The sequence below is a fragment of the Podarcis tiliguerta genome (genome assembly GCF_965153285.1).
Source record: "Podarcis tiliguerta genome assembly, chromosome: 8".
Lineage (NCBI taxonomy): Eukaryota > Metazoa > Chordata > Lepidosauria > Squamata > Lacertidae > Podarcis > Podarcis tiliguerta.
In genome coordinates this window covers 18874290-18928501 of record NC_139541.1, presented here as the reverse complement: position 1 = coordinate 18928501, position 54212 = coordinate 18874290, and the positions used below count along the sequence as shown (strand labels likewise).

General features: G+C 48.5%; 1 protein-coding gene across 6 annotated transcripts; it reads left to right on the top strand.

Moving 5' to 3' along the window:
- The first annotated feature begins 7557 nt into the window (after positions 1 to 7557).
- Positions 7558 to 53735, top strand: LOC310683688 (uncharacterized protein). Of its 6 annotated transcripts, none has more exons than XM_083453986.1 (15): positions 7558 to 7843; positions 8123 to 8759; positions 19958 to 20032; positions 21835 to 21884; positions 22363 to 22416; positions 25760 to 25910; positions 27488 to 27570; positions 28917 to 29060; positions 30392 to 30673; positions 32561 to 32718; positions 35218 to 35432; positions 37480 to 37547; positions 38813 to 38980; positions 47100 to 47171; positions 53163 to 53735. In XM_083453986.1, the coding sequence occupies exons 2-15, from the start codon at positions 8573 to 8575 to the stop codon at positions 53244 to 53246; spliced, it is 1791 nt and encodes a 596-aa protein (XP_083310112.1). In that variant the 5' UTR covers positions 7558 to 7843; positions 8123 to 8572; the 3' UTR covers positions 53247 to 53735. The 6 variants fall into 6 exon arrangements, with proteins under 6 accessions (XP_083310112.1, XP_083310113.1, XP_083310111.1 ...); XM_083453987.1 differs by having other exon boundaries at positions 7622 to 7843; positions 47100 to 47184; XM_083453985.1 differs by having other exon boundaries at positions 7624 to 8759.
- Positions 53736 to 54212: the final 477 nt, after the last annotated feature.

Sequence of the window (54212 nt, the reverse complement as noted above, 5' to 3'; positions counted from 1 at the left end):
AGGTCACTCAGAAGTGGTAGAGCCCAGATTTGGGTCGACAGTCTCATGGAAGACTGTGCCATGTTACAACCAAGGCTGAAAACAGAGCAGGCACAGCGCTGTGCAATTTGGCAAACTCCCTCATTTGCCAGAACGGTGAATGTTGTTCTCATAACCACTAGGGGCTGCTGTAAGATGCTGTTTGTTTTTCCTTGAGATTGTAGAAGCCTTCATATCGTAGAGTTGGAAGGGGCCACGAGGGTCATCTAAAACAACCCCTTGCAATGCAGGAAGTCTTTGCCCAAGGTAGGGCTCTGACCCACGACCCTGTGGTTAAGTTCCTCGTGCTCTACCGACTGAGCTGTCGGGCGGCCGAAAGCGAATCTGCATTCTCTGCCCTCGATGGGGCTGGTGCAGGAGCAGAGGGCGAAAATGCAGGGAGCCCAACAGGAGATGGAGCCAGGGTCAAAGGCAGGCAGAAGGATAGCCATAGCCAGGTGGAGCCGGCTGTCGTTTGTCTCCATCCTCTTTGCCGCTGAGGACAACATTGAGGCAGAAGCTGATAGGCAGACAGCTTTGGACTGGGTGAGGAGAGGTGCCCCATTTAGACCGGCCTCTGCTGTGGAGAAGGGGAAGAAGTTAGTTTGTAATTCCTCCCTCTCTCTCGGGAGAAAGATGGTCAGGTGGAAAAGTGTATCAGTGCTCCTGCACCTTTAATTGGTAGAATAAGGAATTTCAACAGGTGTGCAGCTGCTTAAATTCCCTCTTGAACACAACCATTAACGTGGCAGCAGCTCTTGCATCTGGTTTGCCAGCTGCATCTAAGCAGCAAAGCACCTGAATTGTGTGCAGCCGATCCCAGGTCTGTCCCATGGGCATATCCAGAATTTATGTTGGGAGGGTGGCAGGAGACCCACCTGTCTTGTTCCAGAATGGAGCTACCTGCCGCGCTGACTGTCAGGCTGACAGTTTTGTCGCTAGAATGCGCCATGACATCATTTAAGCGACCTCCGCGAGCATTTCCATTTCAGATATTCTGATTATTTCTACTTTTAGTTAAGTGTTTTTATTTGTTTACTTGATTTGGGGGTGGGCAGCTGAGCCCTTTGTTACGCCCATGGTCCGATCATTGGCAGCATCTTTAGGTCAGGCTGGGAATGTTCTTTGCCCGAAACCCTGGAGAACTACTGCCAGCCAGTGCCGGTAGTCCTGAGCTGGGGATCTAAATGCAGCTCAGAGTAGGCAGCTTCCTGCATCGATCAGCGATCACCTTTCAAGGACAGGAAGCATTGTTGTTGTTGTTTAGTCGTGTCCGACTCTTCGTGACCCCATGGACCAGAGCACGCCAGGCATTTCTGTCTTCCACTGCTTCCCGCAGTTTGGTCAAACTCATGCTGGGAGCTTCGAGAACACTGTCCAACCATCTCGTCCTCCGTCGTCCCCTTCTCCTTGTGCCCTCCATCTTTCCCAACATCAGGGTCTTTTCCAGGGAGTCTTCTCTTCTCATGAGGTGGCCAAAGTATTGGAGCCTCAGCTTCACGATCTGTCCTTCCAGTGAGCACTCAGGGCTGATTTCCTTAAGAATGGATGCATTTGATCTTCTTGCAGTCCATGGGACTCTCAAGAGTCTCCTCCAGCACCATAATTCAAAAGCATCCATTCTTCGGCGATCAGCCTTCTTTATGGTCCAGCTCTCACTTCCATACATCACTACTGGGAAAACCATAGCTTTAACTAGGTTTGACCTCTGTGAGAACAGAAGGCTAGACTGAATGGGCCACTGGCCTGATTCGGCGGCGCTCTTCTTATGAGTAAGGGGGGGCTGCTGTGTGCTTCCTGGAGCCCAAAAAAGAACAGGTGTCTGGATTCCAAGAGCACTTGGCCTGATCCATAAGCTCTTTCGGTTCTCTTTAAAACAAAATAAAAATTGTTTATTTGGTTTTCAGATCCATGTTTTACAACCACACATACAACATAAAAACAAGATTCCAAAGAATCTCCTGGACTTCCCGCCTCCCCTTTGTGGGTCCTATTATTAATCATTCCCTCCTGCACCTTTTATGATGATCCAAAACTTTTACATCTCCATTAGGTCCCTAATTCACCATTAAACTACAAGTGTTATTCCAGTCCTACTAATGGTTTTAACGGTTTACCACAGTTTTTAAGATAAATTATAAATTTCCCCCATCCCTTGTGAAAATTCTGGTTTTCCTGATTCTTCCAGTCATTTTTGCCAATTCGGCATAATCAACTTCATCTGCCGTTCTTCTCTGGTAGGGACTTTATCTTCTTTCCATCTCTGGGCCAGTAACATCTGTGCAGCTGTGGTCGCATACATAAACAGCCTTTTCTGCTCCCTTGAGAGTCAGTGTGGTGCAGTGGTTAAGAGCGGTGGACTCGTAATCTGGTGAACCGGGTTCGCTTCCCCGCTCCTCCACATGCAGCTGCTGGGTGACCTTGGGCCAGTCACACTTCTCTGAAGTCTGTCAGCCCCACTCACCTCACAGAGTGTTTGTTGTGGGCGAGGAAGGGAAAGGAGAATGTTAGCCGCTTTGAGACTCCTTAGGGTAGTGATAAAGTGGGATATCAAATCCAAACTCTTCTTCTTCCTTGGGATTTCGGCTCCTAGAATTCCTAAAAGAAAAGCTTTGTTTTGTTTTGTTTTTTAAGAAAAAGTTACTTTAAACATTTTTGTCAACTCATTATAAATCATTTCCCAAAATTATTTTACTACCTTACACGTCCACCACATATGATAAAAGGTGCCTTCTTTTTCCTTCCATTTCCAACATACATTTGACCCTGTTTTATACATTTTTGCTAATTTACTGGAGCTCTTTCTGTTTTCAGCAGCAGCAGCAGGCTCCCGGGGTCAGCATTGCCCCTGCCCAACACTGCAGGGGTGTTTTTGGTCTCAGCAGCTCCCCACCCCCGGGAGAAAACACAGGTCCTGTAGCCTCTCTAAAGAGCCTGAATCTGACTTTGTTTTTTCCTCAACCCTGTTCTTTATTACCATCAGGAGCTGGGAATTTTCCTTGCTCCTAATAAAAATGCAGAATGTCTGCGCTGGGTTATAAAGCAGCTGAGAAGTGCCCTTGCATATCTTAAGAGAGAAATGGCTTCTTGTTTGATGACTCAGACTGGACCTCCGCTGACTTTTCTTAAGAAGCTGCAGGTGAGCTTGGAATGGTGTGTGGGTGTGCTTTGCCATGACATTAGAATTCTAGAATTGGAAGGGACCCGGAGGGTCATCTAGTCCAACCCCACAGGATGTGCAGGAATCAGTGGCGTAGCGTGGGGGGTGCAGGGGGGGCCGACCGCACCGGGCGCAACATCTGGGGGTTAGGGTTAGGGGGCGCAAATCCACGGGTTAGGGGGTGCAAATTACTTGCCTTGCCCCGGGTGCTGACAACCCACGCTACGCCACTGGCAGGAATCTTTTGCCTCTAGGAAGGATTCCACGATCTCAGCGGCCGTCGTTCCTTGGGTTGGAGGGGAAATTGGAAACAGTTGGCATTTTAAAGCAAATCTACCTAATCTGTACTTTCCAAACAATGAGGGAACAGGAAGACAGTCCAGTTTCGTACTTCTCTGAATTTTGCAGTGCCAACGACTCCAGCCTAAGTTATGAGTGTAAAAGAGCTACACTGTACTGGGGTAAAGTAGGCCTTAAAATGCATATAAGTAGTGAAAATAATATACAGCAAGGCATTCTGTTTGGGGAAAATTGCTTTGCAACGATACATGTGTTGGGCAGAATTGAATACCCAAATGTGTAGATCGGCAGAAGTTTGTACTAAAATGCCTGTGGGTTTTCATGAGGACTTAAAAAAATAAATTTGCAAATTGACGTGAAAATATGGACAGCTGGAGTTAAGAGTAGAAAAACAGAGAGATGGGCAGAAAATGAAATGAACAGATTGGCCTACTGAATTGAATTCCCCCCACATCCCATAAAATATCAGCGATTGTCATACACATACAAACACACCGCTATATCAAAAAAGCACATAAAAAAAGAAAGAAAAGAAAGGGAAAACATAAAAAATATAAGCATATAAATTCCTAGAATTGTAGAGTTCCTGGATTTCACTATTCAGAGGAGAAATTAGTATTCCATGCTTGAGTACATCAAAAGCATTGGCTTAGAGGAGAAATATTCTTGAGGAAGAAATGTGCAGAACATGTGTTGACCAGGTTATCTCAAAGTTAATCTGGAGTTCAAAAGCTAAGAGACACAGATGTTGACAAGTTTTAATCTCATTTTTAAAATGTTAATTGTCTTTAAATGGCCTTTAATTGGTTTTAACAGTTTTTATCAATCATTTTAATTTTTCCTCAGAGGTTTTATGACAGTGTATATACAATTTTGTAAAATAAACAAGTACGGAAACGTGTGCATATTGGGAGAAACTTGCACTAAAACACTGACCAATTTTCATGTAGGTTTAAAAAGTGAAAACCATAAATTGCTGCAACAAAGGGAGAGCCAGTGTGATGTAACAGTTAAGAGTACCAGACGAGGAGACCCGAGTTCAAATTCTCACTCGGCCATGAAGCACATTGGGCAACTTTAAGCCAGTCGCTGCCTCTCAGCCTGACCTACCTTTTAGGGTTGTTGTGAGGGTCAAACAGGGAGGGGAGAATCTCACACCCCACCTTGAATTCCAGGGAGGAAAGGCTAGCATATAAATGTAACAGATGATAATAATAATAATAATAATAATAATAATACAGTGGTACCTTGGGTAAAGTACTTAATTCGTTCCGGAGGTCCGTTCTTAACCTGAAACTGTTCTTAACCTGAAGCACCACTTTAGCTAATGGGGCCTCCCACTGCTGCTGCGCTACCGTCGTGCGATTTCTGTTCTCATCCTGAGGTAAAGTTCTTAACCTGAGGTACTATTCCTGGGTTAGCAGAGTGTGTAAGCTGAAGTGTATGTAACCTGAAGTGTATGTAACCCGACGTACCACTGTAGATGTGAAGAGCTGAATTTAAAGGTTGAGGAAACGAGAGAAACGGAAACAAGCAGGTCCCTCCATCTCTGCCTCAGAGGCCTTCTGCAAATGGAACTTGGGTCTAGATGGGTTTTCCTCCCTCCAGCTCCAAGCTATTCTTAGCTGCGTGGGTGGCCCAGCAGCCTCTCCACTCTCTGCTTCTAGCCTATTAGCCAGAGTGCCCATTTGGCCAGACGCGGCAAGAATTTCCATCTCACAGAGAAATGCTCTATCTTCTGGCTTTGAAAAGGGGATGGAGAGACTGGCATTTTTTTTTTTAAAGCAAAATGCAACAGTCTAGCTATAAATATGCCTATCTGGACCCACCTCATAGCCATTCTGAAATATTGATTGTCTCTCTCTTTTCTTGCAGAGAGGCTGGTTTCAGGTCTGCGTTGGTATCGATCCCATTGCAAAGGAACTTGGACTGTTGTAAAGACCCCGTGAGAAAGAGGTGGGGGTGGAGGGTGGGAGAATATCAGAACACGGGGTGCTAAGCAAAAGGTAAAGGTAAAGGAACCCCTGACCATTAGGTCCAGTCGTGGCCGACTCTGGGGTTGCAGCGCTCATCTCGCTTTATTGGCTGAGGGAGCCGGCGTACAGCTTCTGGGTCATGTGGCCAGTATGACTAAGCCGCTTCTGGTGAACCAGAGCAGCACACGGAAACGGCTTTTACCTTCCCGCCGGAGAGGTACCTATTTATCTACTTGCACTTTGATGTGCTTTCGAACTGCTACGTTGGCAGGAGCAGGGACCGAGCAACAGGAGCTCCCCCCATTGCGGGGATTCGAACCGCCGACCTTCTGATCGGCAAGTCCTAGGCTCTGTGGTTTAACCCACAGCGCCACCCGCATCCCATTATGCAAAAGTTACGGTGCCATTATGCAAAAGCTACGGAGGTGGAGCCACAAAGGTAAATTTACTTCTGTCCAGGCAAGCAAGAGTTCAAGGGTACACTCCAGCCAGATAGGAACGCTCAAGGAAGGTGAAAAGGGTGTGGCCTGGGGAGAGTCTTGAGGGCCGCAGAGAGAGAGGCCTGGAGGGCCACATGGGACTGCTGAGCCGAGGTTCCCCTGATTAAGTAGTTAAATATCATATCCAAAGTAGCAGCTCCATGAGTCATGTCTGTAATAAGCCTGATGGGCACTGAGGATTCTCCAAGATGGCAATTACCTTAAGAGTTCATTTGAGGATGTATAGCAGGCATAGGCAAACTCGGCCTTCCAGATGTTTCGGGACTACAACTCCCATCATGCCTAGCTAATAGGACCAGTGGTCAGGGATGATGGGAGTTGTAGTCCCAAAACATCTGGAGGGCTGAGTTTGCCTATGCCTGATGTATAGAGTGCTTCTGGGGCTAAATAAAGCCTTGCAGGGGAAAGGGGAACTGTAAGCTCTTTGCTCAGAGGCAGAACATCCCTGCAGCAGCTGCCCATCCTTGGGTGGAAGGCAGGGAGTCCAGCAGTAGATGACACCAGAGCAAAAGACAGGCAGAGCCAACTAATACCAGTTTTGGCTTCCACCTGCTTGCCAAGTTCTACAAGGGGAAACCCTTGGACTAAGGACGAAGACAGGCCAAGAGTGAGCCGGCAGCAAATCACACTGTTCAAAGTTGGAGTTAACTCTTTATTAGCAAAAAAAACCACAATCTTTGCAGATATGGCTGAGTGTCAGGCCTAATGAGCAGAGTAGCTCATTCCTGATTTCCTCCATGAAAATAATTTGCTGAGACTGAACATTCCCACCTCCTCACAGCCATCCACAGTGGTACCGCGGGTTAAGTACTTAATTCATTCTGGAGGTCTGTTCTTAACCTGAAACTGTTCTTAACCTGAAGCACCACTTTAGCTAATGGGGCCTCCCGCTGCTGCCACGCCGCCGGAGCACGATTTCTGTTCTCATCCTGAAGCTGAAGCAAAGTTCTTAACCTGAAGCACTATTTCTGGGTTAGTGGAGTCTGTAACCTGAAGCATATGTAACCCAAGGTACCACTGTAAGTGCTTTCCTTTCCAGGGCTTTCCCCAAGCAATCGGAGACTGGGCCTGCATGCAAGCCTGCTGCTGCTCCGCCCATTTCAGCCCTCTTCTGGTTCTGGGAGACAAGTGGGGAGGGATCTTGTGGCAGCAGGTGGGAGAGACACCCCTGACTCTTCACCAGCCTTACTCATCTATGCCTCTTGGCCCCCATCCTCACCTGCTTCTGCCTCTGTTCTGAACTGCTCTCTGCCACAGACTCTCCCAGCTCACTAAGCCAGGGAACTATAGCTTACCCCTTGCATTGCTACAGTTCCCAGCAGCACAGAACAAGATCTTGGGGAGCCGGCACAGCCAAGGTTAGGAAGGGCGCGAGGGATCTGCGATCCCCTAACCGCGCCACTGTGCCGGATTTCAGCAGCGATCCCCGGGGGCTGGTCAGCGAGGCTTGCTTCCGAGTGAGCGCGCAATGGGCTTGACAGTCTCGCGCGCCTAGCGCGCAAAGCACATCCCACTCCATTGCAACCCTGCTCTTTGGCGATCCCTGGGATCTTATTCCTCCGGCTCCTCCCCCGCCTTTTCCCTCCCCTCCCCCGCCTCTCCACCCCCTCCCCTTTCCCCTGATGCTCCCACCGCCGCCCCCTTTCCTTCCTAGTTCAGCTCCGCCCAGCTCCGCATCCTCCTTCCACCGCCGCCAACCACCTCTCTCAATCTCTCTCTCTCTCTGCATATCGCAAAATTGTCCTCCTCCTCCTTTTGGATCCTTCCTCCACCTCCCCAGCCGATCCTTCCCACCACCGCCACCCCGTTTCAAGTTGGAGGAGGGAGAGTCCGGAGGAAAGGAGACCAGAAAGGAGTCAATGTTTTTGCAGCCGCCTGCAAATCCTGCGGTCAGTTTCCTGGTCCGTTTCCACGCTTCCCTCGGGGATCCTGCTTCGGCTTCCTCTCTCCGTGTTAAGATTGTTTGCAAGTTTTTCAGGGGAGGGAGAGGGTAGCTTGCGATAATAAACTGCCCCCTAGTGTTGCGCGCGTAGCTGCTGGGCTGGGCGAGGGGGCTGGGCGGGAAAGGAAGTTCCTTAAACCTGGGAAAGTCCTCCGTGCGCATAGAAACTTTGGTGATCCGTATCGGTGATTCTGCTTTTTCAACCCCAACCCCCCGCTTCCTACAGCACAAGGAAAAAGGAAGTTTAAGAAAAAGTTTTCTCCTGTGCACGCGCGCACACCTGGACTCGAGAAGAAAGGAAACAGCGGAAGGAGATGGAATAAAACGGTGCAATCTCTGGTAGGGTTTTTTTTTTTAATTGTTGGGCTTTTAAAGCCCAGCAGTTTCTAGCTGGAAAGAGATGAGCTTGCCCTTTGCCCCAGCCTCTATTCCTTCTCACTGACTATGAGGATTGTTAAGCCAGCCTGGTCCTTTAAAGAGAAGAGGAAAAGGAAGGATCCTCCTCCATCTGGGAGAATTTAAAGAAAGACCATTATTATTGTTGTTATTTCAACGGACTGGCCGCTCGGAAAGAGGGCAAGTTGCTGCTCTTGGGGTGCTCACGGAAACTCGGACCAGATGGTACAGCGGCGAAGAAAAGTAAAAAAATAAATCCTTTGGCAAGGAAGCTCCCGGGATGGGGACTGGGCTGTGCACCAGGAGGCAAAAGGGCCTCTTGCAAACGGGATTTTGCCTAGTGGCCGTGGCCTGCCTGGCATCCGGAGCGTTCCTGTACAACCACCTCCAGCAGAAGGTGAAGTCCGCAGAAGCCTTGGCTTTGAAATACAAGCAGCAGCAGGAGGTGCTTTCGGCCCAATTGCAAGGTGAGAAGGGGTCTTGGCTTGCTTCGTTCGCGGTTGCGTTTCCTGCTGGTCCGTTAGGGCAGATGGGTGCTGCCCTGCCAACTGCTCAGTCTGCCCTCAGCCAGGTCTCCCTGGCCTGCCTTCTTCCTTCCATCCAGTCCAGGGGGCGGCCCTGCCTGCCAGCTTCCTCCTCTTTAGGCTCAGTGGTGCCCCTTGTGGGACTCTGCAGGGAAGAGGATGGGGACGAAACTAGAATTAGTTGGCTCTGGTCCTTTCCCATCATGTGCAGCACACATGCATACAATTTAATATCTAAAGTAACTGGTCCATGCAGTCCAGGCGAACAGAGCCTGGGGGGCCTCCAGATCTACTCCTGAACATCAGCTGGGGCTGGGAGTTGGAATTCAAGAACATCTGGAGAACCACAGGCTGTCTATTTCTGGTTAGTCCTGCAGAAGCTAGTCTGAGGTCACTGGGTGCTTGGTGTTGTTTTTATTTTTTATTAATTCATGTGCCATTTATGGGCCAAAATGGCTTCTACAACAATAAAATACACACATAATTAAAGCATGCAATAAAACAAGTCCACATAAACCTTAAAAACACTCCTAATTTAAAATTACACAAGCCATGACAATTGCATAAAAAGCATGACAATGAAAACGGCTAAAACAACAAGATCAGAAGTTCCAGTTCAAGGGATTGCTTTCCTAGACAGGTGTGTCTTCAGGAGCCGGCAGAATGCCAATACTGATGGGATCTCTTGCATTTCAGCAGGGAGGGTGTTCTGCAACAGTGGTGCCACCACTAAACAAGCCTGCCTCTGAGTCTCAGCGAGTTGATAATCATCAGGCCATGGCAAAACTAACTAGGTCATATTTGCTGACCACAGTGCCCTCATTGAACAGTGGAAGGGAGCATGGTTTTTCAGGGAACCCAGTCCAGATTTATTTAAGGCTTTGCATGTAAATAGCAGAAGCTTAAAAGTGACTTGGTGGCTAATAGGCAGCCAGTGCAGATCCCTTTTTCCTGTTTTGTGTCCCACCTTGTGGTGCTCAGAAGTATCTATATACATCTATGGTAGGCAACCTGTGGACCCACATTCTGAATCTCAGAAGCCAGAACAGCAAGAGGGATTGCTGCTTTCACTGCACAGTGACCCCTCTTGCTGTTCTGGCTTCTGAGATTCATAATATTTTTTTTCTTGTTTTCCTCCTACAAAAACTAGGTGCATCTTGTGGTCTGGTGCGTCTTATAGAGCGAAAAATACGGTAACATGGAACTGAGCACTAAACTTGGGCTCCACTCTGATGCCTTAGAGGTCATTGGTGGGTTTGGCTGCCTAGCAGGGACACGCCAAAGGAAAACATCAGGGAAGACCAGCGAGGAGGGTGGGAAATGCCACTGGGATGACCCTGGCGCCATAGACTTCCCCTGTTATTTCCATTCATGATACCAGACTCATTGAATGACTATTGGCCATGCCACCTGGGTGCTGATGGGAGTTGTCTGCCATCCAGAACTTCTGGAGGGCATCAGGTCAGGGAAATCCAATTTAGGGGAATTGCTCATTATGCTCTTCAGTGTTGGAGAGACCAGGCCTTTTGCTGCTTGAAAAACCTGAGGTCACCAGGGATGCAGAATCACAACACAGACAACACACAGCGTTGCTGTTCTGCTGATGTCAGCTCCGGTGCTCGCCCCCTGGGATCGAAAGGCAAATAGCTTCTCCTGGCTATGCTATTAGCCAGGAAGGACCAGCTGGAGAGTTCAGGAAGGAGCTTTAAACATACCAGAAGCAGCAGCGGCAGCACTGTTTGTTTTTCATTATCTCTCCCCTGCCTCCAACTCGCATGCAGGCATTCTTCAGAAACTTGCAGTTAGTGAACTCGGAGCTCATGTCCAATGGAGGGGCATTTTATAGCAAAATGTCCCCTCCTCGCTGCTCCCAGATTGACGGGTAACTGGTGGTCTCTGGGACTGGATCCAGCTGCTTGGCAGATTCCGCCCTTCCTGCCTGCCTCTTGGCAGGGTTCTCATCCAGGCCTGATCAAACATTTGGCAACAGTTTTGCTGGTGTGGGAAAGGGAAGGCGGGGATTGATTTCTGCAAGGAATATGCCGTATTTGGCGGAATATAAGCCGCACCCAAATATAAGCTGCACCTTTAAAATTGCCGGTGACCTTTTCTCTTCCTCGCTCTCTCCCTTCCCGGCCTTGGGGGAGAGGATGGGGGACTACGCATGGGGCAGGTGCCGCCTTGCTGTGCTCCTGGCGCTGTTTGCCCCACGCTCTTGGCTGCACACAGTAAGGTTGCGAATATAAGCTGCGCTTTAACTTTTCACGGTTGGGATTTGGGGGGAAAGTGAGGCTTATATTCAGGCCAATACAATATCCCACGCTTTGCTGTTTTAAAGGTAAAGGGATCCCCGACCATTAGGTCCAGTCGTGACCGACTCTGGGGTTGTGGCGCTCATCTCGCTTTATTGGCCGAGGGAGTCGGCGTAGAGCTTCCAGGTCATGTGGCCAGCATGACTAAGCCGATTACCTTCCCGTTGGAGTGGTACCTATTTATCTACTTGCACTTTGACATGCTTTCGAACTGCTAGGTTGGCAGGATCATACTGCTAGGTTGGCAGAAACTGCTAGGTTGGTTTGCTGTTTGGGGCTTTGCTAAATGCATGCAGTGCAGGCCTGGGAGACTGGTTCCGTACTTACCTCTCCCCCCCGCCCCCCCCCCCGTTTTCAGGGTCTGCCACTTCCTTTAAAAACAAAGCAAGGTGCTGGTCCTCGTGATTCTTAATAAAGGGCAGATATAAATAGGAACGTGGGACTGATCTAATCAGAGGCGCTTGCGGAAGCTAGAGCAAGAGCTTTCGCCCAGTGCCTCTCCCCAGATCCACTCTGGAGGGTTGGGAGAACCCCAGGACAGCGTATGGGGGGGAAGAAGGGGGAGATAATACCATCAGGGGAAGCAGAGGTACTTGTGGTAATGGAACAATTTATTTCACTGGGTCTACTCTGAGGAAGACTTAGTTGGGCAGCAGCCGGAAGTTTTTTTTTACTGTGCCTGTATCACGTTGCTTATAGGCGATATTGTTTTGCTCCTGCAATGGTTTTGGGATGCGCAGGCTGTTTCGTTTCCAATCCGTGCATGTCCTGTAACTTCCTGGTGATGCCCTGTAACATTTCCCTCCCTCCCTCTCTCTCTCTCTGTGTGTGTGTGTCTGTTGCTGTCCTGTTTTTGTTGTGCATTAGCGCAAGGGTTGCCCCTCCAGATGAGAGCGATGTGTGGCAGTCACATTTATTTTTTAAATATTTGTATACTGCTGCGGCGTATCAAATAATATCAAAGCTGTACCGCGATAAAAAAATGTAAAACCAAATGACAAAAAACCATTTAGAAAGTTAAAACCAGAAACCAATTTAAACCATAGTGGAAGGACGTATTCTTAATAGCCGGAGGAAGAGAAGGGTTTTCAGCAGCAGGCGTTTAAAAGTTGGCACAGAAGGTGCCCACTGAATTTCTTGCTAGCAGGGTATTCCACAGGACTGGGCTACTTATAACAGTCTGACTGAGGCAGCGTTTTTAATGACGTGTTGCAGATACACCCACCAAAAACCCGGGACCAAACAGCAGCCCGGAGAGGGACCCTTTGGTGTCCACATTTGCTAATTGTGTTCTCCGGCTTCAACAGCTCTGATTCCAACCGCCATCTTGGTGATTGTTCCTCTATTACTTTTCCCAGAATGCCTAGGGAAATGCCTCCTTCTGGGCCATTGCAGAGGGGGGAAAACCCCCAAACCCAAATTCTGGCCCTTTTACCCATGCCAGATTGCTCCTTTGAAGGAAGGGCCATAGCTTAGTGACAGAGCACCTGCTTTGCATGCAGAAGATGCTGGGTGGTGTAGTGGTTAGAGTGTCACATTAAGACGTGGGAGACCAGGGTTCAATTTCCCACTCGGCCAGGTGACCTTGAGCTGTTCACTGCCTCTCAGCCTACCCTTCCTCGCAGGGTTGTTGTGGGGATTCAGTGAGGGTGGGGAGAGAACCACACCCACCAGCTTGAGAGCCAGTGTGGTGTAGTGGTTAAGAGCGGTAGTCTTATAATCTGGGGAACCAGGTTCGATTCCCTACTCCTCCACATGCAGCTGCTGGGTGACCTTGGGCTAGTCACACTTCTTTGAAGTCTCTCAGCCCCGCTCACCTCACAGAGTGTTTGTTGTGGGGGAGGAAGGGAAAGGAGAATGTTAGCCGCTTTGAGACTCCTTCGCGTAGTGATAAAGCGGGATATCAAATCCAAACTCTTCTTCTTCTTCTTCCTTGGAGAAAAGGCTGGGGCAGAAAGGCAATCTGTCCATCAATCCCTGGCATCTCTAGGTAAGGCAAAGAGGCCCGAAAGCCTAGGGAGCTGCTGCCAGCCCGTGCTGACAGTACTGAGCTCCATGGCCCAAAGGTCTGGCTTGGTGTAAGACAACTTCCTGCATTCCTTTCCAGCCCTCCATCTGATATCCAAAGGGCTTCTAAATGTTTTTCCTGCATGCTTTGCTTGGGGCCCGGCCGTGAGCTCTGGCATTCTGGCCGAGCGCCAGTTCTGGTAATTACGGCTAGAGATGCCCGCTCTGCTTTCCCAGCTGGCTACACTTTTCTAGAATAGAATTGCGGAGCAGGAGAGAGAGAGAGAGAGAGAGAGACCCTGAAAGGTCTTCTAATCCCATCGTCCAGACCAAGCTTGACGAATAGCCCTGGTAGAGACGAGCTCGAAAAACGTTTGAGCTGCGGTTGGGGGCAAAAATCTTAGAAGCATGGAAGAAGAAAGAAGTATAAATGGTTACTCTCTGTGTGTGCATAAGTCACATACGGATAAAATCTCCCTTGAATAGCAAACTCGGCTGCTGAGTGCCAATCAAAACAGAGCCAAAACAGGGCTGTTGAGAAATATAAAGGGAATCTCAGCAGACTTGGGAGAAGAGTGAAATTGGTAGATGTTCAAGACACCCTCTAACACGTGACCCTTTAAAAGCAAACAGACCTAAGGGTGCAAAAAACCCCAAAACACCTCCTCAGCCTTTTAAAAAGCTCCAGCCTTTTAAAAAGCTGAACATTTTAAATGCAAGCAGCGGGCAGGCAGATCTGGAGGCAGGCATGACTGGGGCACATTTAACGCCCATGGCTTCCCCCCCAAAGGATCCTGGGATTCGTACTTTAGCCATCCCAGAGAAGCAGTTCTGAGCACCCTTAACAAACTACAGCTCCCAGGATTCTTTGGGGGAAGTCACATGCTTGAAATGTAAGCTGGGTTACGCAGGTACCTGAAACAGAACCATTTATTCCAGGTCCTATCGGGCAGCATGTAAAGGAAATACAGGCATATCTTAAAAGGCAAAGGCTTTTTAAAATTGCAGAGGGCATTCTCCCTACTCTCTCACACACACACATGCGCAAGAGGGGATGATTTTTGTTCCATGACTGGGTTTAATCCCCTTCTGTCAAACTCCCTTGACCATCATTGCCGCATCTTAACAGGATGGGAACTGGCATGTGCCCCCCCCCCCCGTGTGGCTCAGTGGCAGAGTGCCTGGTTTGCGCACGGAAGGTCCCGGGTTTGATCCCCTCCCACCTGAAATCCTAAAGAGGTGCTGCCAGTCAGTGTAGACAACACTAGTCTGAATGAACCAAGGGTTTGACTCAATATAAGGCAGCTTCCGATGTTTCCTCGAATTTTGAATTGGTTCACTCCAGGGATAGATACATTTCCCCCTTTTCTGAGTGTGTAAATCAGCTCTTAGCTGGCTGGCAAAGTGTATTCTCCCCCTCTCTTCCCTTAGAGATCACTTCCAAAATGGCAAACAGACAACAAGCGAGAGAGAGAGGAATGTTCTTAAATTCTGCGGAAAGCCTACGGGAATGGTTATTTCTCCACGCTGAAGCCTGCTGGCACATCTGCCTTGCTGGAAACGTTAACAAAGAGAAGAAGCTCTCTCTGCAAGTTATTGCTCCTGGGGGATTTTTTAAAGAGGCGTTTTAGTAGCTGCTCGTAATGGCTGGATGGGACAGCAGCCAGCTCAGCTCATAGTTCTGCAGTTCCCTGCCTCTTGGAGCCTCCTGCCCCCTCCTCACATCCGTATTTTTGCTCTGTTCAGTCATCTGCGTTGGTGCCTAGAAAGACAGGGCAGTGTGGGGTAGTAGTCAGAGCAGGCGTGGGGTGAAAACTGGTCCCTGAACTACAACTCCCATCAGCCTTAGCTAGAATAGCCAATGGTCAGGGGAGATTGAGTTGTGGTTCAGCAATGTCTGGAGGGGCAAAGGCTCCTCATACTTGGTTTAGAGCAGCCTTTCTCAACCTGTGGGTCCCCAGATGTTGTTGAACTACAACTCCCATCACCGCTAGCTAGCAAGGCCAGAGCTCAGGGATGATGGGAGTTGTTGTAGTCCAACAACATCTGGGGACCCACAGGTTGAGAACCGCTGGTTTAGAGTGTTGGACTAGGACCCAGGAGATCAGTCTCAGATCCCCAGTCCACTGTTAAGGCCAGCGGGGTGGTGTGGGGCCTGTCACTGACTCTGAGCCTAGTCAACCTCACAGGGTGTTGTGATGATAAGAGGGTGATTCTGAGTATAGGGCTGCCATATGGCCGTGATTTCTCAGACATATCCAGGATTCGTCATTCGGAAATAGCACCCGGTGGAATTTCCAAAAATCAGAAAACCTGGGCACATGGCAGCCACCCATGTTGGAAGAATTGATTTTTTTTTGTGAGTTTCCTTGAAAATAGCTTAAAAAGTTTGCCCCCAAAAAGCTCAACAACATTTCCAGATTTTTACTTCTTGAAATATGGCAACCCTATCTTGAGTAGGACTAGCATTGGCTACTACCCCTAGCAACTGACAAAGCCCATTGGGAATTGAGTCCAGCCCATTCTCTCTGCCTTGGATCTATCTATTACTGCCATGATGGTGAATCTGTGGACTGATAGATGTTGCTAGACTTCATTTCCCAGCAGCCTCAGCCAGCCTGGCCAGTAGTCAGGGATGATGGAAGTTGTAGTCCAGAGGTCTGCAGGCAGAGAGGATGGGCTGTATTTTATTTCTAATAGGTTTTGTAAATTTCCAAGTTATGCATATTATTTAAGCCCCTTCCTGTTATCGTGTTTGCAAGCTAATATACACATCACTTATATTAGGAGACTAATACTTCCCAGCATTCAAATCTTCATCCTTTTCCAGATAATTTTCCTACCATCAATGTCATATTCTTTATGCAATTTAAACCAGAGGTTGGGGACTTGTTTGGCCCAGATGGTCAGATCTTTATCTCCCCATGCCATGGGCCAACTTTGGCAACTCGGCGGGCCCCCACCTCTCAATCATCATCTCATGTCATGACGATGCTGGCTGGCTGAGAGTTGGGCAGTCCCCGCCCCCTGTCAAAGTTGACCGGGGTGGTGGGTTAGTGAAGCACCACATAGGAGGATTGAACTTTCCACTCACGAGCTGATGAGCACAGGGTTCAATCCTGCTGGCTCAAGGGGTCTGCTTCATTGGCACATTCAGCAGTATTGAACAGTATTATTATTATTATTATTATTATTATTATTATTATTATTATTAGTAATACCCCGCCCATCTGGCTGGGTTTCCCCAGCCACTCTGGGCGGCTCCCAACAGAATATTAAAAACACCCAACATTAAAAACTTCCCTAAACAGGGTTGCCTTCAGATGTCTTCTATAAGTCAGATAGTTGTTTATTTCCTTGACATCTGGTGGGAGAGCATTCTTCAGGGCTGGCATCACTACTGAGAAGGCCCTCTACCTGGTTCCCTGTAACCTCACTTCTCGCAGGGAGGGAACTGCCAGAAGGCCCTCGGAGCTGGACCTCAGTGTCCGGGCTGAACAATGGGGGTGGAGATGCTCCTTCAGGTATACTGGGCCAAGGCTGTTTACGGCTTTAAAGTTCAGCACCCTTACTTTGAATTGTGCTTGGAAACATACTGGGAGCCAGTGTAGGTTTTTCAGGGCCAGTCTTATATGGTCTCAGCGGCCACTCCCAGTCACCAGTTTAGCTGCCGCATTCTGGATTAGTTGCAGTTTCTGGGTTACCTTCAAAGGTAGCCCTACTGGACCGAGGACATTTAGGGCTTTAAAGATCAGCACCAACACTTTGAATTGTGCTCGGAAACATACTGGGAGCCAATGTAGGTCTTTCAAGACCAGTGTTATGTGGTCTCGGCGGCCGCTCCTAGTCACCAGTCTAGCTGCCATATTCTGGATTAGTTGTAGTTTCTGGGTCACCTTCAAAGGTAGCCCCACTTAGAGCACACTGCAGTAGTCCAAGTGGGAAATAACCAGAGCATGTACCACTCTGGCGAGACAGTCCACGGGCAGGTGGGGTCTCAGCCGGTGTACCAGCTGGTAGACAGGTGCCCTGGACACAGAATTGACCTGCGCCTCCATGGACACCAAACTATTACCCTCCTCTTCTGCATTGGATTAGGGTTCTGTTGCTGGAAAGATCATCTTGGATAAACTGGCTAGCCAAACAGACAATGTCATCGCTGTGCCTTTTCAAGATCTAGCCTAGAACTGCTCCAAAGCTTCTCAGCTTACACCCACCCCAGTTAAAAGCAAAAATATATTTTGGAGCTTCAGCCTTCCATGGAGAGTATTTGGTAACAACAACCTCCTGCTGCATTTCACCACCTGCGGTTACAGTGGGAAATTTCAGGTGTAGCTGCGGATCCTGCCCACTATGTTTTAATCTAGTGGAAGGGGCTCAGACCTTGGCTTCTCCTAGTGTTCCTCTATATCCTCATGGCTTCCTTCAGTCCAAGAGTCTTAACTCTAAACTAATAAGAGTGTTTGTTGCATCAAATATTATAGAGGCCGAAATTTCTCACAAGAGTTAATTCCTCAGAATTTCTATCCCCACCAGCTTTTCAAAAATTAAACACCCTTTGCACATTTCACTGACCCCCACCCAAATCTCTGTGGCTCTTTTTTTAAAAAGCTGTACATAGAAGAGAATACTCTGAGGGGAAACCCTGGGAGTGATTTCAGCTTAGCTTTAGAGTCTAACTATCTTTACATTGAAGGAGAGTTTGTGAGATCCAGAGAGGAGAGTGAAAGGCAGGCGGTTATATCATGCGGACGGTTCGCTGGGCGTAAGAAATCTTTAGTGTGAGCTGGGATAAATTCTCAGAGGACTTGTTCATATCCTGTCACGTTGTGCCTGGCGAGACTCTGTGGTATGCGGCTCAAAATACATCCTTCCGTGCAAGGCAGGTCTGTTCTGAGGCACCTCTGAGGGGGCAGAAACAAATATATACCTGTCTCCTATTTGGGGCGCAAATAGGTGGACAGACAGAAAAAGGACAGTGGTGATTCCTCACCCTCAAATCCTAGAGGGTGACATTACAGAAGGTGCCCTCAGGCACACGTGAAATTGGTGGGATATGCATGTGTGGTGGAATGCAAAAAAGCCACAGCATTTGGCTGCGATAAAGGCAGCTCCCTGAGAATCTCAGCTTCTGCATTATAAACGGCGCAGGTTCCTAGTCCTTAGCGTACTGCTGCTTCCGCTTTGTGCCTGCCCTTCGTACCTGTTCGCTTCAATCATGTATATATGCCTTCCCTGGTCCAGTTTTGCAACCCAAAAGAAGCATCTCCCTTGTTGCCATTTTGAACTCCAAAATACGGGTGCAATTGCAGTGTATAGCTGTCAGTTGGATCACCACAGAAATGCGTCCGCCTCTCCCCCATGTAACTTAGTCCGAAACAAAGCTCTGTGTCTTATCGCCCAAATCCATTGAGGCTTCATCAGAGAACAAGATCCTTGGGCTTGGCATTTCCCCACCCCCCTCACCAAAAAGCCTGCTGCTCTGTAGGGTTCCAAGTGCCTTTAAAAGTGCATTAAAAGTAATTGTTAAACATCCATGAAGGTTGAAAGGGATGCCTGGAGGTCCTTTTCACTCAGCAGCAAGAAATCAACTGGAGCCTTGTACTTGTTCTTTCTTGATCAAAGAAAGAAAGGAAAAAGGAGAGGGAGAGAGAAGGAACTCATCTGTCACATCAAATGCAGATTTTAAACTATTTTTTTTCATATTTTGCCCTCCCTTCCTCTAGCAAGCTAGGTTTGGCTTGTTTGCCTCCATCATGCTGAGTGTTCTTGTATTTCCTGGGCCTCTGGCTGTGATTTTTGTGGGGGTGGGGGGCAGGGAGCAGGTGGGGGGCAGGGAGACACACAATATCCCTGCCTTGAGACATTTATGACCTGAAAGAATGCCATTTTGGTTGGATGTGTCGCGAGCAACGCTTATTCCTCCCCACCCTCCCCTCTTGAAACGAATAAATAAAGTAGTATATTGTTTCGCTCTTTCTTTGAGTGGCAGGAAGATCAGGGCAGCCTTTGAATATGGGGACCCTCCAGAATGACCCCGTACCCCAGTGTGTTGGCTGCAATGTGTCATAGCTGCAACAATAGTGCATCAGCGGTTGATTTATACCAGGCTGTCCGCACGTCATTCTGCTCTGTTAGTTGTTCTGCTGTGCTTTCCCAGTGTTACCCCATGAGGGGCAACTTTAGAGCTATAATGCAACAAAATCGGGATGGAAAAAATAAAATAAGGAACATTTACAGTGTACAACGTTTACAGACTAGAAGCAAAGGGAAGGTTATCCACGAACTCAGGAACCGCCATGCAAAAATATGGTTACGATATCCCAGTGAGTTGTCAAATGCCTAGTTAACAAACAACTACAGTGGTACCTCTGGTTACGTACTTAATTCGTTCCGGAGGTCCGTTCTTAACCTGAAACTGTTCTTAGCCTGAAGCACCACTTTAACTAATGGGGCCTCCTGCTGCTGCCACACCACCGGAGCACAATTTCTGTTCTCATCCTGAAGCAAAGTTCTTAACCTGAGGTACTATTTCTGGGTTAGCGGAGTCTGTAGCCTGAAGTGTATGTAACCCAAGGTACCACTGTATTTAAAATATATAGTAGATAAAGCGGGGGAAATGGCAGGATAAATAACACAGACAACAAGCAGGCTTGTCCCATTTGCATCCTTTATGCTGACAACCTGAGCTTGGCACAGAACCCACATTTATTTATTTATTTGTTTTTAAATCCTCATCTGAAAATCACTTGGGTAGAGGGCGGGTGTTGCAAAGTTTCGCTGCTTCATATTTGCTTTGCCTTCTCCTTCTCTCCCCCTCAGTTGTTTACGAACACAGATCACGGCTAGAACGATCCTTGCAGAAAGAACGAGGGGAACACAAGAAAACAAAAGAAGGTAAGGTTGTGGGGGTTTTGCCTGAAGTAAATTCGAAGAGGCGTTTCCTCAAAACAGCAGAATACGCTTCTTTGGAAAGGGCCTTTTCAGTGGCTGCTCCCAAATGTTGGAACTCCTCCCTCAGGAAGCTAGATTGGCTCCCTCCTTCTTGTCTTTCTACCGGCAGGTGAAAACTCCTCTTGTTCCAGCAGGCTTTGGGGAACTGCCTGCTTTTAATAAAAGGCTTGGCACTGTTTTTATTGTAATTATCAGTATGGTTCTAATAGATTAGTGTGTGTGTGTGTGTGTGTGTATTTCCCAGACGTATGGCAGCCCTAGCAAAATGGATGCTGTAGCACTAAGCTATGAGCCTTGTCAGGAACGTGGATGCTCCCCATGCTGAGTTTGACCATTGCCCCATGCTAAGGTTTCCTCCTGTCCTGTATAATACAGGATTGTCCCGTGTTTCAATGTAAAATGCTATGTCTTATATTGATTCAGTACAGGAGGCAGTTTGTCCTGTATTTCCATTTTGCTGATTCTCTCTCTCTGTCTCTCTCCCATACCTTCCAACACTTTGAAGCCAAAATCCGGGACGCCATCTTGCCGTTTTTTGCCATGAGAGCAAGGTGGCCATTTTGGTTGTCATGAGCATCTCGCTTCCCCAGTCCAAAAAAGCACCTTTTAACACACGGCACCCCCAAATGCTTGTCTGTACGAAATTGCAGCCCTGAAAAAAGCACTTTTGGGGAGGGGGAAATTTCACCCTGAAATTGTGTGAGATTGTGGCAACCAAAATGGCCACCATGCTCTCACAATAAAGAACAGGATGTCCTGGTTTGGGACACTTAACAGGGTATGCAATTCCCCCACCCTGTCCTGTATTTTGCCAGACCAAAGTTGGCAACCCATCTAGCTCAGTATTGTCTGCACGGACTGGCAGCAGGGTGGCGGGCAGCAGACATTCCTTACTTGGAGGTGGCGGGGATCGAACCTGGAACCTCCTGTGTGCCGTTCAAAGGCTGCATCACTGAGCTACCATCATTTCCTCTGTTGCAGCCTTCATTCCCAAACCTCTGGGGTTTTGTCCTGGTGCCCCAGCGCTCAGCCGCATTGCCCTGCTAGAAAAGAAATAAGCATTTATTAAAAGGCTGACTCGACTCTTGTGTCTCAGAGCTTTTGCAAAAGATCAATATAGCAGTTGTTCTTCTTGGGAGCGTTTCTGAGAGGGCTGCAAGTGATCTCTAATTATCTGGGATAAAGATGTGGCTTTCTGTGCCGTGTGCGCTGGGTGGCTAATCACCACTTGACGATTGGAGAAGAAGTTGCGAAGGATTTTTGGTTGTAATTGAGGGGTTTTAGACAGCAGGGATGGGGAATCTTGTACTAGAACTCCCAGCATTCCAGGCCATCAGTCATGCTGGATTATACAGCATTGTATAGTATGATTCTTCTTCTTAGACTTAAATCCCGCTAGGCTGCCTAATATATATGTGTGTTTGCTGTGTATGTGAGTACAAACAATTGTTGTTATTGTCAGCAACACAGAATGTTTCCACTGGTGCTCCTTTCAGACACGGGTTCCACTTTGAATTCTTTTCTGAAATACGATGGAGGATAGGCTTCTGCATTTTTAAACTTTGGATTTCTAGTTAGTTGCTTTTCCAGGGATTTCTTTTAAAAAAATTTTTAATAGTGGGCACATTCCTTCCTATTAGGTTCACAGGCTTTTAAACAGCTTCCTCCTTCAAATGTAAACCAGATTCTAGTAAATCCCGTCTCACTAATTTCCCTGATTGTTCTCCCTCTTAACCCCCTTTTAGATTTTTTAGTCTACAAGTTAGAAGCTCAAGAAGCCCTCAACAAAGAAAAGGTGGGTGAAATTAGAATCCTCTGTGGGTGTGAGAGGGAAGTGGGGTGGAGAGGGGAGGAAGGGGATTGAGAGGGAGGAAAAGGGAGGGAGAGAGGGGTAAAAGGGGGGAGGGAGAGGGAAGGGAAGAAAAGAAAAGAAAAGAAAAGAAAAGAAAAGAGAAAAGTGTGCTGCTCTGGTTTGCCAGAAGCAGCTTAGTCATGCTGGCCACATGACCCAGAAGCTGTACGCCGGCTCCCTCAGCCAATAAAGCAAGATGAGCGCCACAACCCCAGAGTCGGCCACGGCTGGACCTAATGGTCAGGGGTACCTTTACCTTTCTTATGTTTTACTGTAATTTTTACTGTTGTTAGCCGCCCTGAGCCTAGCTCTGGCTGGGGTATAAATAAATTTTATTATTATTATTATTATTATTATTATTATTAACCGCTTTTGGTCATTTTGGTTACTGACAGTTGTGCTTGTCACTTTTTCCTTGCAGCAAGATTCCATGAACAGATATGGAGCCCTGAGTTCTCAGCATAAGATCCTGAAGGTAAATGGACCCTGGTTCTTTTTGGCACAGGGATCTCAGCCATTTCTAGGGGTGGGGGAACCTGCCGCCCTCCAGACGACAACTCCATCATCTCTACTACTACTACTACTACTACTACTACTACTACTACTACTAATAGTGGAATGTTGTCTGGATGGTCTGGTATTAATCCACCATTATTGTGTAAATGGCATGTGGCAGAATTTATCCACTCAAAAAGAACAACCCAATCTAGAGCGGTCCCTACGTACTCTGGGGAGGGTGTCCAGAATGACTGCTTGAGAAACTGGCCCTAACATTTGTACACAAAGATCTCGCTATCCGAACGCAACATGCTCTCGGGAAGTTGTTTGTTAGGCTTGCCTCTGCATAATGAGTTGCCGATGGGTAATATTTTAATGCGTTTCCAGCCACAGAACCCAAAACACCACACAAAAACCCTGAAACCTTGCAAAAGGCAAACAAGGAAGGGGAAAAAAATGCTCTCTTATTTGTCCAGTCTCTCCTGCTTCCTCCCTTCTAAGTCTATGATTATATAATTCAGTGCCTATTTATGTGTTTGTTTAGGCAAGGCTATCCAGGCCTGTAAAAGTTACATATATGTATTTATTTTAGCTACTGTTGATTTTAATCATCTTTTGGATGTTTGAAAATACCTTTATTATTTTACTTTTTAAATCAAACATTTTAATGTTTCATGTGATATTTTTTATAAACAGCTTAGAGCTTTTCTTACAATCGTGCGGCACACACACACACAAAATATGGTTTAAATAATCTTCAGTGGGTCTATTTTGAGTAGTATTGGATGCAAGCTTTAGATTCTGTGGGATAAACCAGGTCCCCATTGTGGCTATTGGTACATATTTAGCAGGATTTATTATTGTTTAGCAGGATTTATTATTGTTGTTAAATTTTGTTAACTTAAAATTTTATTGTTTTATCTTTTTTGTAAACCACTTTTTTTTTTTTTACAAAAGCACAGTATACGTTTTAAATAAATAAATAATAAAAACAAAAATCAATGAAATCCTCTAAGTGGTTTGTGCAAAAGCATATAAAAGACTCATTTAAAAATACCCATAAAATAAAAACTTTAAAAACAAACAAACATCAAAAAATCTGTTTGAAAGGACAAAAGCTCAGTGAAACTCCAATCATGAACATTTCCCAGTGTGTTTTTTAAAAAACTCACACACAAGGTTTAAAAAGCCTGAGAGAGCGAGAGGTGGAAAAAAGTCTGTCTTTGTTAGTTTCCTTCTGGGTCACTTAACCCAGATTTGTTATGCTTTCACTGTTAATAGATTCTGAGTACACACTCTTTAATTTGTACTTTTACAACACATTAATTGGCTACAGGGATTCTAGTTTCTTTTTTAAAAAAAGTAACCAATGTAAGACTGGTGATTTTTTACCTGCCCTTCATCGCAAAGTCCCAGGGAGGATTGCAACAATATAAAAATACAATATTAAGATGAGTTAAAACAAAAGAGTGTCATTATTATTATTATCGCCTTTGCTTTATTAGTTGCCTTCCAAACCACTGCCTCAAGGCGACTTACCTGTAACAAAACTAAAAACACAAAAACAGCAAATATGTTTAAAGCAAGACTGACAAGTGGAAAATCGTGGTGAAGACCCCATTATTCTGGCGGGGAATACTTCAATTGTTTCCGGAATAGCTCAGCCTTTCTTTCTATGACTGAACTGAGAACCCCCATGTGAGTTTATAGCCCTGTCTTTCTCTGCCCTTTCCCAAGCTAGGGACCTCTAAAAAACACCGGGGAAAACCCTTTCGCACGGTGCCACTGACCCAGAATTCACCTCCTTCGGTGTTCCCATAGTAACTTGCAGCGATCGTGCTCTGCTTGGCTTGGCAGCACCAATTATATATGTAGATTGATGGGTGCTCAGGTGAACTCCTAGCCCCTTATAGACAATGGCTAATTCTTCACAGCCACCCCAGTTTTTGAGGCTAGCTGGGCAGGGTTGGGAGAGGGAATGCTTGGGAGAAGAGAAGGGAAGAAATGGTGGCAGCGGGAACGAACTGCTGTCTCCCAAGGCTTCCATATCACTGAGTCTTGCCTAATGGTCCCAGTAGTTTGAATGACGGTACAGTATGTCTTTCTGACCTGGGAATAAGCCTTGTTAAACTCCGTGGCATTTGGGGAGAAAACCAGCATAGGACCCTACTATAAAAGTTCACCCTCGTTGGTACAAATTAAGCTCCCACTGCGGTTAATCAACTTGAATCTTATCAATCAGTCAACTTGAATCTATCAATCTGTCATCTTAAAAGCTCCTATTGCTGAGAAGGCTTATCAGCCAGTTAAAAATCAAACAACTAATTGGTGAAGTGATTGAATCTGAATAAATCACTTTGGCCAAATTGACGTACAAACTGCGTGATAAGGACAATTGTGACTTCAAGGAAGAATGGGAACTTTTTACAAATTACTTAAAAAGACAACAAAATGATCTGTACTCCTCGGCAGGTTTCGAATAAACATCCACAAATTTATTAGCTGAACACATGATAGATAAGGCAAGGATATGTACAATTTTATAACATGCAGAGAACAATATGTGCAAAGAAACCAGAGAGGGGAGCTGAGGGAAGTCCGGGGGGGGGGGTCAGGGAGAGGGAGGGAAGGGGGAGGGAAAATAATGTAATTGATTATTTAGACTGATAATTTGTTATGCTTAAATTGTTTTAATTTTTTTTTAAAGAATCTGAATAAATCACGATACAGCTTTAAGCCCTAATGTGATTAGAGAGCCTTTGGAGGTAAAATTAGAAACGTACAAGTAGGAGCTGCTACAAAATGTTGCAGCACGGAGTATTCCAGTTCAGGACACTCCATTCCATTCCGGCCTTTCCTGATTTCCTCCTTTTTTTCTTGCCACCTGCCTGTCAGCCTTCTGTGGCCACTGACCCTGCTCATTCCTTACCAGACTTGAGTCCCCACAACCTTGAGGATCTTACTGTATTCCGACAAACCTTGGGGTTTCCTCCAAACCTAAGGATTCCTACTATATATATGGCATGGATGGTACCATTTTGACTGTATGAATGCTTTGAGAGTTTTGTTTACAGTCAAGTGGCACGTACATTTTATGAAACAAACAAATCATTGGCACTAATTTTGGATCACTGTAGACAGAGGGACTGATTCCTTGTTATTGATTTGTAGACAGAGGGACTGATTCCTTGTTATTGATTTGTAGACAGAGGGACTGATTCCTTGTTATTGGGGGAAGACATGAGTGTGTCACACAGGAGTCTCTCGCCCCGCCGCTCCTGCCCTGTCTCAGTTTTAATTTTTATTTTTCCTTGGATTAGAATCAGCACGAAGATGTCAAGAAGCAGCTTCTCGACCTGCAGATGCAACACAACGGGCTGAAACTGGAACACCGCAAGATAACGGAGACCCACAACCAGAAATACTCCCAGCTGCAGAGGGAGAAGGAAAGCGAGGTGGGAGGTTTGCAAGGTGAGTGCAGGATCTTGCAGAGAGGATGGGAGACGTCAGCAGTAGAGATTTGGGTCTCCTCCTTCAACTCCAGAGATAGGGTCATCCACCCCACTCACCTTATCACCCCTTTCCCATCATCAAGGGCCATCTTCAGGCGCCACACAATAGCCCTTCTGTTGTGTAGTAGCATGCGGGTGGCGCTGTGGGTTAAACCACAGAGCCTAGGACTTGCCAATCAGAAGGTCGGCGGTTCGAATCCCCGCGACGAGGTGAGCTCCCGTTGCTTGGTCCCTGCTCCTGCCAACCTAGCAGTTCGAAAGCACGTCAAAATGCAAGTAGATAAATAGGTACTGCTCCGGCAGGAAGGTAAACGGCGTTTCCGTGCGCTGCTCTGGTTTGCCAGAAGCGGCTTAGTCATGCTGGCCACGACCCGGAAGCTGTACGCCGGCTCCCTTGGCCAATAAAGTGAGATGAGCGCCGCAACCCCGGAGTCGGTCACAACTGGACCTAATGGTCAGGGGTCCCTTAACCTTTACCTTCACTTACACTTTGGAACTCCCTGCCTATTGACACCTGGCAGGTTCCTTCATTGTATTCTGCATTGGGCAGGACTGGATGACCTCTTGCAACTTCAGTTTCTAAGGCAGCTACAGCCATTCTTGGGTCAGGAAAGCATAACCACGGTCGTCCATGCCTTGGTGATCTCACATGCAGGAGTACTGCAATGCACTCGGCGTAGGGCTATCCTTGATCTTGTTACAGCTGGTGCAGAAGATGACTATAGGTCGCTTGTGGGAATTGCATGTAATGCCTTGCTTACAGGACTCGCACTGGCTGCCCATTTGCTGCTGGGCCAAATTCAAGGCGTTAGTACTAACAAGCGAGTTCCTACTTAGCTCAGGACCACCTTGCTTGAGAGACCCCCTTATCGTTTATACACACAGTAGCTGCGAGAGCTTCTCCAGCAAGGCCTCCGAAGCCCGCTCTGAAATAACCTGGAGCAGGGCTTTTAGCTGACCTTGTTCTGCAGAATAGCATCCCTGTCAAAATACAACAGGTGTCCGCTCTCCACTTTTCCAGAAACAGTTGAACTCGTTTTTGCTCCAGCAGGCTCTCCCGACTGAATAAACAAGTCTTTGCCACAAGTGTCCATCTTTTAGGATTTTTCTTTTAAATGTCCCTGTTGCTTTTGTGTTTTTAGCTATTTTATGCGTAAATTGCCTTGAGAAGGTGATTGATAAATCAACTGCCATAACTGCAACTCTGCAGTTAGCTTGAAAACCTAAATACAGTGCTACCTCACGTTAAGAACTTAACTTGTTCTGGAGGTCTGTTCTTAACCTGAAACTGTTCTTAACCTGAAGCACCACTTTAGCTAATGGGGCCTCCCACTGTCGTTTCGCCGCTGTGGCGTGATTTCTGTTCTTATCCTGAAGCAAAGTTCTTAACCTGAGGTACTATTTCCGGGTTAGCAGAGTGTGTAACCTGAAGCGTCTGTAACCTAAAGCGTCTGTAACCCGAGGTACCACTGTATTGTTATTTAAATGGAGCAACGTGTGATTATTGTCATTTATCTCCCCCCCCTCACCTTGCAGATACAGTTTACAAGCTCAGGGAGGAGAGCAAGTTGCTTCGCAAAGCCCACCAGGATGTTCACTCACAGCTTCTTAGTGCTCAGGTAGGCTCTGGGGATGGGCAGTGCGGTGTAGTGGTTAGAGCACTGGACCAGGCTGTGAGCAGGCAGGGTTCAAATCCCCACTTGGCCATGAAGCTCAGTGAGTAATCTTGAACTGCTCACTGTCTCTCACTCTAGCCTACCTCACTGGGCCGTTGTGAGTATAAAATGGGGAGGGAGAAAGCAATGCACACCATCTTGCTCCTCTTGGAGGAAAAGAAGAAGAAGAAGAAGAGTTTGGATTTGATATCCCGCTTTATCACTACCCTAAGGAGTCTCAAAGCGGCTAACATTCTCCTTTCCCTTCCTCCCCCACAACAAACACTCTGCGAGGTGAGTGGGGCTGAGAGACTTCAAAGGAGTGTGACTGGCCCAAGGTCACCCAGCAGCTGCATGTGGAGGAGCGGGGAAGTGAACCCGGTTCACCAGATTACGAGTCCACCGCTCTTAACCACTACACCACACTGGCTGGGACATACCGTATATACTCGAGTATAAGCCAATCTGAATATAAGCCGAGGCACCTAATTTTACCACAGAAAACTGGGGGAACTTATTGACTCAAGTATAAGCCTGTTCACCACACCACAAACCTGGTGGTGGTAGCAGCAGCGGAGGAAGAACAAGCAGCCCAAAAGGGCTGCTTTCGGGCTGCTCGTTCCTGTGCCGCCAAGAGCGGCAAAGGCGGAGGAGGAGGAAGGATCAGCCCGAAAGGACCCCCACTCGAGTATAAGCCAAGGGGGGCTTTTTCAGCATAAAAAATGTGCTGAAAAAGTGGGCTTATGCTCGAGTATATACTGTAGATGGAATATACATATTCAACTCAGTGATTCATAGCGCTCAGCCACAGTGGCCTCCCTAACATTATGACCGCCTCTCTTGTTATGAAGAAGGTGCCCCATTTTTGGACTTTTTTTGAGGGTTAAGTGTTCATACAAGTTACCGGTGACTGTAAACTGCCCTCTTCGCCTTTTTTCCTGATGGCACCTGGGGGGGAAATTGGGAAGAGGGGAAGAGAAGAGGCAAAGTATGCTGGAAAGAAAATAACAGCATATGTTAAGTACAGGTGTTTAGAAATGTGGGGGGCAAAGGAGGCGTGACTCTCTGTTTACCCCCTGCCATCCCCGCTGCTGCTCAGCATCTTGTGAAGTTGATGAATTGAATTCACATTCTGCCCTTGTTGGGAGCCCATTGGGAGCTGTCCGAGGTCCTGATTCCTGCCCTGATTGAGCTGCCCAGAAGAGCCTTAGCTAAAAACGTCCTCACTGGAGAGAAACGGAGGGTCTCTTCTGTCCAAAAGCGATTGTTCTAACTCCTTTGGGGCCCTTTCTCCTTTGGTCTGCCTCCAGGTCCAGATGGAAGAGTTCAGGCAGCTGAAGGAGACCCTTCAAAAGATGCCGAGCTTTAAGGAAGTGGTTGGGGCCAAAGCGCAGCTGAAGAATGAGCAGCCCCCGGGACCAGGACTTGGCATGTTGCAGATTGTTAGGCCAAAGGTAGGATGTCTCAATGTCCCTCTCCCTCCTCTCTCACTTTCCAAACCTTAGACCCAGGGGAAAGAGCTTCACACTTGAGTAGGATAGTAGTAGTAGTAGTAGTAGTAGTAGTAGTAATAATAATAATAATAATAATAATAATAATAATAATAAATAATTAATAATAATATATTTATACCCCGCCCATCTGGCTGAGTTTCCCCAGCCACTCTGGGCAGATCCCAACAGAATACTAAAAACACGATCAAATATTGAAAACTTCCCTAAGCAGGGTTGCCTTCAGATGTCTTCTAAAAGTCAGATAGTTGTTTATTTCCTTGACATCTGATGGGAGGGCGTTCCACAGCCCCTCTGCCTGGTTCCCTGTAACCTCACTTCTCTCAGTCAGGGAACTGCCAGAAGGCCCTTGGCGCTGGACCTCAGTGTCCAGGCAGAATGATGGGGGTGGAGACAATCCTTCAGGTCTACTGGGCCGAGGCTGTTTAGGACTTTAAAGGTCAGCACCAACACTTTGAATTGTGCTCAGGAACATACTGGGAGCCAATGTAGGCCTTGCAGGACTGGTGTGATATGGTCTTGGCGGCCACTCCCAGTCGCATCTGCCGCCTTCTGGATTAATTGTAGTTTCCAGGTCACCTTCAAAGGTAGCCCGACATAGAGCGCATTGCAGTAGTCCAAAGTGGCCCTCCAGGCCTCTCTGCTTGGCCCTCGAGACTCTCTCCAGGCGACACCTCCTCTCCACAGGCCACACCTGCCTTTGCCGGTCTGGAATTTGCTCTTGCACTCATTCTGCGCCTAGCTTGTCTGGATGGAGAGGGGTGGAAGAGTGTTTGTAGAAACAGAGCTACTATACAGAGGTGACATTCACATTCGTTGACTTGCCTGCAGCTGGCATGTGGCCCCTGGAAGGAAGTGTGGGCCTCGGTTTCCCCGCCCCTGCTGTATACCAATATCAAACTCATTCACCGAGGGTAGATTCTTATGTAGGCAGAATGGCACCATGCAAATGCCTTAGGGAGATAGTTATCCGCAGGCCTAGAGGAACCCCCGTTTTTGAATTGTCATCGTTATTATCTCTGGGAATGGGGTGTCAAAAGGGAAAATGTCCAGTGAAGGCAGAGCATGCTCAGTGAGCATGGAATGCTGAAAAAACCAAGGAAGGGGAACGTAATGGCATGTTCTAGAGAAGGGCGCGAGTCACGGACTGGCGGAAAGCACTCCATACTGCAACATTTTGTTGCAGATCCCACTTGTTCCGGATGAAGTGCAGTTTCTGAGGAACCTCTTCCTGTCTAAGCTTGTCTTTCCTGGGTTTGTTTTCCCTCGTCTAGGCCTCACTAGGCAATGAAGCAAAACCACCCCTGAGTCCCTTGGGGCAAGCTGCAGTTCCAGCAGGGAGTTCCACTGTTGCTCCGGCCTCTAGCATCAAAGGGCAGGGAGAAGCCATCTTGCATGAAGGCAATGGCAGGCCTCCGGGCAATGTGCCGTTTGGCCAGGTGGCCCCGCCCCACGAAGCCCACCTGCTGCCTCCGGCCTGGCCTCAGGCGGGGCAAAGGGATAACCCCATAGTCCGCTTCACGAGGATGGTGAATAGTGTGCAGAACGGGAACCAGGTAAGAATACTAAAATAATATAGAATAATAATAAAAAATGTTAAGATACACCTTCTTCAAAAAACCAGAGCTATTCATACTAGGTATTTTTACAACATACATCCCAAAGGACAATAAGAGAGTCTTTTTGCATGCAATAACGGGTGCCAGGATAGCGACTGCAAAACATTAGAATAGTAACACAATTCCAACGAAGGAGGAATGGTTAATAAAATTAAGTGAATATCTCGAATTGGCGAAATTAACAGAAATAGTAAGAAATCAACCAAGTGAAAAAATCAGGAGAGAACGGGATGTCTTTACAAATTATATGAAGAAGGTTGGTTCCCCAAATTATGACTGGCTTAGTCTAGACTAAAAATTCCACAGGTAAACAAATTGTCTCTCCGCAAAGTTTAAAATGATTACAGACAACCAAAGATATAAGATTAAAGGAACCATATAGTGGTAGAAGGAAGTCAATTCTTTTCTTTTCTTTCTTTCTCTCTTTGTTATTTGATATTTTTATTTTTCCTATCATTTTTCTCTTCACTATATACTTTCTATTTTTGTAATTTTGTTATATTAATTATTTTTCAGTATATGTTAGTCAAGGTAATTTGTATTATTCATACAACTGTATTCTTCTATGTATGTATGTATTAAGTATGTATGTATGTATGTATGTATGTAGTATACAGCAGATTAATAATAATAATAATAATAATAATAATAATAATAATAGAATACTCAGTTGCCTCCAACTCAGAATTTTACTCAGTGGACCCCACTGGTATTAACAGACGTCATGTCTGTTAACTCTGATGGGTTTGCTCTGAGTAGGACTAGCAGTGCACGCAACCCAATATTAGTGCTACTTTGTAGGTCCAGGGTGGTGCAGTGGTTAGAGCCTTGGGCTAGAAATTGGTTCAGCCAAATTCAAATCCTCCACTCAGGTGCTGGGTGACCATGGGCCAGGCCCTGTCTCTCAGCCTAACCTACCTTGCACGGTTATTGTGAGGATAAAGTGTGAAGAGGGAGAATCATAAATAACATCTTAAGCTCCTTGGTGGGAAAAGATGAGCTATAAATCAATCAATCAATCAATCAATCAATCTTTAGGTTCAGTGTATCCATTCTGCTGGGGGAGAATTGGGACTAGTCCATGTGACAGTTTATAGTGGACTTACAGCTGCTCATCCATGCATTTTTTTATTGCACCATTCACATAATGCTGTCTTCATCAAAGCACCACCCCATATTATCCCTCTTCAACTTTCAAATTTTCATTTATTGAGAACATTTGTGCCCCAAAGCTCCCAGAGAGGCTTACATGTAATCCATTTGAAGCAAGGCAGTCCCTGCTCGCAGACTTAACAATCTTAAAACAGCAACATCCACGAAACTCAAGGTAAAAGGGACAGGGAGGGAAGAGGAAAGAAGCAAACTCAGGCACTAACTCTTAAACAGTAGTTCTTACGACAGCTGATGTACAAACAGTTGTGGCTAGGAGGTGACTTGATGGAGCTGGTTATTGTCAAAGCTGCTGGAACGAACCCTGCTTCCCATATCTCCCACTTGGGCAGTGTGATTTTCTGTGGAAAATCCATTAAGGAAAAAGAAGGGGGGAAACATCCCATAGGAAGTAGGAAATCTGGATTAAAATCTGAGGTGAAAAGATACGCCTTTAAAAGCAGCCTAGGAATCAGCCAGTGATTCTTGTTTTGCGGTTCAGGAAAGCCCTGAGTCCACAGTGAATTGTTATGTGGAAGTGCCCTTTCTCCCCTCAAAATACTCTTCCACTGGGTCTCCCCAGGCCTAGTCATCGCACTCAAGCCACTCTACCACACTGTCTCCCCAGTTCTGCTTTCAGGGTATGTGTCCCCCTTTTGCTTTTTCTCTCGGTAGGATCAAAAAGCTGCTCAGAGCAGGCCGGGGGAGAGTGAGGAAAACGTTCATTCTGAAGACATGGCGAACAGTTTCAGACTCGTGCCTGCCTCAGAGGAAGCCCAGGATTTGGAAAAGCAGCCCTCTGTGGGGAGCCAGCGGGATCATGCCGTGCAGAGGTTTGTAGCCTTTGTGGGTTGGGGTTCACGGTCACCCCACCTGTCAGGAGTGAGCCAGCAGTAAATCACACAGTGCAAGTTGGAGTTAACTCTTTGTCAGCAAAAACATGATCGGCACAGGAGTGTCAGGCCTAATGAGCACAGCAGCTCATCCCTGGGAGGTCTTACTCCATGAATCAGTTGCTGAGACTGAAAGTCCCCACCTCCCCACAGCTGCCTATGCCACAGTGTTTCCCCCCAAGCAATCAGAGACTGCGCCTATGTGTTGTCAATCCCTCCTCCACCCATTTCATGCCTCTTCTAGTTCTGGGAGATCAGAGGGGAGGGGAGCTTGTCGCAGCAGGAGGGGGAGACACTCGTGACTCTTCCCCAACCTGACTCATCTCTGCCTCTTGGCCTCTCTTCCTCCCACCCTCCTGCTTCAGCTTCTGATTTTGGACTTCCCTCTGCCACAGACTCTCCCAGCTCCCAAAGTCCTGTTACCACCTCAGCTTCCGACACCACCTCTCCCCAGTCGTCTCCTTCTGACCACCGCTCCAGCGTTAATAAATAATAATAATATTCCGCCCTCCCCAGCCGAAGCTGGGCTCAGAGCAGCTAACAACAATAGAAGTAACACAACATTCTAAAATCAGTTCATTTTAAAATCAATTCAGAATCAAATTAATGGCAACCATTGGGCTAGAGTTCTGTGAGGATTGCCAAAGGAGGGGGTCAGACTGTGCCTTGGCCAAAGGCCTGGTGGAACAGCTCTGTCTTGCAGGCCCTGGGGAAAGATGTCAAGTCCCGCAGGGCCCTAGTCTCTTGTGACAGAGTGTTCCACCAGATTGGGGCCACAACCAACAAAGCCCTGGCTCTGGTTGAGGCCAGCCTAACCTCCCTGTGGCCGGGGGGACCTCGAGGATGTTTTTGTTTGAAGACCGTAAGTTCCTCCGTGGGACATACCAGGAGAGGTGGCCCCGTAGGTACGAGGGTCCTCAGCCGTATAGTTCTGAGCCTTCTTCCATTGGTGGTTCCCTAGCTGGTTCATCCCGCCATTCCTCTGCATCCAACCAGTCCATGACTTAAGAAGTCTTACTGGATCAGGCTGATAAGCCATCTAGTGCAGTATCCTGTTCTCACGGTGGCCTACTAGGTGCCTATGGGAAGCTTTCAAACAGGATTTGAGTTCAACTGTGAATGTCCCCTCCTGCAGTTCCCAGCAGCTGGTATTAAAAAAACGTTCTGCCTCTGTCCTTGAAGGCAGAGCAGAGCCATCACGGCTAGTAACCACTGCTAGCCTTATCCTTTGTGAATTTGCATCGTTTTCTTGTAAAAACGATGGGTGGTGGCTTTCCGTTGGAATGAATCCCAGAACTCAACTTGCACACTGTGCGAAAAGTCCTTTGTCTATCCTGAATCTTCCAACCTTCTGTTTAATTGGTTGTTCACCTGTTCCAGTGTTAATAAGAGACCGAGAAAAACTCCCCCCTGTCTACTTTTTCCATACCTAGGCATCATTTCATCTGCTTCCATCACATCACACTGCCTTTTCTCTGATCTTAAAAACCCCAAATTTTGTAACCTGTCCTCATAGGGAGTTGCTCCACTCCTGACAGCATTTTGCCCGTTTTCTGACTCTGCGATATCCTTTTTGAGATGAGGCAACCAGAACTTTTTTGAGAATGCTGCGTGGGTGTTTCTGGTTAGGTATAAAAGGCTGACAATCTGTACAGGCCGTTGCAAGCTTCTGGTCTTTTGGTAGCAGAGCCTGCTCAGCACTTCTCATTAAGGAAGCCTTAAGCTGTTTATTTCGAAGGCTGCTTCCTTGTGCTTGCCTCTAATTATTCGGTAATCCATCAGACTCTGTGGGAGAAGTCTGAGCTAAGTAGGTGTTGTTTTTCTTCAAGGTTATATGGAAATATGAAAACAGCAGGTGATAAAAGTGGAAGCCGAGGAGGATAAGAATATATTTGGCGCTCTCTCTCTTCCTGAAGCGCAGGCAAAGGCTGGAAAAGAACCATAGGGACGTCAATTTTCTCCACAACGGTCATCACTTTCACAGAGCACTGCCCAGCTTTGCCCAACCTGGTGCCCTCTGGATGTTGTTGTTGAACTAGAAATCCCCATTCATCCCTGACCAATTGTAAGGTTTTAAAAAACAACAACTGGAAGGCACGAGACTGGCAGAATTCTCAGTGTGCTTTAACCATCAATCCCACTTCCCAGCGAACTCTGGGAATGGTAGCTCTGTGAATAGGAGTCTCTTAACAACTCTCAGTGCCCTGAACAAGCTGTCATTCCTAGGATTCTTTGGGGGAAGCCATGATGGTTTAAAGTGGTATGATACTGCTTTAAATCTATAGTGCAGATGGGGCCTCAGTATAAGGCACCTTGCTATGTGTCCCTGTTCCAACTTTACAAAAAGGTGGAAGAGGCAATTCCTGAGAAATTCTCCTGACTCTTTCTTTCTTTCTTTCTTTCTTTCTTTCTTTCTTTCTTTCTTTCTTTCTGCTGCAGCTGGCAAGACATAGTCAACAAGGTCAATGCCCAGGTGGATGAAGAACAGGCTCCTCATTACCCACAAAGCCTCCACCTAGGCGGCCGACCCGGGCAAGAGCAAGCGATAGCCGACGTCAATCAAGCGCTGGCCAATCCACAGAGAGGGGCGGGGAAGCAGCGAGCCAGTTGGGAAGCGGGAAAAGGAGGAGCGGATGACGAGGAACTCCATATGGGTATGGGTTCCGGAACTTGTCGTGATCTTAAGGGGGATGTTATGTGGGCGGGCAGAGGAGGATTCTGGGATTGTTCCACGTGATGTCACAGGGCATGGCCTTCTGCATCTTGTCCAGCCAATAGATAGATAGATACGCACACACACACGCACACACACACACATTTTGTGTGGAACAAAAGCAGGAGAGCCAGAAAGCCTTCATTCATTCATTCCAGTTCCTATCCTGCCCTCCTTCCCAAAGGAGTCAAGCGCAGGAAATATCAAAATGTTAAAATTGAAAATGAAATCACTTAAAGGCCATTAAGAAACAACAAAAAACATTCAGAACTCAAAGCACATGTGTGTGAGAGAGAGATTCTTTAAGATAATGGGGTCATTTGTGTGGGTTTGGCATTGTGCCTTGTACAAATCTCAGTAGAAATACAATAGTCATGGAAGTGGGGTGAAAAAAGCTGGGCGGGGAGGTTGTTTGTCTGCCAGGGGCCCAGTAACCAACTGGCAGGGCCCGGGACTCCGTTGGTTCCCCCTGGGAACTTCCCATCATGCCGTCCCCTCCACCTCTCTGAACGAAAGCTACTTGTTGCCATGACGATAGAGGGAGCATCCATGCTGTGCTCCGTCCTGCCACAGCATCGCTAGGCCCACAAGCAGCCATCTTCACTGGCTCTGCGGCCGGGTGGTTTCCATGGATACCTTGCAAGTCCTGCTCTCACCTGAAGGAAAACGCCTGCCGCCCTGCCCCGGCCCAAAAGCATGTCAATTACCATTATTATTTATTAAATTTCTAGGCTGTCCTTCCACCCAAAGGAGCCAACTAAAAGTAGAGAAACAATACCATTAAAATAAAATAAAAACCTATTGAAAAGCATTCCAGACATCTATTTTAAAAAGAAAGAAAGAAAAACAATGGTCATGTTTTAGCATAGCTAATAAATAATTTCCAAGGTTGCTGGGAACAGTCTCTCTCTGTCATCAAATGCCTGGGTGAATAGGAATGTTCCTTCAAAAATCTCTCCTGAATGTTAATAATGAGGGAGACAGACTCACCTCACTCTGGGAGGTACTCAAAATTTAATCCCCCTGCCTTTCTAAAAGGAATTGGAACCAGCACACATTTTATTTCATTTCATAAGATTTATACACTGCTTGATTGTAAAACAAAAAAACAAAAAACAAAACCCCTCAAAGGATGCTTCTGGGATCAAGCCACCAATTAGTATATATATTGTACTAATTTAAATATTAACACCTATGGAAAGAATCCTCCTCTGAGTTCTTGTTCTTCAGCAACTGGGAGACTGGACACACAACGGGGGGGGGGGAGTAATACAAGAGCCATATTTCTTAATTTGTTCTTTACTGGGGGTTTTTAATTGTAGGTTTTGCTGGAAAAATAAATACACAGTAGTACCTCAGGTTACATACGCTTCAGGTTACATATTCCGCTAACCCAGAAATAGTGCTTCAGGTTAAGAACTTTGCTTCAGGTTGAGAACAGAAATCGTGCTCCGGCGGCGCGGCGGCAGCAGAAGGCCCCATTAGGTAAAGTGGTGCTTCAGGTTAAGAACAGTTTCAGGTTAAGTACGGACCTCCGGAACGAATTAAGTACTTAACCTGAGGTACCACTGTAAATACATTTATAAAAAACAATGCAAGATTGGAAAAGTGAGAAACCAAGAGAAGCTGAAATACACTTTGCCCTTCCTTACTGTTGAGCTTGAGATTGTATGTTCTTTGGGGCAGGGAGCCTGCCACTTTGTGCTGCTCCCATTTTCATTGGCTTTGGAGTCGCAGGTTTTCGAAGCAGGACAAAAATCGGTTGGGAATGCAAACCGTCTGCTTGATGCTGTAATCAGTCTTACAAAGCGCAGTTGGGCGAAATGGGATTAGAACCCACAGCTCCCGAAGAGACGATGTTTTGTCAGGTACAGGGCAACAAACAAGATGGATGGTCCCTCCACATACAGGAGCTGACTGGACTGGAGACAGGCATTGTTAAGAGGTTTGACACTTTCACCTTTTCTTTTCTTTTTACTTTTGTTCAGATGCTGGCATGATTGAGAAAGGAGGCAATTCTCAGCCCCAGAAGGATGCAGTCATCCAGGAACCAGTGGTAAGAAGAGAGGAAACTGGGATTTTTACATAGTCAGGAAACAACATGTGGTGGCACCCCACTTGTGGAATGCTCTCCCCACGAAAGCTCGCCTGACACCTTTGTTGCATATCTCCATATATTATTTTGTTGAAATAATTTTTATTTGATTTTTAAAAGTATAAAGTTATAACAATACAACCATACACATACACATTTGGAGATTCCTCCGAATCTCTGGACTTCCCACCTTCCCCTCCATCCTATCATTAAATTTTATTTTACTGCATCTTCTACACCGTCATATTTCACTATCTTCTAAACATTTCCTAAGGCTGATAATGTGAATGTTTATTTAAATCCTGCCATCAAGTCTATTGACTTTCTTTGCTTCTGCAAATATAATATGAACGGTTCCCAATCTTTTTCAAAGTCTCTGTTGTCTTTTTCTCTTAGTCTAGCTGTCATTTTTGCCAGTTCTGCAGAGTTCATCAACTTCTCTTGCCATTGTTCTTTAGTTGGTATTTCTCCAGTCTTCCAATTTTGTGCAATCAACATTCTTGCTGCTGTTGCTGTCCAAGTTGGAGGCAGCCTGGGGAGATGGGTTTCCACATCTTCACCATGCGCAGCGTAAAGATAGACTGCCCTGTCTGCCTCCCACCATTCAGTTTCATTCGATAATGCCTTCTTTTTTAGTACGATGAGGCGGGAGAGAAAAAGCCACGTAGCGCTGGCTGCAATGGGTTGACTCTAAAAACCATAAGAAGGGCTAGAGTTCTATGAGGACCATTGGGCTAGAGTTCTATGAGGATTACAGAAGGAGGGGGTCAGACTTTGTCTTGGCCAAAGGCCTGGTGGAACAGCTCTGTCTTGCAGGCCCTGCAAAATGATGTCAAGTCCTGCAGGGCCCTAGTCTCTTGTGACAGAGCGTTCCATGAGATTGGAGCCACAACCAAAAAAGCCCTGGCTCTGGTTGAGGCCAGCCTAACCTCTCTGTGGCCCGGGATCTCCAACAGGTTTTTATTTGAAGACCGTAAGGTCCTCCATGGGACATACCAGGAGAGACGGTCCCGTAGGTACGAGGGTCCTAGGCCGTATAGGGCTTCCGACTGTGAAGGCAGAGTGTAGCCACCTCCTCCGATGAATTTGTCCTATCCTCTTTAAAAGTCATCCAAGTTGGTGGTCAACACTGCCTCCTGTGGGAGTGAATTCCACAGTTTAACTGAATAGGACTAGCATTGGAGACAACTCTGTGTGGGTCCCTCATTCCTTGCTTTCCTGCTCAGGTGCCTGATGCTGCTGACCCTGCCAAAGACCCCAACAATCAAGGGGAAGATGAGTTCGAGGAGGCAGAACTGGAACGCCCAGACTTTGAAGAGAAACTAGGTCAGGCCGTTCCACTAGGCCACACCAACGGGCCAGCTAAAGATGCAACAAAGGGAAAGATTCAGAAGGTAAAACGTTTGTTTCTTGTTTGGAGTTTGACCCTGGAGCTGTAAAGAGTGCCTGGAACTGGAGGCAGCTCAGATGACAACACAGTAAACCATGGTTGGTTTGGGTGGGAGATGCACCTCAGCAACGCTTGAGCTCCACCTCCTGATCTTTTCTCCAGTGCAGCCGCAAAGATGAGCTTGGAAGTTTGTGGTTCTGTTTTCGATTAACTGCAGCTCGCCATGGTGCACAGACCTGATAAACCGTGGTTAATCTTAATGAAGCAGTGTTGCGGGACCTCAGCAGAGCTGTTCACACCTGATACCCTTTAAAGCTGCTCAGGCTGGTCTGGCCCCTTCAGCAGAGCAAGCAACTGTTCAGGCTCTCAGACCTTCCTCCTCCTTCCCCTCACTCGCCTGTGGGTTATTATCCGAGAGACGAGATCCCCTACCTTGTTTTGACAAGCTGCCAAGCCTTCTCTGTGTCTCCTGTTTCTCCAAGGCTGCATTTTACCTGTCAAAATCTAAAACAAAAATTGGTAGGTAGGTAGGCAGGCTCGGTTTGTTTTGTTTCTTTAAAAAGTACACTCACACAGTGGCATCCGAGCAGAAATTGTGGCCCTCTCTAGATGGGTTTGGCTGTAGACTCGGGTGGATCTGAGTGCTGCAGATGTTAGTTTTTGGAACTAGCTTGAAAGGTGTGGGGTGTGGAGGGAGGGAGAGGGGGACAGAGAAAGAGAAAGGGAGGAAGAATTATGCGTGTGAGCGTGTGAGAGAGGGGGACCTTTTCTGACACCCGAATAGGCCTTTCCTTGCAATCCTATGCTGTCTCTGTCCTTCCTAGGGTCTGATACTACTTTTGAAGTCCTGGGCAGAGGATTCAGGGGTCACTGTAGTGTTTAGGGCAGGGGTCAGCATACTTTTTCAGCAGGAGGCCAGTCCACTGACCCTCAGAGCTTGAGGGGGGCCGGACTATATTTTTTTGGGGGGGATGAATGAATTCCTATGCCCCACAAATAACCCAGAGATGCATTTTTATAAAAAAGGACACATTCTAGTCATGTAAAAACACGCTGATTCCCAAACCGTCCACAGGCTGGATTTAGGAGGCAATTGGGCCAGATCCAGCCCCCGGGCCTTAGTTTGCCTACCCATGGTTTAGGGTATAGTTGAAGGCTTTTGAGAAGCCCAGGTGACATATTCATGGGGACTAGATGCTTGTTGTTATCAAAGTAAGGCCTACCCAGAATTGGTGCCTTTAAATTACTGGATCTATGTTAGTCACATGTAATGATTTTGGAAATACAGTGGTACTTTGGTTCTCAAACTTAATCCGTTCCAGAAGTCCATTCCAAAACCAAGGCATGCTTTCCCATAGAAAGCAATGCAAAATGGATTAATCCATTCCAGCAATTTAATATGAATTTTACTATGCAACGAGACCATTTGTCCATAAAATGATAACAATAAACAATGTACTGCAGTCACACAATCAATCAATAGGTAGCTGAACTGGGTTCCACACAGTCACAAAAACAAAACAAAAAAGAGCTGCAAAAACAAAAATGCAAAATAAATAGCAAAAACAGACAGACCTCAACATAACACTCAAAACGGAAGTGTGGCACTCAAATCGTCAGCGTAACACTCAAAACTTAGCACATTCGGCTTCCAAAAAAAGTTGCAAACTGGAACACTTACTTCCAAGGGTTTGCAATGTTTGGGTTCCAAGTTGTTTGAGTACTAAGGCGTTTGAGAACCAAGGTACCACTGTATCCTTTTTCCAGACTGTTGACTCTATTGGATTTGTGTTTATAATTCATTCTCTCTGTCTCTGTGCGTGTGTATATATATTTTATACACTGTGTGTGTGTGTGTGTGTGTGTGTGTGTGTATTCATATGTGTGTGTGTGTGTGTGTGTGTGTAAAAAGAAATTAATGGACCTAAGTTAGTCATGCTGATTAATTTCAGTGGGTCTGCTCTTGAGCAGGACTAATGTTCGATACAACCTTGTTGGCTGCCTTAACGACTATAGGTGGTTCTTTCTGATTTCCAATTATAGTGAGGCTCTTTGAAGGGGTCTTGTGCTGGTCCCGGGGGTAAGGTACCTTGGGTGTAGCAAAGTCCACACGAAGAGGGGCAAGGTCCGAGGCAGAGTGCCGGGCGGTGAACAGGAACGCTGGAACAGGAGGCTGTGCAGGGAACAGGAACACCGGATGGTCGGGAACAGGAGGCCGAGCAGGGAACAGGAGTACCGGATAGTCACGAGCAGGGATCACGAACGCAGGAAGGTCCGAAGCCAACAACGACGTTGCTCCCGCAACCTGGGGCCGGGCTGACTGGGCTTTTATCCTCTTCTAAGGCCGGGGGCGGTCCCGGCCCCCAGGAGCCCCGCCTCCTCTGGCCTTAAGGCGAGCACTCCTCCTGGGGGCAACCAGTTCCCTTCGCCTCTCTGCTCTAAACCTCTGCAGATCAGGAGAGGCCGAAGGGTTACTGGGCCCTGGAGGAGGCTCACCTGTGGCCACTGAGTCGTCAAGCCTCTCTGGGGCCAGAAGGGCTTCACCTGGGGCCAGCTCCTGATGCACTGCCACAGGTGCAGGCTCTTCAGCATCTAGGCCTGGCCCCAGTTCAGCCGGCCCTGGAGGCGGGGACTCCTGTGCAGGCCGGGATTCCTCTGTTTCATCCTCCGAATCGGAATCCCAGGCCATCACACCATCCCCCCTCCCAGGCCCCCCCCTCAACCGAGGGTCCGGACCCGGCTTGCCGGGGTACGTCGCATGGAACTCTCGGAGGCAGGCAGGTGCGTGGACGTTGGCCGCTGGTTCCCAGGAACGGTCCTCCGGTCCGTACCCCTTCCAGTCAATGAGATACTGCAGCTTCCCCCTGCGGTATCGGGAGTCCAGGATGCGTTCCACCTCGTACTCAGGCTCTCCCCGAACCAACACTGGCTGCGGTCGGGGACGGTTCGGGTGGAACTCGTCGGGTGGGGCCACCGGACTCAAAAGGGACCTGTGGAAGACCGGGTGAACCTTCAGGGTTGCGGGTAACCGGAGACGAAATGCCACAGGAGAGACTTGGTCTACGATAGGGAACGGGCCGGTGAAGCGGGCGTCCAACTTCCGCGAAGGTCGAGAGGGGTGGAGGTGGCGAGTGGAGAGCCAAACCAGGTCACCGACGCGAAGTTCCGGCCCCACCTGGCGGTGGCGGTCGGCCTGGGCCTTGTACGCTTCCTTGGCCTGGTGCAGTTGCTCCACCAAAAGCTGTTGCTGGGACTGGAGCTCTTGAAGCCACTCCGTCACCGCCGGGACTGCGGATGTCGGCAGCACCTCTGGAAACAGCCGTGGATGATAACCATAACTGGCCTGGAACGGGGTCTGCTGGGTGGACGCATTCACCGCGTTATTGTAGGCGAACTCCGCCAATGCCAGGTGGTCGACCCAGTCATCCTGCTGGTAGCTGCAGTAACACCGGAGGTACTGCTCCAGCACCGCGTTCGCCCGTTCCGTCTGGCCATCGGTCTGTGGGTGGTAGGCTGACGAGAGGCAGACCTCCGTCCCGAGGGTCCGGTGTAGTGCTTGCCAGAACCGGGATGTGAACTGAACGCCCCGGTCGGACACCACGCGCTCAGGTAGGCCATGCAGGCGGAAGACATGCTGAAGGTACAGCTGAGCAGTTTCCTTGGCTGTGGGTACAGATGGACAGGGAGCGCAGTGCACCATCTTGGTGAAATGGTCGGAGAAAACCAGAAGGCAGGTACAGCCACGAGACGAGGGTAAGTCCACTACAAAGTCCAACGAAACCGTGTGCCAAGGGTGCGGTGGAACTGGCAATGGCTGAAGTAGGCCGGGGGGTCGCCCGGTAGGTCCCTTGGCGCGCCGGCAGACATCACAACCAGCAACGTAGCGAGCCACGTCAGCCTTCAGGCGGGGCCACCAAAACTCTCGACTGACCAGATGGGTGGTCCGATACCGTCCAAAGTGCCCCGCTGCTGGGGCATCATGGGCCATCCGGAGAACCTCCAGCCGTAGTGGCCCTGGCGGGATGTACAAACGACCGTGGTGCAGCAGAAGGCCCTGATGCAGGACCAGCCCCGGATACTGTGGGCTGGACCCTTCAGCCAGCTCCCGGAGTCGTTCCTGGGCCCAAGCGTCGACCCGCTGCTGTTCCCGCACCCGAACCTGCAGTGGCTGCGCCTCCTGGGTGGCCAGGAATGCAGCCGGAGGTAGGATCGTGGTGGGTTCTGCTTGCTGTACCGTGTCTGCGTTGTCGTCAGGTTTCCGGGACAGGGCATCCGCCTTCTGATTCTGAGAGCTAGGGATGTAGCGGATCCGGAACTGGAACCGGGAAAAGAACAACGCCCACCGGATCTGTCTTTGGTTCAGCTTGCGGGTGGTCTGGAGGTACTCCAGGTTCCGGTGGTCGGTTCTCACCTCCACCGGATGTCGTGCCCCCTCAAGATGGTGGCGCCAGACCTCAAAGGCTACCTTGATGGCCAGTAGTTCCCGCTCCCACACAGTATAGTTACGCTCCGCTGGTAGGAGCTGGCGGGAATAGAAGGCACAGGGTAAGAGTGGCGCTTCAGGACCAATCTGTTGAGACAAGACGGCACCGAGAGCCGTACTGGAAGCGTCGGTCTCCACCACAAAGGGTCGAGAGGGGTCAGGATGTTGTAAGATTGGTGCCCTCTGGAAACAGGCCTTCAACCCCTGAAACGCCTCCTCTGCCTCCTTGTCCCAGGAAAACGGCGTCTTTGGGCGCAGTAGCCGGGTCAACGGGGTGGTGCGATGAGCATAATCAGCGATGAAGGTCCGGTAGTAATTGGCGAACCCCAGGAAACGCTGTAGGTCCTTGCGGTTCCGGGGTGCCGCCCATTCTTGAACCGCTGTCACCTTCCCCGGGTCCATTTGCACCCCATCTGGAGAGAGCCGGTGACCAAGGAAGTCCACAGTCCGCTGATGGAACTCGCACTTGCTGAGCTTTGCGTACAAACGGTGCTCACGCAAGCGCTGCAGCACGGTCCGGACATGTCCCTCATGGCGAGCCGGGTCACGGGAGTAAATCAGTATGTCATCCAAATACACCACCACGTACTTGTCTAACAGGTCCTGAAACACGTGGTTGATGTAGCGTTGAAACACAGCAGGCGCGTTGCACAAACCGAAAGGCATAACCAAATATTCGAACTGCCCGTACCGGGTCCCAAACGCTGTCTTCCACTCATCCCCGGCTCGGATCCGAATCAAGTTGTAGGCCCCCCGGAGGTCCAGCTTGGTGAACACCTGTGCCCCTTGCACCCGCTCCAGCAGCTCCGAGATAAGGGGCAAGGGGTACCGGTCTGGGACGGTAATTTTGTTCAGGGCTCGGTAATCATGGCAAGGGCGGAGTTCCCCACATTTCTTCTTAACAAAAAGCACCGGCGCCGCGGTGGGCGAGGTGGAAGGCCTAATGAACCCACGCTCCAGGTTCTTGCGCAAGAAGTCCTGCAAAGCCTCGCGCTCTGGCTCTGTTAGGGAATATAAGCGACTCACTGGTAAAGGCGCTCCGGGTTGGAGGTCTATGCCGCAGTCAAAAGGCCGATGCGGCGGCAGCTGGTCTGCCCCCCGTTCCTCGAACACGTCCTGGTAGTCCTGGTACACGGCTGGGAGCGTGGGTGCTGCCTCCTCTGAGGGCGCGGCCGCCAGCGTTCCGGATTGAGCATGGGAACATGGGTCTGGGAAGTGCACGGTCCGTTTGACCCAGTCAATCTGAACGTTGTGGGCCTCCAGCCAGTCCATCCCGAGCACCAGGGGGAAGCGGGGCATAGAGGCAATGTCCAAAGTTCGCAACTCCCGGTGCTGCTGGAGACACAGGACCAGAGGCTGGGTCTCCTGAGTAACGGCACCTGAACGCAGAAGTCGTCCGTCAATCGCTTCCACCTGGACCGGTACTGGCTTGTTCCGAAGTGGCACCTGATAATGGGCGGCAAAAGCAGCGTCCATATAGGAGCGGGTTGCCCCTGAATCTACCAAAGCATGGGTGAGGATCCAGGGCCCACCTGGAGGGTATAAACGTACCGAAACCATAAGATGTTGCAAGTCCATTGGTGCGGGCCCATTCTGTACGGTTTGGGACCCCCGGTAGCTAGGGCCATCAGCTACTGGGGTTGGCGGTTTCCCTGCGGCTGGCGTTTCTCAGGGCAGGACCGAGCGAAGTGTCCACTTCCGCCACAGTAAAGGCAGAGATTTCCATCCCGACGCCGCGCCTTCTCTGCGGGGGAAAGGCGTGGCCGCACTGCCCCGAGCTGCATAGGCTCCTCCGTTAAATCAGTTGTGACCGTGGGGCTGCCGGAAAAAGCTGGTGCCGTGAACTGGAAGTGTCGGCGACCCCGGGCCTGACGACGATCCTCCAACCGGTCGCCTATTTGTAGACTCCGTTGAATGAGAGTGTCCAGCGTGGTGGGGCGTTCCATTGTGGCCAACTGGTCCAGTACCTCGTCCGAAAGCCCTTCGAGATACTGGTCCCGCAGTGCCGAGTCATTCCAGGTCAAGTCCTGTGCCAACAGCCGGAACTCCGTGGTATATGTGGCCACCGTGGACTTGCCCTGTTTCAAATGCCGAATCGCCCGGTTGGCTTGACTCTCTTTCTGGGGGTTGCCGAACGCGGCCTCCAAACGATTGCAAAACCCCGTATAGTCTGCCAGCAAGGGGGAGTCTTGCCTGAGTAGCGGCAACGCCCACTTGGCCGCCTGGTCCTTTAACAAGCTAATCAAAAAGTGCACCTTGGTACGGTCGTCAGGAAAGTTCCGGGCTCGCCCCTGAATATACAGTTTGGCCTGGGCCAGGAACATGGGAAAGCTGGCCGGGGCTCCATCAAATTTCTCAGGCAAAGCCACTGGGTACTTGCCCGGAGCCGGGGCGTCGGCCCCAGAAGCCGGTAGGGCTTCCAAGCGTTGCTGAAGTGCCTCAACCGCGTCACTGAGCTGCTGCACGGTGTGAGACAAGGCCTGGTTCTCCTGGGCCAAAGCCACCAGTGCAGCCGCCTGTTCAGCCATGGCCTCTGGCTCTTCCCGAACGCACCCCGACGAAGGGGGAGTGCGGGAGGTGGCGGGAGCAAACTGTGCTGGTCCCGGGGGTAAGGTACCTTGGGTGTAGCAAAGTCCACACGAAGAGGGGCAAGGTCCGAGGCAGAGTGCCGGGCGGTGAACAGGAACGCTGGAACAGGAGGCTGTGCAGGGAACAGGAACACCGGATGGTCGGGAACAGGAGGCCGAGCAGGGAACAGGAGTACCGGATAGTCACGAGCAGGGATCACGAACGCAGGAAGGTCCGAAGCCAACAACGACGTTGCTCCCGCAACCTGGGGCCGGGCTGACTGGGCTTTTATCCTCTTCTAAGGCCGGGGGCGGTCCCGGCCCCCAGGAGCCCCGCCTCCTCTGGCCTTAAGGCGAGCACTCCTCCTGGGGGCAACCAGTTCCCTTCGCCTCTCTGCTCTAAACCTCTGCAGATCAGGAGAGGCCGAAGGGTTACTGGGCCCTGGAGGAGGCTCACCTGTGGCCACTGAGTCGTCAAGCCTCTCTGGGGCCAGAAGGGCTTCACCTGGGGCCAGCTCCTGATGCACTGCCACAGGTGCAGGCTCTTCAGCATCTAGGCCTGGCCCCAGTTCAGCCGGCCCTGGAGGCGGGGACTCCTGTGCAGGCCGGGATTCCTCTGTTTCATCCTCCGAATCGGAATCCCAGGCCATCACAGGTCTCTTGCCTTTCCCACTGAGGAGTTTCTCCCCGGAGTCATGGTTGGGCAGGATCCTGACAACTCCTTAATCCAAAATATTTACTGTGTGCATTCCAGAGAGAGGTAATGTAGCAAAAAATAACAACAATGCCATTTTTACTCGAATGCAATGTGCACCCTTTTTGGCCAAATTACGTTGTGAAAATTTGGGGGCGCTTTAGATTTGGTGGCGCCAGCAAATACTTTTTTGGTTTCAAGGCTTTGAAAACTGAGGTGCGCATTAGATTCAGTGGTGCATTAGATTCGCGTAACAACAACAACCCAGGTCTTGCCAGTCCTAGCCCAACAATCTTAATCACTACACCAGGCTGACTCAGAGCAGATCTACAATTTCCTGAATAAAACCCCCTCTTTGTGCCTTTCCTTTCCTTTCCAGGATGCTGGTAGACCAAAGAAAATCGCAGATGACCCAATGGATGATTATCAGGATGACCAGGAGCAAGATCTTGTATGAAACACAGGTTCTTCTCTTTTCTCTGTCCCTCCCCAACTCTCAAACTTCTCTTGAGAATATGCCTTCAAGAAAAATGCTAATGCTGTTCAAAATTCCCAGGCATCTTTTTGACATTTAAGGCAGGTTTCCTGGTCTAAAAAGTTACAGATTTCAGCAGGAAGTTACAGGACGTGCGCCAGCTGAAAATGAGGTGCCCCAGTAAGGGAAAATAAATAATGGAATCTCAGTATAAAAAGGTGCCTTTTTGGAGGAGTCCTGGAGGATTGCTCTGCTTAGTAATCAGTTGGTTCACCAGTTAACTAAGGAGTAGTGGAGGGTGACCCACTAACCTCGGGCTTCCCCCAGCCAGCCCTCCGCTGCCTGCCTTCTCCGTTGTCGGATCTCCTTTTCCAGCCGTCCAAGTTGGTAGCTGTCACTGTTGGCATGTGACCAAGGAAACGGGGGCAGCTGGCAGGCCCCCAGCTGACTCCAGCCCACCGGCCGGTGTACCAGGCAATCTCCAGTCCTTGGTGCAGCATCTGTGACCTGGGGCACGCTACTCAGCAGAGTAAACACTATGCAACAGAAGTGGCAGGAGAAGTTGTGTGAGCATATTTACAAGCAGTTTATTCAGCATAAAGGTAAAGGGACCCCTGACCATTAGGTCCAGTCGTGGCCGAGTCTGGGGTTGCGGTGCTCATCTCGCTTTATTGGCTGAGGGAGCCGGCGTACAGCTTCTGGGTCATGTGGCCAGCATAACTAAGCCGCTGAGCCAGAGCAGCTCACGGAAATGCCGTTTACCTTCCCGCCAGAGCAGTACTTATTTATCTACTTGCATTTTGATGTGCTTTCGAACTGCTAGGTTGGCAGGAGCAGGGACCGAGCAACAGGAGCTCACCCCGTCGCGGGGATTCGAACTGCTGACCTTCTGATCGGCAAGTCCTAGGCTCTGTGGTTTAACCCACAGCGCCACCCGCGTCCCTTACCTACATCAGGACATACATCAGCATACATCAGGACAAAAGGAAAACATGTCCGATCTCCTTCATGTCCAAAGCAAGACAGCATAAGCAAAAGCTATACACAAACGGAAGTTCCCAGCATTCTGTGCTGGAGTGTAAACAGACATGTGACACACCACAACCATGCCTGTTCCTTAAGGTGGAACAGAATATCCCAGCAGTCACTGCCTCCTGCAGGAGGGAGTTCCACAGTTTAACGCCGCACTGCATCAAGGACCTTCTTTGATCTGTCCCGAATCTTCCAACTTTCAGCTTCATTGGATGCCTGGCAGTTCTAGGGAGAAAAAAAAAAATTATGTTTCTCCACCCCCTTGATCATTTCGGTTGCCTTTCTCCTGAAGGAGCCCAGGGTGGCAAACACAGAAGCTGTCGAGCATCTTAAGAATAATTCCAATACAGGAGCAGACTGGGAAGGAGCTCGACTTGAAAGCCTTGCTGGAATAGGGAGGGTTTCGGCAGGTGCCCAAGAGACGGTGCCTGCCTAGTATTTAATGGGAGGGAGTTTCAAATGATGGGGCCACCACACAAAAGGCCCAATTCCTGTGTTGTGTGTGGTATGGACCTCCTGATAAGATGTCATCACGTGGAGGAAGCCTTTACCTGCAGGGCGTTCAGGTATCCTAGTCCCAAGCGGCATAGGGACTAGCGCCTTGAACTTAGCCTGGTAGCTGAAGGGCAGTCAGCACAAGTCTTTCAGCAGTGGCATATCATGATGTCCTGCCTCATTTAATGCACTCTGATTCCACTTTAACAGCCATGGCATCCTGGGAACTGTAGTTTAAGGGGGATGAGAGTCACTAGGAGTCCCCCCAGAGTAGTTTAACAAGCAGTCCCTCCTCTCAAGGAGCTCTGCATGCAAAAGGTTCTGGGTCCAATTCCCAGACAGGGGCGGAAAGAACCCCTGTTTGAAACCAGAATACTGAGCTAGATGGGCCAATGGGCTGACTCCATGTAAGGCAGCTTCATATGCCCCTTTTAAAACCACCCTTTTATTCTGACCATGAGGACTAGAATGTTGCTTCATTGTTAAGGGAAGAGCCATAGCTCCCCAATGGCCTGGGTTCAATCGCAGGCATCTCCAGTGAGGATTGAGAAAGATCCCTACCTGAAACCCTGGAAAGCTGCTGCCAGTCAGGGTAGATAATATTGAGCTAGATGGACCAATGGTCTGGCTCTGTATAAAGCATAGAATCGTGTTCCATAGGGACTTAGCTCAGTTGGTTAGAGCATGGTGCTGATAATGCCAAGGTTGCAGGTTTGATCCCTATCCGGGACAGCTGCATATTCCTGCATTGCAGGGGGTTGGACTAGATGATCCTCAGGGTCCCTTCCAACTCTACCGTTCTATGATTCTATAAGAGCCGGAAGGGACCATGAGGATCATCCAGTCCAACCCGCTGCAATGCAGGAATCTTTTACCCAAGGTGGGACTTGAACCCGCAACCATGAGATTAAGAGCCTCGTGATCTACTGAGTGAGCTATCCCAGCTGTAGCATCGCATGTCTTAAGAGAAGAGCTGTGGCTCGATAGCAGAGCATCTTCTTTGCATGCAGAACATCCATTCCTCAGCATCTCCAGGTGGGGCTGGGAATGTCATCCCCCTGAGACCCTGGACAGCCGCTGCCAATCAGTGTAGACAGTACTGAGCTAGATGTCCCAGTGGTCTAACTCGGTATAAGGCAGCTTCCTACATTCCCAACTGCCATGCATACACGATAGTAAGACTGGCGATCAATGTGCCGCTCACGCAGTGCCACCTCCATCCCAGCCCATGATCTGCACAAAATGCAAAAGTGTTTCTCTGGCGGCAGCAATGGCAGCAATAGCAGCAGCAGCAGCAGGCATTCCTTCTCTTCCACCCCAATTAATCTGCCCAGCTAACGAGCCGAGGCAGCTCCCTGACCTACTTTCCAAAATGCACGCCCCTGCTGTTCCCAAAGACAGGTAATCTCCTTCCCCCACTGTCCCCCAAATACAAGGCACTTAGGAAGCGGCTTTTGAATTTTTTATATTTGCCATGCACTCTCACGACTTTCTTTTCCTGCTCTTAAAAAAGGAAAGCAACAGCAACAGATCACAGTGGCATTCTGTGGGTGTTTATTCCGAATTAAATCTGCCATGTTGCAGGGGAGGCCAGCCCATTGGGGCAAATGGGGGTTTCGCCTGTCTGTCTTCTCCCTAACAACCAGCCCAGGTGATGGCAAATGCCCATCAACTTCCTCCTCCTTCTCTGTCTCATTGATGCCCCTTTCAGAACTTAGCAGGAAGGATGGGGGCAAAGCAAAAATTAAGTCGGCTCTGCTTGTCATTGCCTCTGGCGCCACCTACTGTTAGGCTCCCTGCCTTCTGCCCTACCAGTCCCCATGAGCACCCGTCGCCGCTGATCTTCAGTGATGTTGACTCCTGGGTGAGACTGGGATTGCAGCCTTCATTGCAGACATCTGCTGAAGGAGCAACAGCTCTTCTGTCTCCCAGAAATGAGCTTTCTGTGACTCTGACACACCCTGTCTCTGCTGCCAAGCACCCAAACAGGGATTATATAAGAGTGGAAGAAGAGTGTGGCTGCTGGACCATCTAGTAGTCCAGCATCCTGTTCTCACAGTGGCTGACCAGATGCCTTAATAATGTGCTCCTCCTCTGGTCCACCCTGAACCGCCCATCATTCAACTTCGTTGGATGCTGCCTGGCTATAGTGTTATGAGATGAGACAGGAGACAGATAGGGGGGGTCAGCTTGAGGTTGGACTAGCTTAGCAGGTGTGCTCTGACTGGCAGCTGCTCTCTAGGTTTCCAGAACCTTGAGACATCTTTTCCAGCTACCAATCCTTTTTTTAAAAAAATAAAAGGACTAGAGAGGCCAGGGATTGAACCAGGAACCTTCTACATGAAAAGCAGGTGTCCTAGAGTCTGCACCATTTGAAATGCCTGGCTTGCGCACCACAATGGCTACTCCTAGCATCTTCCTTGTGGTGCGGATGTGTGTGGAGCCTCTCACCACCTTCCCTTTCTCTTAAGACATTCAGTTCCTCTTCTGCTGCCCTTGCAGAGCTGCCTCCCATTAGCATATCAAAAACAGCCACCTGCCACTGTTTCAAAAAACAGCGGAGCAAGCCCCCCATGCCTAAGCAAATTGGGATATGGAATCAGGAGTGAGGATGTTGGAGAATTCTGATGAAAACAGCATGGAAGTGGAAAATCCTTGATGTTCCCTTATTCGTTTCAATGTCTGGGACGGAAATCAATTCGGCAGATTTCGATCAGTATCCACCGTTGTTGTTTTCAGTCCCCAAATGACGCGGAGTTCTTTCAACACGCACACCAACCATTTGCATTGTGTTCCCTTTTTTGTATCTTAATGAACGGGCTGGAGTAACGCAAGGACAATATAATTTCCTTCATTAATTACCTAAGTTGCGCTGTTTTGCCATTGCGGACAGCGAGGCACACAGTGTGGGTTTCTTTTTTTGCAAAAAATGAACCACTACAGAACAGAAACCGCGAGATGGTGGAATGGAAAATGGTGCCTTCTTCCATCTCTACCCCAGGAGATGCTAGGACACTGATTAGGTTCATTTGAGGACAGTTTTCCTTTGTCTTTCTCACCAAGTCACGTCACCCCTCCCCTCCCCTTCCCCTCCTGCCTCAGAACAAAGTGACAATGTTTACAGAAAAGAAACAACACCCAGATGCTTAAAATAGCTTTTCAAAGTCCACACTCCTTTCCTTAAAACATAATAGGGAGAAGGCTCACAGGGCTGCAAAGGGCACATTTCATCGTGATGAGGTGAAGAAAATACCACCGAGACTGAGCCCGGCTTGTGGTGCAGTGATGCACAGCAGAAACTCCTAGAGAGGCAGCTTGAGGGCGGAGCCAACTTGTGCATAAATGTGCACCTGACTGTACTCCCCAGGTCGAGCAACTGCCTGAAATTGAACACTTGGCTCTCGGCGGGTCGCCAATATTCCTGGGAGGTTTTTAAACAGGGTAGTCATCTGCCAGGGGCACTATAGCTGCAATTCCTGCATTGCAGGGGAGGGGTTGGTCTAGATGACCATTGGAGTCCCTTCCAACTCGACTGTTTTTCTGTGATTTGGGTTATAATCGTTGGAGTTTTTAGTTTAGGAGGGAGAGGCAGGTGGGGGCAGGGGAGCAGATGGTAATAATAATAATAATAAATAATAATAAAAAAAAATTTTATTTATATCCCGCCCTCCCCAGCCGAAGCCAGGCTCAGAGCGGCTAACAACAGTAAAATGATAAAACATTCTAAAATCATTTCATTATAAAATTAATTCCAATCAGATTAATGGCAACCATTGGGCTAGAGTTCTGTGAGGGAGTCAGGCTGTTCCCTGGCCAAAGGCCTGGTGGAACAGCTCTGTCTTACAGGCCCTGCGGAAAGATGTCAAGTCCCGCAGGGCCCTAGTCTCTTGTGACAGAGCGTTCCACCAGATTGGGGCCACAGCCAAAAAAGCCCTGGCTCTGGTTGAGGCCAGCCTAACCTCTCTGTGGCCTGGGACCTCCAAGATGTTTTTGATTGAAGACCTTAAGTTCCTCTGTGGGACATACCAAGAGAGACGGTCCCGTAGGTACGAGGTAGAGGGATATTTAAAAAATATGCACTGTGCAGAGAAAGGGAATAGGAAACTTAAGAGGAATTCATGGCTGTCCGTGGCTGCTAGCCACAATGGCTATGCCCTACCTCTGCTGTCTGGAATCGCAGGTGAGAAGAGGGCTGTTGCTCTCATGAGCTGCTTGCAGACTTCCAACAGGCCTCTGGTTGGCTACTGCAAGGACAGGATCCAGGAAGAGATGGTCCATCAGCCTGAGCCGGCAGACAGTCTATTCCTTTGGGTTTTTTAATACAAATTTAAGTCATAAATAGATAAATGTTTGGTGCAGATGTATCTTTGGTCTCACTTCCCGATTCCCCCTCAGAAACAAACAATAACTGAGCACTTCCCCCCCACTGCCCAATAACAGGAAGATCATGGAGGTGAAGTAGACGATGCTGATGATCTGGAACTGGCCCAGGAACCCAGAGGCCGAGTGGAAAGAGACTACTAAATTTCACGCCGGCTCGATGGGGGACACCAGAGGAAAGCGCCTCAAATGGAAGAGCTGGGCCAGAACACCGCTGCGATGAGGCTGGGAATCTTCTGCCCGTAACATTCAAGAGGGGCTAGCGCCCGATCTCTGCTTCCAGTAAATCACAGGTGTATCAACGTGACCAGTTAGCAAGGTCCAGGGCAGCTTGCAAGACAGATTTTGCTCTCTGGATGTTTCTTCTAAGGCGGAAGGGAGCTCAAAACAGAAAAATAAATTGCAGTTTCTCTTTTGATGGTTCTGTCCCTCCTGCCGCACGCACACTTTTCCCCCCATTTCAGAATTGTTAAGATTTGGGCCGTGAGGAGGGGCTGATACTGTGTGGCCTCTGTTAGCCTTGGACAGTTCGTATCCTCCTCCTCCTCCCCTTTGTCTTGGACTCGACTCCGTTGCTCTTTAATGCAAAATCTGTTCATCTTTATATTAAAAAACAAGGAAGTCTTTTGAGAATGAGATTCTTTTTTTACATCCTGGTCTGTTTTGCTACGGGTAAGATATTGGGGGGCGGGGTGGCAGAAGGCGATGTTGCCTGTGTTTTGGAAGACAGAGAACACCCAACATCGAGACCCACTGCTGAAATGCAGGTTTATCGTGTGAACCTTATTTATTTATTACATATACACCCCTTGATTGTAAAAGCAGCAACCTCAAAGCGGTTTACAAAAAGATTAAAGCAAGAAAAAAAGGCTTTCAGTGCTTAAGCGCCGTAGGAAGCTGCCTTCAGCAGTGTCGAACCTATGAGACCATCTAGCCCTGTATTCCCTACACTGACTGGCAACAACTCTCCAGGGTTTCAGACAAGGGGCATTGCCAGCCCTGCTGGGAGATGCCAGGCATTGAACCTGGGAAAGTTGTTCTTGATTAGCACCAGTCAGCAGTTTTTAATCTTATAAATTCAGTTTTATCAATAACCAGGGTAGGGAACCT

Excerpts from the sequence above, each read along its gene's own strand:
- LOC310683688 (XM_083453986.1), top strand. The coding sequence starts at position 8,573 with ATGGGGACTGGGCTGTGCACCAGGAGGCAAAAGGGCCTCTTGCAAACG. Across the intron at positions 21,885-22,362 it reads AAGCCCTCAACAAAGAAAAG|CAAGATTCCATGAACAGATA; the intron begins GTGGGTGAAATT and ends TTTTCCTTGCAG. Across the intron at positions 22,417-25,759 it reads CTCAGCATAAGATCCTGAAG|AATCAGCACGAAGATGTCAA; the intron begins GTAAATGGACCC and ends TCCTTGGATTAG.